General features: G+C 46.2%; 5 protein-coding genes across 5 annotated transcripts; all 5 read left to right on the top strand.

Annotated features, from left to right (window-relative positions):
* The first annotated feature begins 14273 nt into the window (after positions 1-14273).
* On the top strand, positions 14274-17269 carry LOC123113870 (purple acid phosphatase 2). Its single transcript, XM_044535194.1, has 5 exons — positions 14274-14706; positions 14804-15004; positions 15109-15220; positions 15920-16625; positions 16728-17269. The coding sequence occupies exons 1-5, from the start codon at positions 14527-14529 to the stop codon at positions 16912-16914; spliced, it is 1386 nt and encodes a 461-aa protein (XP_044391129.1). The 5' UTR covers positions 14274-14526; the 3' UTR covers positions 16915-17269.
* Positions 17270-26617: 9348 nt separating this feature from the next.
* On the top strand, positions 26618-30475 carry LOC123113871 (sugar phosphate exchanger 3). Its single transcript, XM_044535195.1, has 4 exons — positions 26618-26853; positions 28183-28809; positions 29150-29325; positions 29419-30475. Exons 1-4 carry the CDS (start codon positions 26849-26851, stop codon positions 30018-30020), a joined length of 1410 nt encoding a protein of 469 aa, XP_044391130.1. The 5' UTR covers positions 26618-26848; the 3' UTR covers positions 30021-30475.
* Positions 30476-30995: 520 nt separating this feature from the next.
* On the top strand, positions 30996-31973 carry LOC123117358 (photosynthetic NDH subunit of lumenal location 3, chloroplastic). The gene is made up of 2 exons (XM_044538129.1): positions 30996-31354; positions 31435-31973. Exons 1-2 carry the CDS (start codon positions 31057-31059, stop codon positions 31827-31829), a joined length of 693 nt encoding a protein of 230 aa, XP_044394064.1. The 5' UTR covers positions 30996-31056; the 3' UTR covers positions 31830-31973.
* Positions 31974-40702: 8729 nt separating this feature from the next.
* LOC123115164 (keratin, type I cytoskeletal 10-like) lies at positions 40703-41652 on the top strand. Its single transcript, XM_044536404.1, has 4 exons — positions 40703-41089; positions 41177-41323; positions 41395-41505; positions 41639-41652. The coding sequence occupies exons 1-4, from the start codon at positions 40888-40890 to the stop codon at positions 41650-41652; spliced, it is 474 nt and encodes a 157-aa protein (XP_044392339.1). The 5' UTR covers positions 40703-40887.
* Positions 41653-42218: 566 nt separating this feature from the next.
* Positions 42219-43154, top strand: LOC123117360 (uncharacterized). The gene is made up of 3 exons (XM_044538130.1): positions 42219-42308; positions 42442-42539; positions 42637-43154. Exons 1-3 carry the CDS (start codon positions 42275-42277, stop codon positions 43093-43095), a joined length of 591 nt encoding a protein of 196 aa, XP_044394065.1. The 5' UTR covers positions 42219-42274; the 3' UTR covers positions 43096-43154.
* The last annotated feature ends 27875 nt before the right edge of the window (positions 43155-71029 follow it).

The raw sequence follows: 71029 nt of genomic DNA on the forward strand, positions 1-71029 counted from the left end.
TGTCATCGAATCCATAAATTTGTACCTGCAACTATCCATTCTGAAAACCTTTTCATTTCCACTGTGGTTTCCAAATATTTATGCACGTGCTTACTGAAATAGCATCTTTCTTTACTGTTGGTGCTAACAGATACACGTTTGATCTCACAAATTTTTATACTTATTTATGATCTCCACTATTGGGTCATTTTTCCTACCACAAATTAATGTTATGATTAATCTGAGTAATGATTAAGCAATCATTTCATTCTTTTTTATATGTCTGGGAGTGTTACTTTGTTTCTGTAGTTTGGCTACTTTATGAGGGAGCTATCTCTTCTTTTTGATAGCGTTGATCCTTTAATCTTTCAGAGTGTGAAGTTTTGTTGCATGGTTGTACTTTCTACTTGCTATGTATACTGGATAACCCCCAATGAATCTCTACGTTGTTTTGGTGACAATGCTTTAGTGAAATAGCAGGGTTTACATAGTTCATACTTATTAGTTAACTTAATTGCACTTTTGTTTATTTATTATGAAATATGATGCCAATTCTTATCACGATAATTGTTTCATGATAACAGGTAGTGGTGTACATGTTGCACTAATTGAATCCATGCTTCATACAACGATGCATTATACTTGGGCATTGTCCCCAAAAGTATGGTGCCTATCAGACAAGTGGCAAAATTATCTTGCTCGTCGAAGGTTGACTTCCCACATATGCAACGAAAGTCTTCTGTACATTGCACAAAAGATTGGCTAGGCAAATGGCAATCCTTGCTCTTTGGGGATTGACTCCCCAAAAGTAAGGGAGTTTTTCTCACTTTGCTCAAAAGTATGGATAGGCATTATCCTCGCTTGTGGAGAATTGACCCCTCCACAAAAGCGATAGGATTCTGCTCAATTTTCTTATAATCAAGGAAAAATCCTTGATCACTTGAGGTTACTAAGGGGCAACGCAATCTTGCTCATGGAGAGTTACCTCCCATGAATGCAAGAAATGTCTTGTGCACATTGCACAAAATTTTGCCTAGGCAAATGACAATCTTTGCTCTTGGAGGATTAATCCCTGAAAAGTAACAGATTTTTTCTAACTTTGCTCCCGCATGGCTAGGCATGATCCTCGCTTGTGGAGAATTGACCCCTCCACAAAGGCGATAGGATTTTGCCTATTTTTCTTATAATCAAGGAAATCTTTGATCACTTAAGGCTACTCAGGCAATCCTTGTTAGTGGACGAGTGCAAATTTTGCTCTCCATCAAAAACAATGATTGGGTTGTTTACTTGGCACAAAGATAACGCTATGCAATTGGCAAAGCATTTTTTTGCTAGCTATAAGGGCATATTTCACTCCTAAAATTGAAGAGTAGCTCAACTAATAGAAATGTAAAGCTAGCAAGGGGTAAGGTGATCCTTGCTAGTGGAGGAGAGCCATTTGGTCTTCCCTCAAAACCAAGGAAAACCTTGCTTACTAGAGACTACTCAAGGGGCAAGGCAGTTCTTGCTAGTGGTCGAAAGCAAGTTTTGCTCTCCATCAAAAGCAAGGATTGCCTTGCTCATTTGATACAAAAAGCCTATGCAAGGGGAAATCCTTGTTGCTTAATGCTACTCAAGGGTAAGCAATCCTTACTAGTAGGGGAGAGCAAATTTGCTCTCTCTCAAAATTAAGGATTGTCTTACTCACTTTGGAGGGTGGGTGGGTAACTCTGCCTATGTTATGCATAGCCGGTCCCAAGCCCGGATAAAAAGAGGAGGGACCACCATGACCATCTATATTTTTTGTAAGTTCGCTATGTGTTTTTTGTTTTGAAACATAAAAGTAAGTAATTAGGAAAAGAGAATAATGCAAAACATTTCCCTTTGTTTATATTTGGATTGCATTAATACTAACAACTGATTGCCAACCCCTTCTGAGTCTTGTGAGCTACTCTTACACATTTTTCTACCTATGGTTGATGAATAAAATGCTATAGCTTTTGCTAGCAACTAACTGAACAATCTATTGCAGCTTTATTTTTGATATAAAAAAGGCTTCTTGGTGGTATAATATTGCATCATGTGCCGATTCTGTGATTTGTATGTTTTGAATATGTGTCTAAGTGAACCCTTGTGTATTTTAGATTTGTCTCACTAATTTCATGTCGTTTTACAAGATCTGACCCAAGAGACAAAAAGATGACTATCAATCCTTTAAATTTGTCATATTGGACCAATTTCATTTAATCCTTCCTCCATTGTTTTTGTGTGTTGATGCCTAAAGTTATTCTTGCATGCTTTGTCGCGGCGCCTCAGCTTGTTACTGGAATTCCTAGGTAGCTATCTTGCTGAGCCGAGTCTTATTGACTAAAGTTGTCTCCTATTCTTGCCATCAGTTATTGTCGCTTCATCGACTTTTCTTGCTAGGCAGACCACTAGACTAGACAACTAATCCTTGGGTAAGAGCAGAGAAGTAGATTCTCAAAGCTAAAAAATGTTGCCTTTAATATTTCAAGTTCTCAAGGCTAAAACAATCTTGTGATTATGTGTTTGTAGAGAAAGGAAGTGCAGAAACTGACAGGCTACAGGGCATCAGAGTTAAAGGATTGCATTACAACCATACCTGATTTGCGGCTCGATAGAAAGAGTCCATCTTTACCAGCAATTCGAGACAAAAGTATAAGCAACACAGGGTACGCGCAACTCCAACAGTTATCTAGTATTCCTCTAGTTATCGTGGTAGCGTTCATCTAATCCTCTAATCATTTGGAACAATTCAAATGTTTATCAACGATGTTTCCTCCTATAGATGATGCTGGAACAGTTATCGTGTTGGAAGCTATTAAGAGGCTGGAGGTTTTAAAGTCTAAGCAAGAGCTTTTCAAATTCATTTAGGAGCTAGTCTATCACAAGCAGGAGGCCAGGTATGCAATCATCTTTCATAGAATCATAATTCTGTATGATATGTTGGAACATTGTGCCTTGATCTGTTTGACCACATATCTGTAGTGTTTGATATATACTGATCCATTGCCTTCACTAATTCTTTTTCTTTTGATTTGTTACATGTGAGTTAGTACCTACACCTACCTTTCTACCAATGGTTGTACTAGACATAGACCTCACTAACATAGCTTGCATGGATAATCATCATGGTGCTTGTTTTTGCTATCTAACTATTGTCATCTCGATATCCTGGTAGTGTAACATTCTTTGTTGAATCAAAATAAAATCCTACAGATCTAAGTCATTTCCAAATGAATGATCTGAGTCATTTCCTGTGATCTATGTTCAATGAATTTAAATGTTAGAGCTCTTACCTTTTGGAATTAAAATCTTTTGAAATCATATGGTTATACCTTTATTTCTTCCTCTCGCTCTTCACTAGGGAGGGTTGAGAAAATTCATAGTCCTTACTAATGTACCGTGGATTTGTCATGCTTCTTAGCAGTAATTCTGTCCTTGTATTTATACCCTATACTTTTGCTTTGGTGTCCATTCAAGAGCCATTACTAGCCTAACTGTTCTTTTGTTCCTTCTTATCAAAGAAGCTTATGACGCACTGCCTAAAAGTTCTTCTGTACCATATTTTAGACTCAAAAGTCAGATAAATAGATGGATGAGTAATCATTCGTCGCCTTGTATTTTGTATATTTTTTAAACTCATGAACATAAATAAATGGATGAATATTATTATTATTGTTATCATGAATATTTTTTGAATTGATGACTTTTATAATCTGTCAAAATCGGTAGTAGTCATTTTTTTTCGAGAAGGATCTGCTGGGTTTTTTTTTTTTGAGGCATTGCTGTTTTTTTTCTAGCGGCTTCTGTTCAGACGCAAAAAAGAGAGCAACGGGGGACACGAGAGGGGGGAACACTATTCTTGGGCCTGGCCCAAGCGTAGCGGCCTTATAGCGGCAACAACAATTCATAGCACTTTGTCACCCCTGTTACAAAAAAAAAGCACTTTGTCACCCCTAAAAAACAAAAAATTCCTAGCACTTCGTGTTAGGAAAAAAACAATTCCTAGCACTTTTCCCTCCAAAAAAAAAAAGAAGAAGAAGAATTGCTAGCACTTCCAGTCTTCCACCCGGCCGCTGCTGCCTTCCTTCTCCACCAGACCACCAAGAGGCCAAAGATGCTGGCGGCCGGCGCCGACCGCACCTTGCCGCACGGGGCGACGGCGCTGGAGATCCCTGCACCCTCCGACCGCCCGGCCTTCGTAACCTGCCCGTCCTTCGGCAACGTCCCTCCTGCCGCCACCGCGGTCCACCTGCCGCCGGAGATGCTCAGGGAACCCCGGGCCAGAAGAACCAGGGCGTGCCTCAGCTTCGCCTCCGACCCCGAGGCGGAGCACCACGCGCGGCGCCTCGCGTACGCCTACATCACCCCGCCGGAGGCCCCGTGCCGGGCCGACGCGGGGCCCTTCATCCGCCGCGCCTTCCGCACCCTCGCCCTCGACCTGCCGCAGAACTTCGAGCTCCTCCCGCCGGCCCGCCGCGCCGACGCGACCGTGCGGTTCCGCACCCCCGACCTCCGGGAGGCGGCCCTGCGGCGGCAGCCGTTCGTGCTGGACGGCGTCACCGTGAAGCTGCTGCGCGAGCAGGCCCCCGCCGTCCGGCGCGTCTCGAGCGACTACATCATCCACGCGGCCCTGCGCGACTACCCCGTCGAGCAGCGCACGCGTAAGGGGATCGAGAGCAACTGCTTCAGATTCGGGTTTGTGCTTGAGATCGACCCGGCCTGCTTCACGGCGCCGGACCTCGCCACCGTCCGCGTCGTCCTTGAGCTGGAGGACCCTCGGGAGATCCCCCACGAAGTACGGATCGACTACTGCGACGGCCATGGCTCTGCCAACGTCGTCCCCGTGGAGATTGTCAGGGTATGGCACCGCTCACACTCGTACCACGCCAATGGACAGTACATTCCTCTCTTCCAGGCCGCTTGATGAATCTCAAGCTCTCATAAGCTTGCTTCTTTTAATTAGAGCCATAACCAGTTAGTTGTTCAGTTAATTAGATATGACCAGTTAGTTCTTCAGGGAATGTGATGCATGTCTAGCACTATAGCTAGGCCTAATCTGTGGTGGGAGCTTAACAGGGTTGCACTATTTTGGTAGCAAATCTGGGCCTTAGCTGCAATTATGCACTATTTTATTGTGAAATCTGAGTTGGTTGGGGTGAGGCAATTAACGGGTTGGAACTTGAAACATCTTGCAGGGGCAAGTCAATATATTAGTTTTATGTAGGTCAGGTTCTTAATTAGTAACAAGCTTAGTTAGCTGCTAGTATGTGTTTGTGGATGATGTTGATGCAATGTGATGCAAGCTTAGTAGCGTAGCTTGGTTGGGGTTTAATCAGTGGTCGAAGCTACTGTTCCTTAACTGTAGTCATGCATGATTTTCTTGTGAATTTTTGAACTTGAAACAGTTTGCAGGAGCAAGTCAGTCCATACGATCCTGTCTTTCTCCAATGTTCTCTGAACATACGTGCTATAGTAAGCCTATAACAAGATATACGCTACACCTGAATCAGTATCAAATGGACTAACCGCACTAGCAAACCAAATGAGTTTTTATAGCTGCTACATACTCTGCAAATAGTATCAGCATTGGTCAGTGTGGTTGTTTTTCTTTCTTTCCGATTCAAAAAGTGGATGCTTTTGTGTGCAGTCTTGCTATGTAGTTACAGTTACCCAGAATTACCACAGATTAAAATATATCCTAGAGTATGTAGTTACAATCACCAAAAGTTTGACAGCAAAGCAACCACACATGCTATGCTGAATGGTAGTCGCTCATCGAGCAGATCATCATCTATTTCTGAGGACTGCTACATGTTGGCTTGGTTGGCTTGATTCCGCGAAGTTCACTTTGGAGCACGGCCTATAAAGGTGACACTAGTTCAAACCAAATTGATGGAAACTTTAAATCCTACTGACATTCTTCTTCAAATACCAAAATTCTTGTGAGAAATACCCCAAACTACACTGACCCTAAGCAGGTTTAGGCAGGATAATAAAAGATAGTTGCCATTTCTTTATATTCTCTCTAATTCTACAGTTCGTCTGCCTGAAGGTGGAACCTGAATTTCTCAGCCACATGGAAACCTAAACTGAATTTGACATTGTTAGTTGGGAAGCATAGTTAAATAATGCAGCAAAACATGTTTTAAAGTTGTCCAGTTTATGTTCTTTAAAATATGATTTTGGTCCTGGGTGCCTCCAAGATTTAATTCTTTTTACCGCTCGTGCCAAGCGGTCTCCAGATTTAGTATGGCCTGATATTCTCCATTTGAAAGCGTGAACATCTTACATTTGTTTTAGCCGTAAACAGTTGTAAGTCAAACTTCCATCCTTTTTTCTTCGCAAAAATAATTTCATCATTTTCCTGTGTCACATTATCTGCACAAATCATCTACTGTACCATGTTAGCTGTGGCGTGCTGCATTATCATGCATACAAGCTAGTTGTAACATATCCTAAAAAGGAAGCAAGACATGATGCTCAGAGAAAGAAGTGGGTACTAAAGGGTGTGTGCCGCCTCTTGCAAGTGTACTAATAAGGTCTTTGCTAACTGTGTGCATTGTTTACAAGTTTGAATCATCGTTTTTTGCTTATTTTTTTGCTGGAAATGTAAACATGAACAAATAATTTTTGGTATGTGATGTTTTGGTTGTTGTCGATCTTTGATGATTTTAGCGTCAGAGCCTGACTTGAAGTACTAGCATTTTGGACGGTTTTGTACTTTGGTAGTACAACGCTGGAAGCAATGTCCGATTTTAGTAAGTGTACACTGGTAACTGAATGCCTAATGAAGATATGCAGTTTTGTTTGATAAAAGGATTTCTTCTATCAAGAGAAACCAGACTACAAAGTTGTGGTTGATGCGTGTTTTGGTTGTCTGAACTCAAAAGATGCAGTGTTCTCTTCTACAAAAAGAAACCATAATGCCTGGAGGCTCCATACAAGAGGCAAACCTCATGAAATTCAGTTTGAAAGTGTCAACTCTGGTCAGAGTGAAATTCAGGCTCCTCTTGCTTGACCAAGTTCACAGGATCAGGGGCAATGCCCTTTTCATCTGAAAATTCTCTTCAGGATTACAAACGGCAAAATAAAAAATAAATCCTAGGCGCGGACGCGCGGTGAGATTGAACATGACAGCTGCCATTTATTTACCAACACAATGTATTAGTACAATATATATATCCTCTCTAATTGTACCAAAAAGATCATCGTCTCTACTCGTGTATTTCTTTTCATCTGCCTGAAGATGTAGTACTGTCTTTCTTTTCATCTGAAGGTATACTCGTGTACTTTTCATCTGTCTGAAGGTGTACTTCTCATCTATCTGAAGAAGGTGAAACCTGTATTCTGTCAGTTGCACCATTTCAACCCAAACTGAATCAACTGACTGATTAACGAACACTGCAACTGAAACATGAAGCTGATAAAAAAACCTGTAGAGCATTCGCATGAGCTCCAGATCCTTGGCACTGGATTGCGCTAGCGCCTTGACACGCGGTCTGCTATTACTCCACTGAGAAATGAAATGATCCGCTCGCGCAACCGATGGCGAATAGGCTGTTTAGCCCGGCCCAGCTTCTGTTGTCGAAACCTACGAAGTTGCAAGTACAAGTGCTCAAGCTCTTCGCCGACTGTGTGCATTGTTCTCAACAAAAAAAAAGTGTGCATTGTTACCAAGTTTGAAACGGTGTTTCTCTCTTTTTTTTTCCAATAAGTATTGTACTACTGCAAGTTTGTTGGAAATATAAACACCAACGAATAATTTTGGCATGCGGCGTTTTGGTTGTCGTCAACGTTTGATGATTTTAGCGTCAGAGTGTGGTTTGATGTAAGCATGTTGGAAGGTTTGCTACTTGCGTGCGACGCTGGAAACAAAATCGATTTGAGTAAGTACACTGGAAGTACCTGAATGCCTAATGAGTTTGCCCGGAGGCGCCGCACAGGAGGCAAATGCAAATTCAGTTTAGAAGTAATCCAAGTCGGAAGGAGTATTTTAGTTCTACATACATCCATTTATATCCTTTTTTGCGACAAATAGTTCGGGACGGAGGGAGTACATAATTCAAAAACTTGCTTAATCAATTTTGATAATTTCACTGCACATCAAAAAATGCTTATACAATGTCAAAAATTGAAACTTCGCACAACTTTTAATTTTTTATAGCATTCAATAAAAATGTTTGTGATAATTTAAATGTTTATACAATGTACTCCCCCCGTCCCAAAATTCTTGTCTTAGATTTGTCGAGATACGGATGCATCTAATACTAAAACGTGACTTGATACATCCGTATTTAGACAAATCTAAGACGAGAATTTTGGGGCGGAGGGAGTAAGACAATGTTCACATATTTTTTAAGTGTTTCATATGACTCAGAAAAATGTTGGTGACATTTTTTTTAAATGTTCACGCGTTCAAAAGTATCTTCATTACTTTACAATGTAAACAAATGTTCATGTAATTTCAATTATTGTTTGGTGCCATTAAAAGCATATTTATCGTGTATTTGAAAATTGTTTAGCATGAAAAAAATGTTTAAACTTGCATGTGGTGAAATATTCCTCATGTACCTGGAAAATGTTCAACGTGTATAAAAAATGATCCGTGTGTATACAAGAAAAATGTACAACATGTATTTAAAAAATTATATATGTGTTGAGAAAAAGGAACAGAAGAAAAAAAAAGCAGAATAAAAAAATATTGAAACCGTAAAAAAAGGAAAAAAGAAAAGACTAGGTGGAACCTTCCCAAAACCTCTGAAAGTTTCCACGAGTAGCGCTACTCCCAGAACTTCCCAAAACTGCTTGACTGGGCTATTGCCCGCAATAAGCGAGATAAAGCCCCTCAAAGGAGCGTCCCTCTTATTTGATGCTTTATGTGTTTTTTTTGGTCTATTTGCTGCTTTTTTTGCTAGAATAACTTTCGATCTATTCATCAACTGTCAAGGTAGTACAAAGAACACTAGAAGTAAAAAAAAATACATCTAAATCCGTAGACCACCTAGCGACGACTAGTAGCACTGGAGCGAGCCGAAGGCACATCGCCGCCTTCGCCCCTCCCTCATCGGAGTCGCGCAAACCTTATTGTAGTAAATAGTCAAGAATTCGTCGTGCTTTACTACTTTATATGTGTAGTAGGGCTAGCTCTGCCTAAGCAAACCAATAATGGGCTCACCATTGGTGTTGCCCCATTGACTCATATTTTAATAAAAGAACAAAGACATATACTTTTACTTAATCAATTTGTAAATATAATTTAAATGAGCTTAATAATAAAATGATGTATAGTAAAATAATAAGTGTCGATGTAGATAAAATAACTGTTCATATATTTGAAATGATATTTTATTGTCATATTTATATTTACGAAACATATTAGCATATAGTTGAGAAAATTATATTTCTTAGAATAGTCTTTTTTTTGTGTTAGATAGATATGTTCACACAATCTCTTGTCACTACTAATAGGTCATCATCAGTGATGTTTCATGTCTTCATCGGCGATGGTTGCCTCACTGCAGATGGTCCGCCCTTATTACCGATTGTGTGTCACTCTTTAGCAACCTTCACTGCCACAAAACCTAGGAGACTTTTTCTAACTCCGTATCTTTTTTTGCAAAAATAACTCTATATCTTTAGTAAAACCCATAACTATTTATTATGATATTTCTAACAAAAAAAATTGATGGAACGAATTATTCATGGAAGGAATATAATTATCATCTCAAAAAAGGCACAGCGTGCGTGCACACTCGATGCATGCATGTATCGCTGACTCGACCAATGTACAGGTATCTCCCAACAGTGCGCAGTATGCTATCTTTGCCATCATTGTCAGCCTGAAGAATCCTGGCAAAAGGGCTAAAGAATAAAGATACACACATCAAATCGGAGGCCTTCTTTCCCAGATTTTTTGTTCAAAAAGACCTCGCGTCCAACAAAATTGACAAAAAAAACCACATTCAAACGAAATTGACAGAAGAGACCACCCTAGCCGTGGCGGCAGGTGCGGCAGCCGACGCGTGGCACCTGCCGCCACACTGGCAACAGCCAGCCAATGCCCAAAACGGAACGTGGGGCTGCATGTGATCCCTGCTGCCTAGTGGCGTGGCGGCATGACTGTTTGCCTACGTTTCATTTCGTCTGCATTTTGTTTCGTCTGATAAATAAGGGCGTTTCGTCTGTGTTTTGTTCTATCTATGTTTTGTTTCGTCTAATGAATAATGCCATAGATTCGTATGTCCCTACCGTTGATTCCTATACATATAGTGCACTGTATTTGCAAATAATAATCGTTTATTTACAAATAAAGCCTTCGGATCTCATCGTCGGCCTCCTCGCACCGGCCTCAACGCCTGACAGAACATTACCGTCGCAAGCCTCATTGTCGGCCTCCTCATGCCGGGATTCACCCGGCGGACTTTCACCGCCGCGGTCTCATCGTTGGCCTCCTCGCCCGGCGGAACTGCTCCGCCGCGGGCCTCATCGTCGGCCTCTTCGCACCGGCCTCATCGCCTGGCAGACCTTCGTCGTCGCAGGCCTCATCGTCGGCCTCCTCACGCCGACATCATCGCCAAGCGGACCTTCACCGCCGCGAGCCTCATCGTCCGGCAGACCTGCTCCATCGCAGGCCTCATCGCCGGCCTCCTCACGTCGGCCTCAACACCCGTCTGCCTCCTCGCGTACCTTCCCCGCCGCTTCTCATTATGGGCCTCCTCGCACCGACATCATCGCCCGACAGACCTTCACCGTCACGGGCCTCATTGCCAGCCTCCTCGCGCTAGCCTCATCGCCCAGCGAACTTGCTCCGTCGCTAGGCTCATCGTCGGCCTCCGGTGGCGAAGGTCCGCTGGGCGATGAGACCGACGATGAGGCCTGCGACATCAAAGGTCCGACGGGCGATGAGGCCGGTGCGAAGAGGCCGACGATCTGGCCCGCGGCGGAGCAGGTCCGCTGGGCGAGGAGGCCAGCGCGAGGAGGCCGACGATGAGGTCTGCGGCGGCGAATGTCCGCCAGGCGATGAGGCTGGTGCGAAGAGGCCGACGATGAAACCCGCGGCGGTGAAGGTCCGCCGGGTGAATCGCCCAACGCGAGGAGGCCGACAGTGAGGCCTGCGGCGGTGATGTTCCGCGTGGCGTTGAGGCCGGTGCGAGAAGGCCGATGATGAGGCCCGCGACGGAGGCTCGTATTATTATTCATAAATTAACAATTATTATTTGCAAAAATAGTGGACTGCATGCCTAGGAATCAATAGCAGGGACATAGGAATATGTGGTATTATTCGTCAGACGAAACGAAACGCAGACGAAACAAAACATAAATGAAACTAGCAGCAGACAAACAGTCCTGCCGCCACCCCACTAACCGGCAGGGAGCACATGCAGCCCCCCGTTCCGTTCTTGGGTGCTTGCTGGCTGTTATGCGCCTGCTGCCGCCAGGCCATGTGGTGGCATGGGCTGCCGCCTGCCGGCGTGGCGGCAGGTGCCACGCGTCGGCTGCCGCATCTGCCGCCACGGCTGGGCTGGTCTCTTCTGTCAATTTCATTCAAAGGTAGTTTTTTTTGTCAGCCACGCGTCGGCTGCCGCATCTGCCGCCACGGCTGGGCTGGTCTCTTCTGTCAATTTCATTCAAAGGTAGTTTTTTTTGTCAATTTTGTTGGGCAGGTAGTCTTTTTGGACAAAAATTCTCTTTCCCAGGGAAAAAACAAGGGAAATTCCCCAACGAAAGATACATGTAGATGGAGTAGTATCTAGCCACGGGACAACCAGTGGCTTGCGTGCTCCTACATGGTTCACACAGACTGTATTCCCCTCGATCCTCTGTGCCAAATGAAAAGTGACTAGTACTCTACTACAAAGTTAAAGCGACTAACAAAATGCAAAGTGTAAAAAAAGTGTAGAAATTGGCCATGTCAACCTAGCTAGTCTCACAAAACAATTTAGTAGAGATAAGCTAAGCATCAGCATGTTCAACGGGGGATATGCTTCGCCATATGCTAAGCAAGGCCGGAACGAATGGATTGGAAATTCAGAATCATGACATCAACCTAAATGATTGAATCCTACAGGTAGCATTGCCGGCTCGGCCTTGATAGACACCCAGAGGGACTGAGAGGGAGAGCATCGCGTGGAAGGTCTGCATGCAGTTTTTTTCTCTCTTCAAGTCAAAATTTGCCGTCTTTATGATTGAATTTGTGACTCATCACTGTCCTCGAGCTTTGACAAACTGGCATGCTGACCAGTTGCCGCGTTGCCCATGTCACCTGTAACTTCAGACTGTGTAGCATGAAAGCTTAACAGGGGCACATTCTAACCGGGTATGTGTACTGCTTGGCATTGTCATTCGGAAAGGTCGAAAAAGACAGAAAATGATATTCATGGAGTGATAAGTCCTCGAGTCAACAGCTAAATGGGTACCATAAAAATACAAACACTACTGTACTCAATCTTGATTGCGAAAGAACACGGACAGAATCTTGACAGAAATATTACTCTACAAGTTTTTTTTTTAGAAATGGAGGAAAACCCCCGGCCTCTGCATCTCTTGACGCAAACAGCCGTGTTACTCTACAAGCTAGAACTTGAAATTTAAAGTGATCAAGGAAAATGCAAGGTGTAGAAAAAGTGTAGAAATCGTCCATGTCAACCTAGCCAGTCTCGCAATAAATAAAACTTATACTAATAGTAGAGATAGCTAAGCATCAATTTGTTCAACGCGGAATATGTTTCGCCATATATATATATATATATGCTAATTAAGCTATGCCGGAACGAATGGATCAGAAATTCAGAATCATGACATGAGCAAATTACTGAAACCTGTATTTCTTTGCATCATTGCCGGCCGGCCTTGATAGATAGACACCCATAGACTAGAGCGCGAGCGTCATGTGGAAGCTCTGCAGGCAGTTTTCCTTTTCGAGTCAAAATTTTGCCGTCTTGGACAAACTCGCTGCCCTCGAGCTTTGACAAAATTGGCACTTGGACTTCGGTTTATGTAGCGTGAAGGCTAACAGGGTATATGTACCGCCTGTCGGTTGTCATTCAGAAAAGTGAAAAAGGAGGATATTGTGGATGGGAATATATATTTTGTGATAAGTCCTCGAGTCAACAGCCAAATGAGTGCCACAAAATCCAAGCAATCGTGATCGCGAAAGAGCAAAAGGCTGGACAGAATCTCGAAAGCCAACGCTGGGTACCGTCCAGTCCAGTCCAGTCCGGTGGTGCATGCATGGCCTCAAATCATTTGCGGCGAAGTGCCTAGTGGCGGATAGAAAGATGCAAAGCCATACATTTTACATAGATAGATGATGAGAAAGGCAGCTGGTCTTTTGCAAATTGCCACGGCCACGGCCTGTGAATATCGTTGTCCCCTTTTGCCTTTGTCACCTCCACTTGATCGCACTGTCCCCCAACAGTGACGGTACCTTCATGCGTCTGAAGTGGACTCGCTATAGCTGCAAGACTGGGATGAATGCATAGTGCTTGTCTGAACTCAAAGTTGAAACACATGGCGATTTCCCCATTGTCGGCGTAGGCCTGGAATTTGAGCCGAGTCGACGTCGAGCCGGCCAGGGGGAAATTCCGCCACTTGACTTTCGTTGTTAGGTAGATGGAGAGATTCGAACCTATGTGGCTCGAGTGGGTACTTGCCATTGCGCTAGGAGGCTCTCCCCTTTTTTTTGAGTTTGCTAACCACATGTCCCACGTGGTAGGAGGCTCTCCCCTGAGTTAGTTATTAGTTCAAAAAGTGAAAAATTGTTTTCATGAAAAGACAGTGAAACTTGTAAACAACATTTATAAAATTATATGTATGCACACTTGTTCAACTTCACAAATTACAACATCAATAATTTAGGTCCCGCAAAAAAAAAGCTCTGTCTACAAGCAGGCGCAAAAAAAAAATCTACTGGGCTGGCTCATTAGTTAATGAGTTCGAGCCAAGCCTACTCGCAAACAAAACCAAAAAAAAAGCCACGAGCCACTCATTTATTTGCTAGCTAGCGCTGGTCGCCGTGCGTTCGGCGTGCCAAACCCAATCGCTGGTCAAACAAGCCCGCCCGTCTCGCTCCGGCGCGCCCACACGGCGACGTCCGCCCCGGTCGGTGGCCCGGTGGGAACGGCACGGGCGCCATATTCTTCTTCCCCGGCGCCCGCTCATGCGCAAACAAACAAACGACTTGGCTAGCTCGATCGGAGTCAACTCTCAGCTCCGTACCCGTAGCTCCGCTCGCCCGTCCGACTTGGCTGCCTCCCTACTCTACTCGAGTCCACTCCAGCGAGCACAATCCCCGGATATTCCCCGCAAATCATACGGCCCGGCCTTCAAAATCTCTCATCTGTTATTAGGGCTCATTTGTTAGAGCCTGGCGGAACCAGAAAAGGATTCCTTCCTGCTTGCTCTCCTATATTACCCCATCCTCGTCCGTTCCTCCCTTCCTCGTCCTCGCACTGAACGAGCCACAGCCTCCCTCTGTTTCCTCGTCCTCTCCCTCTCTGCTTCCGTTTCCACGCTCGCCTCGCCACGCCACAAGAGACAGGCATGGGGGCTCGCCGGCGCCTGGCGCTCCTGGCGCTCGCCGTGGCCCTCGCCGCGGCGGCGGCCACCACGGGCCACGCCGGCGTGACCAGCGCGTACCGGCGCAAGCTGGAGGCCACCGCCGACATGCCGTTCGACGCCGACGTCTTCCGCGTGCCGCCGGGCTACAATGCCCCCCAGCAGGTCCGTCCGCCGGCCGCCTCTCCGATCCCCCCCGATCTGCAACGGGTTCTTGGTCTCTCATCTTGTTTTTCGGGTGGTTCGTTGCGTACACACACAGGTGCACATCACGCTGGGCGACCAGACGGGCACGGCGATGACGGTGTCGTGGGTGACGGCGAGCGAGCTGGGCAACGGCACGGTGAGGTACGGCCCGTCGCCGGACAAGATGGAGATGTCGGCGCAAGGCACGCACACGCGCTACGACTACTTCAACTACACCTCCGGCTTCATCCACCACTGCGTCCTCAGGAACCTCAAGGTAACCAGCAGAACCTCATCAAGAAAACGAGTAGAGAACTCGAGTTGGCACACATCATGCAATGGACGCCGACCGCCATAAATTTCGCGTGTTCCTGCGTGCAGCATGGCGTGAAGTACTACTACGCGATGGGGTTCGGCCACACGGTGCGGACCTTCTCCTTCACCGCCCCTCCCAAGCCCGGCCCCGACGTGCCCTTCAAGTTCGGACTCATCGGTATGTGAATCAGTTACCACTTTTTTCGTCATGCTTGATGAACACTGGAAAATAAGATCCGTGATGTAAGAGTTGTTAGTTAATTATTGGTTACTCCATGGATCGGTATAAACAAGATGGTTCGGTAGGATCTACGACAAGATGAGGAAGGCCAGGGCCAGCATCGGTCGTCAGTCGTGTTGTCGTCGCTAGACGTTAGCCAGCATCCGATCCATGTCAGAGACCCATATGTCAGTATGATATTCATAGGTGCGTAGTTCGGCCGGCGTCCGACGTGCAAGTAGCTGACACGTCCATTTCCCTGGGGCCTGAATTTCCTGGGATGTGTCGATCAAGACAAGACAAGATGGCCATGTTGACTGCCGCAGGAAACAATGTGCACTCCTGTGCACAGCCCATGCCTGCTCCAGACCAGTGAGACAGTGAGCCAGTGTCATATCTGTTTGAGATGAATGAGGAAAGAGAATTGAAAACAAAAGATCCGCAAGAATCTCTGCGTAAGATTAATGACTTAGGACTTAGATTTGCAATACTTATAGCACATCTAGATGTGATTTAGGTTATTTCCGGAAAAGCTGTATAATTATTTTGTTTCAAGGAAGAATCAAGCTGTATAATTATTTTGTTTTGTAGGAGTAAATAATCAAGCTGGATCTTATATTCATTATTTATTAATCTTTTCTGTGATCTTGCCGGCAGGTGACCTGGGGCAGACGTTCGACTCCAACAGCACGCTGTCGCACTACGAGGCCAACGGCGGCGACGCGGTGCTCTTCGTGGGCGACCTCTCGTACGCGGACGCGTACCCGCTGCACGACAACCGGCGCTGGGACAGCTGGGCGCGCTTCGTGGAGCGCAGCGTGGCGTACCAGCCCTGGATCTGGACCGCCGGCAACCACGAGCTGGACTACGCGCCGGAGATCGGCGAGACGGTGCCCTTCAAGCCCTTCACCCACCGCTACCGCACGCCGTACCGCGCCGCCGCCAGCACGGAGCCCCTCTGGTACTCGGTCAAGATCGCCTCCGCCCACATCATCGTGCTCTCCTCCTACTCCTCCTACGGCAAGTACACGCCGCAGTGGACGTGGCTGTCCGACGAGCTGGCCCGCGTCGACCGCAAGGCCACGCCGTGGCTCATCCTGCTCATGCACTCGCCATGGTACAACAGCAACAACTACCACTACATGGAGGGGGAGACGATGCGGGTGCAGTTCGAGAGCTGGCTCGTCGCCGCCAAGGTCGACCTCGTCCTCGCCGGCCACGTCCACTCCTACGAGCGCAGCCGCCGCTTCTCCAACGTCGCCTACAACATCGTCAACGGCAAGGCCACGCCCGTGCGCGACATGGACGCGCCCGTCTACGTCACCATCGGCGACGGCGGCAACATCGAGGGCATCGCCAACAAGTAGGTTAACAAGCTCGTGCGCTCTGCTCTGAATTAGTTTGTGCAGGGTGCGGCCATGCATTGCTGACATGACAAAATGAATGAATGAATGAATGAATGCAGCTTCACGGAGCCGCAGCCGTCCTACTCGGCGTTCAGGGAGGCGAGCTTCGGGCACGCCACGCTGGAGATCAAGAACCGGACGCACGCCTACTACGCGTGGCACCGGAACCACGACGGCGCCAAGGCCACAGCCGACTCCGTCTGGCTCACCAACAGACACCACCTCCCCACCGACGACTCCAAGTGATCGGACGGATCGTCTCATCTCCGAAGCAATGTCGTGGGAGGGGACCCGTTTTACTGCCCCTTTACTTGAGCAATGTTGATCGTTGTGGCTGCGATGGGGGTTTGTTGCTTAGTTTTGGGACAGAAAAGAAGAGATCTTGGGCAGCTGCAAAATGGTTGCTACGGGACACATGACTGCCTTTTTCATCTCATGTTTTGGATGTCGTCGTCACAAATGTCTTGAGCTCGAGCTGTAGTTAGTGCAATTAGTCATGTAACCTTAAGGGTAAAGCTCCTGCGCGTAGTCTCGTTTGAAATAAAATAACACAAGAGATTTGGGAGGTACTTCTCAAGCACCTGCTCTGCATTCAACTATATACAGATGTGTTCACTGAAACTGTGCATGATCATCAGATCATGTGCAGAGAGCATCCTTTCTTCTAAATATAATATTCGAACGTGCTCCACGCTCCTGATTTCTTACCTGGCAGGTAATCAGATGGCCAGAGTATAGCAAAGATATTGCTAGGGTAATTGGGAACACCAAACTCCAGAATATGCTAGGGTCTGACGAATTTTTTGAGCCTTAAGTGGGCTGCAGTCCATGAAGCCCATTTTGCACTATTTTTTTAATCTATAGAATATATATAAACTACAATCCTGTGTTATAAATAATATACATATAAATAAAATTAATTGCATTACAGAAAATAATCATGTATTAATTTAACATTTATCCGCATAATTAGATTATAAATTACAAAACTATTCATGTAATACTTTGCATATTTAATAAAAATATAAAAGTAATTTTACATGTTTTTATATATTTTAGTAATCCTTATAGAAATTTGAAAGTGTTCATAGTTTAAAAGAAAATATTCAGGTACTCTCTCCGTTCCACAATATAAGAACGTTTTTCAAGCTATGTGCTCCCTCTGTCCCACAATATCAGAACATTTTTCAAGCTATGCTGGAGTAGTATATTAAAGTGTCCATGCTTTAATAAAGTTTTTGTTAATAAATGTTCACTGTTTAAAATAATATTTGTGTAGTATATAAAAGTGTTCATGCTTTAAGAAAGTTTATATTTTTCTATATATTTCAATAAATGCTTATATAAGTTTACAATGTTCATGTTTTAATAAAATATTTATGTACTTCATAAAAGTGCTCTTTTTTTGAAAATTATTTTATTTATAATCCACAATTATAATCACATATATTTTTTATTTTTAAGAAAAATAATAGTCATAATGGGCCATAGGGATTATAATCCCCTTAAGACTAAAACATTACAAAAATCGACTTCCATCGATGGCTCCCGGATCCGATCTGACATCAAGTTCGAGAGAACTGGCTTGTGCTGCTCATGGATCTGTTGCGACGCCAAACCCTAGAGGATCCGCTTTCCGTGGAAATTCGCAGAGTACTCCAGGTTGCCGAATCTGACGATTCGGCCTGCAGCGTAATTCTTGACCTGGCCAAGGTGGCTCATCGAGCCAGTGACAAAAGTGGTGATGTCGAAGATGAACATCCGGCCTGACGCGTAAATCGCATAGGAACCGAGCTGAACTCCTATCGGGCCCTTGAGTTCACCAAGTGGGACCTACATGGGCCAACACTACCGGAGCTAAACCTGGTAGATCGCTTGGTAGGGTATCTCGGCTAGGCGATTGAGGTGGTAACATGAGACAAAGTTTTAGTTAGGTTCAGGCTCCCGTGGTGAAGATAGTACCCTACTCCTTCTCATGTATATTGCGATAGGGGTGTGTACAGAGTACAGATGAATACCAAGGGATTGTATGTTGTCTGTCGACGAGCCTAGCCGCCGGCTTATATAACATGCCGGGGGTCCTATGGTTATAGATCCTAGTTTACTACGTTGATGGAGGTAGAGTCTTCCACAACTTTGGTATCTTTGTTTGTATGCCAAGTCTTCTGAAGTCTTCATATAACTTATCATGGGCCGCCCAAAGTGGCCCAGATTGGAACCGACCTAGGGGTTCTCGGCCCGACCCACCAGGTCAGGCCCCAACATGGTGAGAGACTCCTCAGCCGGAACACCGTCACTCTGTAAACTTGTTTAGCGTTGAAACTGTGAATGACAATGTGTTGAGAACATGAATCCCTTCTCCCTCCGCCACATAATTTAAGACGTTGTTACATCTAGTATGCGCTCACATATTAGATGTACTAACGTCTTATATTATGGGGCGGAGGGAGTAATAAATATACTATTCGAATGTGCTCCATTCTTGATGTTTACTACACAACTTTATTCTTGTAGACACGTGTTGGGCCTTCAAATGCAGAGTTTTGTAGGACAGTAGCAATTTTCCCTCAAGTGGATGACCTAAGGTTTATCAATCCGTGAGAGGTGTAGGATGAAGATGGTCTCTCTCAAACGACCCTGCAACCAAATAAAAGAAATCTCTTTTATCCCCAATACACCCAATACAATGGCAAATTGTATAGATGGCAAATTGTATAGGTGCACTAGTTCGGCGAAGAGGTGGCGATAAAAGTGTAATATGGATGGTAGAAATGTATTTTTATAATCTGAATAGATAAGAACAACAAGGTAGTAAATAGTAAACAGGCACAAAAACGGTATTGCAATGCTTAAAAACAAGGCCTAGGGTGCATACTTTCACTAGTGCAATCTCCCAACAATACTAACATAGTTGGATCATATAACCATCCCTCAAAGTGAGATGAAGAATCACTGTAAAGTTCCTATCTGGCGGAGAACATAAGACATAATTGTTTCTAGGGTACGAAACAACCTCAAATCTATTCTTTCCGTTCGATCTATTCAAGAGTTCGTACTAAAATAACACAAAGCTATTCTTTTCGTTCGATCTATCCTAGATTTCGTACTAAAATAACACCAAAGCAAATTCAGATTTATAATATTCAATCCAACACAAAGAACTTTAAAGAGTGCCCCAAGATTTCTACCGGAGAAACAAAGACAAGAACGTGCATCAACCCCTATGCATAGATTACCCCAATGTCATCGCGGGAATCCGCGATTTGAATGCCAAAACATATATCAAGTGAATCAATACGATACCCCATTGTCACCTCGAGTATTCAATTGCAAGACATATATCAAGTGTTCTCAAATCCATAAAAGTATTCAATCCGATAACAACGAAATCTCAAAGGGGGAAACTCAATTCATCACAACAAGATAGAGAGGGGAAAACACCATATGATCCGACTATATTAACAAAGCCCATGATACATCAAGATTGTGACATCTCAAGATCGCGCGTGAGAGAGATTAAACACATACCTATTGGTACAAACCCTCAGCCCCGAGGATGGACTACTCCCTCCTCATCGTGGTGGCCGTCGGGATGATGAAGATGGCCACCGGTGATGATTCCCCCCTCTGGCAGGGTGCCAGAATGGGGTCTAGATAAGGCCTTGCGGCGGCGGAACTTCCGATTTAGGGCTGCCCCCAAGGGTTTTGGAATATTTGGGATTTTATAGGGCGAAGAAGGGGTGCGGCAGGCCACCGAGGTGGGCACAACCCACCTGGGCGCGCCTGGGGGCCCAGACGCGCCCTGGTGGGTTGTGCCCCCCTCGGGGCACCCCCAAGGTGCTGCTCTGGTCCATCCTGAGTGTTCTGGTCCATAAAAAAATCCTCCAGGAGTTTCGCAGTGTTTGAACTCCGTTTGATATTGATTTCCTGCGATGTAAAAAACAAGCAAAAAACAACAACTGGCACTGGATCAATAGGTTAGTCCCAAAAAATGATATAAAGTTGCTATAAAATGATTGTAAAACATCCAAGAATGATAATATAATGGCATGAATACTTCATAACTTATAGATACGTCGGAAACGTATCAATGCTCTACATTTTCTTGTCTGGTAATCAAGTGGTCAGAGTAAAATAGTGGTGGTGTAGTTTTGTCTTGGAGGTGCTTTTTCATTCTTCTTCTGGTGCATCAACCTTTACTAAAGATCAACATGACATATGTCTCGGGAACCTCCATGGGGGAGGCTCTTCACCCTTTGCCCTCGGTTTTGGCAAGGCATGTGAAGAAGATGGTGGCCCCAACATCTTTGACGAGGTTGTCATTTGTACAAGGACCCAACTACGTTATCTGTATCGTTCTAGGCCCTAATGGGAGGGCTTTTAAGTAATTGCACTTTCGTTTAGGCCTTTCTTGTAGTGATGTGTCATATTTGCTAATTCGGTGTCAACTTCTGGGACCACCGAGTTGTTAAAGAAGAGCAATGCAATGCACCGGCTCTTATAGTTAGACCGATGAAATACTACACCATGAGAAGCCCTTCGAGAGAGAAGATAACTATGGTTTGTTAGATATAGATTCATGCCTACATTTTTCCTTCTTTAAAACACCTGAGCAGTTGACAACTCCTAAGTTGATATATCGCTTCCTTTCTTCCTTGAACAAAGGCGACCAACTCCCCTCTCGCTCCATCAGCGAGGTTGTGGGTTCTTTTCTCCTATGATTGCCGCTCCAACGATGGAAGGTCCGGGGAAACTCCGTCCCGCTGCCTCAACTATGGTTGAGATTCAGATTAGTTTGTCCGACATGGGCATTAGGATAGCATTGCCGCCTATGTTTGGAAAAAAAAATCCCTGACCCAGCCCATCCCGACGACGCCCCAGGTGGTGAACTTGAGGGGTTGTCCTTGGGAGCCTTATTCCATCGTTCGCTTGGTGCGATGGATCAAGTGGTGCTTGTTATGTATGCTGTTGATCCGGTCTTGTGTGGCGCCGTCTTTATTTGGGGGAAAGACAAAGGTCCAAGAACATTCTGGCTCGATGATATCGACAACATGCGATGGATCCCATGTTTCGAGGAGCAGTCCGATGATCCCTGGATGATGCGCAACAATAACAATGGCCTTGCCAATGGCAAACCTCTTCTTCGGCTCACAAAGGCCTATCCAGACGATGGTGCTTTTTGGTCTCCGACGACAACTAGTGGTGAGGATGCAGGTTGAAGAAATTTAAAAGGGCTTTAGTGTCGTTTTACTTTCGCGGGGAGTTTTTTTGCAAATGTTCCTCAACATCCGTCTCCTCTCGCCATCTCCCATTGTTTACGTGGGTCGTGTTGTAATTTGACATTTGTCTGCTGGTATGTGAAAATTCCTAAAAAAAGTCTCGAAATATGATTTGTACAAGGAAATGATGTCTGCTAGAACTATGTCGGTATTTCCCCAAAGAGGAAGGGATGATGCAGCACAGCGACGGTAGGTATTTTCCTCAGTGATGAGACCAAGGTTATCGAACCAGTAGGAGAACACGCAACACAATGTAAACAACCCCTGCACACAAATAACAAATACTCGCAACCCAACGTGTTAAAGGAGTTGTCAATCCCTTTCGGGTAATGGTGCAGGAAATTGGAAAGGAGACGTGATAAAGTTGTAATAGATAGGATAAATAGATCGCAAATAAAATAAAGTACAACAAGGTATTTTTGTATTTTTGGTTCAAAGGAACTGAAAATAAAAATAAAGGAAAATAGATCGCGAAGGCAAATATATTAAAGAAGAGACCCGGGGGCCGTAGGTTTCATTGGTGGCTTCTCTTGAGGAAATAAGCAAACGGTGGGAAAACAATTACTGTTGGGCAATTGATAGAACTTCAAATAATCATGACGATACCAGGCAATGATCATTACATAGGCATCACGTTCAAGATTAGTAGACCGGCTCCTGCCTGCATCTACTACTATTACTCCATACATCGACCGCTATCCAGCATGCATCTAGTGTATTAAGTTCATGGAAAAACGGAGTAATGCAATAAGAACGATGACATGATGTAGACAAGATCTATTTATGTAGAAATAGACGCCATCTTGTTATCCTTAATAGCAACGAAACATACGTGTAGTTTCTCCTTCTGTCACTGGGATCAAGCACCGTAAGATCGAACCCATCACAAAGCACCTCTTCCCATTGCAAGATAAATAGATCAAGTTGGCCAAACAAAACCCAAATATCAGAGAAGAAATACGAGGCTATAATCAATCATGCATGTAAAAGATCAAAGAAGACTCAAATAACTTTCATGGATAAAAACATAGATCTGATCATAAATTCAAAGTTTCATCGGATCCCAACAAACACACCACAAAAAAACTTACATCGTATGGATCTCCAAAAGACCATTGTATTGAGAATCAAGAGAGAGAGATAGAGAGAGAGAGGAAGCCACCTAGCTACTAACTACGGACCCGTAGGTCTACAAAGAACTATTCACGCATCATCGGAGAGGCACCAATGGACATGATGAACCCTTCCGCGATGGTGTCTAGATTGCTGGTGTTTCTAGAACTTGCGGCGGCTGGAATTGATTTTCGTTGACTCCCCTAGGGTTTCTAGAATATTGTGGTATTTATAGAGTAAAGAGGCGGTGCGGGAGGACACCGAGGTGGGCACAACCCACCTGGGCGTGCCTGGGGGCCCAGGCGCGCCCTGGTGTCTTGTGCCCCCCTTAGGCTCCCTCTCCGTTACTTCTTCGGCCCACTGGATGTCTTTTGGTCCAAAAAATCCACAAAAAATTTCACTGCGTTTGGACTCCGTTTGATATTGATTTTCTGCGATGTAAAAAACAAGCAAAATACGACAACTGGCACTGGGCAATATGTCAATAGGTTAGTACCAAAAAATGATATAAAATGACTATAAAATGATTCTAAAACATTCAATAATAATATAACAGCACGGAACAATAAAAAATTATAGATACGTTGGAGACCTATCAGAAAACAAAAGAAGTCTTAGGGGAATCGTACAATCGGATCTTCGTCGGCTTTTACTAGCATGCCCGTAAGAGCATCTATAGAAGATGTAAATTTTGAAGATGTAAAAGTAGGTGTTGTATAATTTACATCACTAAAAAGTGGTTTTTACATCTCCAAGAAGACCCAACTCCAACAAATGATGCAAAACGGAGATGTAAAACTGCAACTCCAATAAGTGATGTAAACTGGAGATGCAAAATCGGCCGGCCGCCGTGCGGCTGCTGTTCATCTGCGAACGGCCGCATTTTCACATCAAATTTTCATAATTGTAGTAACAAAAGTACATCATCGATCATAGTTTTAAATTCTACAAGCAAAATTTAATTGTCTCAAACGAAGTTGTTAGTCCAACAAATGAAAATGCACATAGACGTCACTCAATTTGCGTCCTCTCCATTCTCACTAGTGTCATTGTCGACGGTGGTCTCATCATCATCAACGACTTCTTTCTCGACATTTTCTTGTGTTGAATTCTCGTTGCCACGAACTCCACCGGAAGCACCTTCATTGCCATCTCCCATGCCGGTCATGGTGCCACCGAAGCCACCTCCCATGCCACTCATCATGTTGCCACCGAACCCACCTCCCATGCCACTCATCATGTTGCCGCCGAAGCAACCTCCCATGCCACTCATCATGTTGCTGCCGAAGCCACATCCCATGTCGGCCATGTTGCCGCTGAAGCCACTTCCCATTCCACCTCCCATTCCTCCGAAGCCACCATCCATGTTGCCACCAAAGCCACCTCCCATGTTTCCACAAAATGCACCATTCATGGCACCACCATCATGTTCATGTACCCTCCCATTACACCTCCCATTCCGCCTCCCATCATGCTTCTCATGAACATTTTCTTCTTCATCAGCATTTCATCGCGACAAAGTTCGACATACGCCTTTGCCTTGACATCAAGAGTGGATGTGTCCATGAACATAAACTTGGGTGCCTTATCCTCCACTATCTTCATCTCCTCGGCCCCTGCCTTTCTCTCCTCAAGCTCAACTTTTCTCTCCTCGGCCGCTGCCAACCTCTCTTCGGTCGTCGCCCTCTTCTCCTCGGCCGCCGCCCTCTGTCGCTCGGCTTCACTCCTCTCCTCAATTTCTTTGAGCTTCAACAATTTTCTTCTTCCGCATACTCTTTCCTCGCCATGACAATGGCATCAAATCCATCCTTGAGATCATTGTCTCCGCCCTTGGTCCCCTTCAACACTTTCTTAGTTCCATCGGGCCTATATGATTTGGTCGCCGAGTGAGGAGTGGGGCTCCTTCTCTCCTCACCCGGGGCATCTTCATCATCCTCCACCACCACACTTTTCTTCTTGGAAGCATAAAAAACTTCTCTAGTTTTTCACTTCTTCTCATCCTTGAGCTCTTTGTAGCAATGATGGAAAGTGAAAGCTTTTCCTTTCTTCTTCCTCTTCTCTCGTTTGTTGTTCCTCTCTCGAAACAATCCTTGTGCAATCATTTTGTACAACAAAACAATCAAGATGTCATCAACAAATTAGTGAACATTTCAATATTTTGTGGAAAGTGGAGAAAGCACACATGAATAGCAAACGATTATTACCAAGTCACTTTCATCACAACCACTTGAGTCCATGCGATCAACATTTGCCAAGCAACCCACCCACTTTTGACATTCCGCGTTGATGGTGCCCCAACGTTGGCGAATGGAGTCACTTGAGCGATAGTGGCCGCTAGTGTTGTGCGCATCAAAGAATTCCTTGATGTGTTGCCAATATGTGACGGCGGATTGGTCGGTCCCAACGTTTGCATCTTGAGGTACTTTCTTCCAAGCGGTGCAAATCAACAGATCTTCTTTGTTGGTATAATTTGTGGTTCTTCCCTTCAAAACAAAGCCCTCATCATCCATGTCAAGATTGTCATCACCATATTGTGGAGTTTCATATTCTTGTGATGCATACTCATCACGTGAGTACTCATCATTTGTCACATTTTGTGGCGCGCATGAAAGCTTCATCATCGAGACTACAAATGCACATACACACAATCAACTACACATTCTATTGGAATCGATAATTGGAACAACAAAGAAATGCACAAGATTTTTTTTACCTTTGCGACATATCACCGAACACGTTGGATGCCGTAGCCATCGGCGTGGACACATCTTCCTCCATGGCCGGCGGCGGCGTCGGAGGAGGTGGATGAGGAGCATCGTGGCCGGATGAGGACGCCATGGTCGCCGACAACTGCAAAACGACTGTCGAAACCGCATCCGGCTTGGACATTTTCGCCGGCCGACCTTGGTTACCCGCCAGGTTGCGGCCCTGCGCCGCTGGTCGCTTGACGCCTCCACTGCGAGGGCGCCCCCCTTCTTCTTTGCGGCCTCCAGAGTGACGGCGACCGTCCGGGGTGGGGCGAATTGGCGCGGAGGCGACTGCCACGACGGCGGCATGGGGGCGGAGGCGGCCGCGTTGGGGATAGGTGGTGCGGAGGCGACGAGCACGGCGAGGTGGGTCAGGGCACCAGCGGCGGGGCCATCGCCGTCGGCCATGGCGGCGGCGGGAGGCGGGCGGGCGGGAGTCGGACGATGGCTGGTCGCGCGAAAGGGGATAGAAGTGGCAGTTGGGCGGTTGGCGGGTGGACGCGATTTTACATCTCCTGGAGTTGGAGATGTAAATTTGCACTGCGAAGTGGTATAGTTTACATCTTCGGGAGGCGGAGATCCCAGAGATGTATCTTTTTTTTAACATCTACATCATCTGTTGGAGTATTGTTTTTGGCCTCTAAAGATGCAAAAGTTAATTATTTTACATCTACATCACTTATTGGAGATGCTCCAAGAAGATTATCCCCCAAACTAAACTGTGTAGACATCTGGAGCGTAGACAATCCTTGAGACAAGGGTATTACTGCCAAGACTGGAGGTGACGGGGACGCAAGACCCGGGAAGCAGGCCACCTCGTCACCGCTCCTTCCATTGGTCCGCGCCCACGCACGCCGACAGTTTCCTGTCCTACCCCTCGTCGCTAGTCGTTGCTTGCTCCGATTTTCCACCCACAATCCGGGCCAAAACACCCGGGGAGCGAAGCAAGAAACCGAGGGCTCTCCTCCCAAGCGCGGATCTACCAGCCTACCCCTACCAGGGCGCGGGCCGCGCGAGGCTCTGGCCTTCCGCTCCTCCAGCATGAGGTAAGCTCCTGGCTCCACTCGCGGTGGCTCCTCTCCTCCCCCTTCGATTCCAGCACTGCTGCATAGATAGCTTCGTCAGGCCAATGGGGAATTTTCGTTAATATACTAGCTCTATGCGTGAATGGTGTTCATTTGACACCCATCTCGACTTAATTAGGCCAAGATAGGGGATTTTTCACTGATTGTATGCGTTACCCGGTCGAATGAGGCTGGATGGAGCAGGATTAATTAGTGGATCAGGCTCTGTATCCGCTGAAAGCAGATGCGGAGATGTGTATCTGAGCAATGCATTCAGGTGCCCGAGGGAGCGACTCGGATGTGCGTTTGGGGAATGCCATTTTGATTGATGGCCGGGGTGAATCTGATCCAGGGACGCCAGCCGCAAGCTCGATCCCGTTGACCTTAGCCGTGCGGTCTGGTTGCCTGCTCCACTAAGTGCAAGCCACACGAATCTGGTAGTGGTATCTGTGAGGCTGCGCTCAGCTCCCTGCACCTGCAGAATGCTAGAGATTCAAGTGAGACAGAGGAACGTTATCGTTGTCGATCCGGTTCTCAGATCCTTGAGTGAAACAGGGATATTCTTGTTCTTCCATTGTCACTGCCTTCCCTTTTCGGATTCTGATGTAGCCTGAAAGCGAGGATCTCATGACAACCACCACCACGGCTGACTCTTGGTACCCCTGTGAGATCACGTTAAGCACCATGTGATCGGCATATATAGCTTTGTTTTTGATGGATTGGCCTGTTAACTAATAGTACTAGGTCCTGAGTTTCAGTTCCAGGGGAGACACTTCGTTCGTTTAAACCAACTAGTATAGCAGTTCAAATACTCTACTTTGCAGTTTTGTGTGGAAATCTTTGAATGTTGCCTCATCACACCCTTGCAGTTAGTGGCAAACTCACCTGATATATTTGTATATATCTAGTTCTGTTTTACATATGTATTCCTCGGTTTTATACGTATAGTTTGAAGCATGAAAAACAGGAACCCTTCTAGGTATTATGTCTACAATTCCCATGTGGTGTGAATGCAATTAACTTTCTGGAGCATAGTTCAGTATTCATTCATTACAACCGTTTCATTGTAGATCTTTTGCACCCATCTGCCACGCCTCGAAACATACTGTGCACATGTGAGATACCCTATAGATCCTTGCTAAGGACTTAAGGAGTGAATTTAAGCTTAATTGCACTGATGATGTGAATAGTGGATTGAAACATGTCTATTCTGTTGTGTCACAGAAATATCCCCAGGATTCTGTTAGTGTCATGTGGCATCCATCGGGGTATATGGAATGTTTACCTAATTATTATTCTGCCTTCTTTCAGGGGAAAAAAGATGATATATGGATTCTCCATCTCCCTTATCCTCATCAACCTGGCTTCCATAATGGAGCGGGCTGATGAGAATCTCCTCCCCGCTGTTTACAAGGAAGTCAGTGCCGCCTTCGATGCTGGTCCCACTGATCTGGGGTACCTTACGTTTATTATGAACTTTCTGAAGTCCATAGCATCTCCCTTGGCAGGTGTCCTTGCTCTTCAGTATGACCGCCCCACTATTCTTGCAATCGGAACTGTCTTCTGGGCTCTATCAACAGGGGCCGTTGGTGTCAGCCAGTACTTTCAGCAGGTTGCATTCTGGAGAGGTGTAAATGGTATCGGACTTGCCATTGTCATACCATCACTTCAGTCCTTCATTGCTGATAGCTACAGAGAGGGCACCCGTGGCGCCGGATTTGGTTTGTTGAGCCTCATTGGCTCAATAGGTGGTATAGGAGGAAGTATTGTGGCAACAGTTATGGCTGGAAGGGATTATTGGGGATTTCCTGGATGGCGGTTTGCATTTATTGTGGTCGCGTTTGCAAGCTTGTTGATTGGGCTTCTTGTTTACTTTTACACCGTTGATCCTAGAAAAACATCTCCAGGAAATTTTGGTGACGACGACACCAATGAGAGGTATGGTTTTCTTCAGATTTTAGATAAATTCTTTGATAGACATTTAATAGTACAAATGTATCATGAAAGCGTAATTAGCATGTATAGTATTGTTGGTGATCAAGTGCTGACATTTTTTTTCTTCTGTTTTCATATCAAACATTATGCTTGCAACTTTTCTCATTCAACTTCCTCTCAGCTCTAAACTATCCAGCTGAGCTGGAATTTTGAGGAAGTGTACCCTGTTTTCTTTTTCTAAGCTGATGTGTTGGATGACCACTTGATTCTACATTAACTTTCGATGTAACAGTACGTGTATCTGTCCTTAAAGCATAATGTTGCTATCTCATGTAAATGGCAGGTCGCGTTTGGTTGGTAACAGTGTTTTCCCTCCACTGTCCATCTGGAACGATTCATGGATAACAGCAAGATCTGTCATGAAAGTGCGGACATTTCAAATCATCGTCTTGCAAGGCATAGTCGGCTCCTTGCCATGGACTGCTGTCGTTTTCTTCACAATGTGGTTTGAGCTAATTGGTACGAGTACAAACCAACGGATATTTCCAATATTTGAATTGACAATAACTCCTTGCTGGAGTTAAACATTAACAAAGTCTTGAAACCTCGTAGGTTTCGATAACAAAAGCTCGGCGGGGTTAAACAGCCTATTTGCCATCGGCTGCGCGAGTGGATCATTTCTTGGTGGAGTAATCGCAGACCGTGTGTCAAGACGCTACCCGGATTCAGGTCGCATCATGTGTGCTCAGTTCAGTGCCTTCATGGGCATCCCTTTCACATGGATCCTCCTCACGGTCATCCCGCAGTCAGTTGACTACTGGTACAGCTATGCTGTCACGCTGTTCCTGATGGGGCTCACCATAAGCTGGTGCGCCACCTGCGCGAACAACCCGATGTTCGCAGAGGTGGTCCCTCCCAAGCACCGCACCATGATCTACGCGTTCGACCGCGCGTTCGAGGGCTCCTTCTCGTCGCTGGCTGCTCCCGCTGTCGGCATGGTGACCGAGAAGGTCTACGGTTACAACGCGAAGACTGTGAACCTGGCGGACGGGTCAGTGGCAGGGGCATACGCACTCTCAAGAGGGCTGTTGACCATGATGATCGTTCCATTTGGTCTGTGCTGCCTGTTCTACACTCCGCTGTACTTCGTGTTCAAGCGTGACCGCGAGAACGCGAGGTTGGCGGCCAGCGCCAAGGATCTGGAGCTAATGTGATGCTCGACGTTTTTTTTACCAGTTTGTTGTTTCAGTTGCAGTATTCGTTAATGCGGTTAGTTGATTCAGTTTGGGGTTGAAATGGTGCAGTTGACAGAATACAGGTTTCACCTTCTTGAGACAGATGAGAAGTACACCTTCAGACACATGAAAAGAAATACGTGAGTACACCTTCAGACAGATGACAAGAAATACACGGGTAGAGACAGTGATTTTAATTTTGCCAATTAGAGAGGATATATATTGTACTAAAACATTGTGTAGGTAAATAAATGGCAGCTGTCATGTTCAATCTCACCGCGCCTAGGATTTATTTTTCTTTTGTCTCCTGTAATCCTGAACTGAATTTTTAGATGAAGAGGGCGTTGCCCCTGATCCTGAACTAGTGAACTTGGTTAAGCAAGAGGAATGAACATTCAGTCGGACGACTGGATTTGTATTTGCCTCCGGCATTATGTTTTCTTGTGCAGAAGCTGCATCATTTGAGTTCAGACAACCAAAACATGCATCCACCACAACTTTGTAGTATGGTTTCTCTTGATACAAATCGTGGGAGACCCTTTTCTCAAACAGAAAACTGCAAGATGAACCTTTTTATTTTTTGCGTGGGAAAAAGGATGTACAACTGTTACGGCTATAACAAATGTAGGATGCCCATGCTTTCAAATGGAGAATATCAGGCCTTGAACTAAGTATTGAAGGCATGCAGGACCAAATTCATACTAGTATTTTAAAGAATATAAACTGGACAACTTTAAAACATGTTTTGCTTCATTCTCTACTTCAGGCAGATGAACTGTAGAATTAGAGAGCATAAATTTTAGGTAGATGAAGAAATGGCAACCATCTCCTTTTATTATCCTGCCTAAACCTGCTTAGGATCAGTGTAGTTTGTGGGGTATTTCTCACGAGAGTTTTGGTAAAAATACAACCTCTGAAAGAAAAAAGGATAATCATTTCTTTTCAGAGCTCCGTTCCTCATCCTTTTGTAACGCACACCACTCGTCTTTCATCCAGTCCCACGCCCACGGCGCACATGGCAAGCGCCTACCTCTCAAGCTTCCGGCAGGCCGCCCCCACCGCCACCAGCGGCGGCGCCGGCGCGTCACCGAGGCCGAGGCCAAGAGCGGTGGCATGCCACGCCTCCGAGCCGTCGGGCACGGGCAGGCGTTCAGCTTGCCTCCGCCTCGGCATCGGCCTCGCCACCGCCGCCATGCCTGTGCTCCACACCGCGCCCGCCCGCTCCACCGCTGACGCCGACGAGGACCCGGAGCCGGCCAACAACGGCTGGTGGCTCACCGAGTTCCCCTTGCCGGTGCCCAAGATCCGCAACAGTACGTACACGCCAACCTTCCCATACACACTCCTACCATATATAGCACCTCTATCATCCTCAAAGACTTTCATGGCGCAGAGGAGATCAACAATGGCGAGTCGGGGACGCGGTCCTTCGTGAAGAACGGCATCTACATGGCCGACATCGGGCCGAGCTTTGCGGCGCACGCCTACCGGATACGCAGCTCCGCCTTCGACCTGCTGGCGCTGGAGGACCTGCTCGGCAAGGAGGCCTCCAACTACGTCAACAAGTACCTCCGCCTCAAGGCCACCTTCATCTACTACGACTTCGACAAGCTCATCACCGCCGCCGACCCTGACGCCAAGCCGCCGCTCCTCGGCCTCGCCAACCGCCTCTTCGACAGCTTCGAGAGGCTGCAGGCCGCCGTCACCACCAAGGACGACGCCGACATCGGGTCCTGCTACGCTGATACCAAGCTCATCCTGCAGGAAGTCATGACAAGAATGGCCTAGCTGGCTAGCTTGCTCGCTAGGACAAACACTTCTTTAATTTTCTCTGAATGTACATTTAGTAATGATACTGAGAAATGCCATGATTTTAGTCATGAACAATTGCCAGAGATACCACACAGTTAATGGAATGCTTCTTCCGAGCGATTAGTCAGAGTTAATTATGTGAATGCTCTGCGTTTTTTTTTTGAACAGTTCCATGTTTCAGTTGCTGTGCTCGTTAACCAGTTAGAGTTGATTCAGTTTGGACTTGAAGACAGAGTACAGGTTTCACCTTTTTCAGATAGATGTAAAGTACACGAATACAGACCACCTTCTTCAGTTCGGACAGAGGAAAAGTACACAAGCTCAGACTGTGTCTTGTTGCTTTGCTGTCAAACTTTTGGTAATTTTAACTACATATACTAAATCTCCAAACAAAATTACCCTTTACCCCTTACCCAAATAACTCCAGGATATATTTTCTGTTGTTGTCTGAAAACGTGGACCTAAGCAAGACTGCAAGAGAAACATCCACACTGACCAATGGTGATACTATTTGCAGAGGATGTAACAGCTATACTCATCTGGTATGGTACCTAAAGTAGCTCTATTTGCAGAATAACTCCAGTATATGTTGTTACAGTAAGTTCAGAGAAGCATAGAGAAAGACAGGATCGTATGGATTGACTTGCTCCTACAAACAGTTTCAAGTTCCAGCCTTCTTAATTGCCTCTCTCCAATCCAAATTCATATCAAAACGGCAAAACCTTGCATGACTACAGTCAAAGTACAGTTGCTTCGACCACTGATTAAGCCCCAAACACCATCCACACACATCCTAGCAGCTAATTAAGTACTAGTAGAAGTTTTGGAGAACTAAATAAAGAACTAACCTGGCTACGGCTCTACTTGCTTCATAGAGAAAGACATGATCATACAGCTTGACTTACTCCTGCAACATTTTGATGTTTCACGTTCCAATCCTTTTGATTGCCTCTCCCCAACCCAGATTTCATAACAAAAATACAAAATAGTGCATGATTGCAGCTAAGGTAGCTCCGACCACAGCTCAGGGCATCTCCAGCCGCGTCCCCAACAGGCCCTCCCCAAGCGATTTTGCCGCGCCGGCGCCAAAAAAAGGCCCCAGTCGCGCCCCCAGAAGCCTGTTTTTCGCCGGCTCGGGCCAAAACTGGTGCCGGCGGACCCAGGCCGAACCCGGCGCCCTGGGGGGGCGCTTGGGGAGCCGGCGCAAGCGAAAAAGGCGCGTGGGCCCACCCTGGAAGCGACCCGAGGGTCTTTTCCCGCCATTTCTTGACGCTTTTCCCTCGCATCTCTCCCGCTCGCTCGCCTTCCTCCCGCCATTCTATCCCTTTCTCCCGCCAAACCCCCTCCCGCTCGCCGCGAAGAAGCACGCCATGCCGCCGAAGAAGTACGCCATGCCGCGCGCGGCGGCAACCGCGACTGGCGCCGTGGTCCAGCCGAAGCAGAGGAAGCCGAGGGCGCCGCCATCGAAGCCACCGGGCCTGTCGAACGCCGAGTGGAGGGTGGAAGTTCAGCGGCGCGAAGAGGTCACCGCCGACAGGCGGAACAGGGCCATAGCCAAGAAGGCCCGCGACAACGCGGCGCGCGCGGCGGCGTCTTCCTCATCGGTCGACCAGGCGGGGATGAATCCACCCGTCGTCAGCCACGCCCAGTACGCGCCCTGGGGACAGCAAGGCGCCGGATCTCCATGGGGTTCATCGTCGCCCGGCTACGCCGATGGCGACGCGCACGGCGGGTTCAACCCAAACGTGACCTTCCCTCATGGTCACCCCGCTACGCGCACGCCCTCGCCCGCCTTCGTCGGCGTGCAGTACCCTCCATACAACTACTTGTCGCCCGCCTCCTACGCGTCCACACCGACGCCCCATCTCTACCGCGGACCGCTACCCTTCTCGCACCTCGGCGACACCGACGACACGGGAGCCGACATGGACGACATCATCGCGACAGGATCGACCACGGCCGCCGAGTCTCCCGGGTTCGCCACCAAGGACGAGGTAGTGGACCTCAACGGTGACATGGAGGCCGAGCTCGGCTACGTCTACGGCGACGACGCGCAGGAACCCGAGGAGGAGGAGGACGAGGAGGAGGAGGAGGAGGAGGAACCGGCTCCTGTTCCGACGAAGGGGCGCCAGAAGAAGAAGAAGCGGGCGGCTAGGTCAGGTGAACCGCGCATCAAGTGGACGTCCAAGGAGGAGGAATGCCTCGCCGAAGCATGGAAAGTCGTCTGCCTCGACCCGACCACCGGCGCGAACCAGAGCTTGGACACGTACCGGGACCGCATCAAGGCCGAGTTCGACGAGCGGAAACTCGTCGACCCCTACTTCAAAGGCGTGTACATGCAGCGCGGCTCCAAGGCGATGGCGAACCATTGGGGGCGTATCCAGTTGGCGTGCAACAAATGGCATGGAATCGTCGAGGAGGTCGCGGCTCGCCCGGAGAGCGGTGCCAGCATTGAGGATCAGGTACGCACGCCGTTCGCCCGCATATCTTCGTCCCCTACGCCCGCCGCCCGCCAACTGTTTGTCTCTCCGCGCAGCTGCTGCATATGTTCGCCATGTATCGGGGCGACAACCAAGACGCCGACTTCAAGCACCTCCACATCTACAAGCGCATTGACAAGTGCGAGAAGTGGGCGGAAGTCCGGCGTGCCCTCGACAAGGCCAAGGAGACATACAAGCCAGACGCGACGACTCCGGGCGCGTCAGAGGGACGGCCGGACGGCCACAAGTTGGCAAAGAAGGGGAAAAGCGCCGACGCGGCAACCACGCGAGTGCAGGAGTCCATCGAGCATTGCCTCGCCGACGCCCAGGCCCGGGCCGTCCTACGCGAAGAGAAGACCGAGGCGCGGTGGTCGTCGCTTATGAAGAACAACGCCATCAAGCTCGACCTGCTCCGGACGAACGTCGCCGCGAAGAAGAGGAACACCGACATGGCTTTTCTGATGAGCGGGGCGGACATGCTCGAGAGCAACGACGAGAAGCTCAAGGCGTAGTACCTGGTGCAGCGCGGACTCATCCTGAACGAGCTGCCGACGGCAACGCCGACGACGCCGATGACGCCCACGACCACATGGACGCCAAGCCCGGACGGCGCCTCTACATCGCCGCCCAGCAGTGCCGAAGCCGCGCCGACGCAGCCCTGCGACGAAGCAGGTCCGACACCGACGAGCCCGCGCACGCCGACTCCGCCAACGCCTGGAGCCGACCAAGCCGAGTGAATCGTTGCACACGGCGGCCCTCTGTTTTTTGTAACGCCAGACTACGTCCGATCGCCGGATTTGCGGCGTCTTTTGAGAGCGGGAACGACCAAGTTTGAATTTCCCGCATTCTGGGGCCGGTGCGTAGGGGCGTGACTGGGAGCTAGGTCGCCCCAGGGGCCGAACTAGCGCCGGCACGCCCCAAGGCCGCTCTATTTAGGCGCCCTGGGGGGCCGAACGGCTGGAGATGCCCTCAGGCCCAGTACAATGCTAGACATGCATCACATTCCCTGAAGAACTATCTACTCATATGATCATATCTACTTAACCGAAGAACTGCCGGCCACGGCTCTAATTAAAAGAAGCAAGCTTGTTGGAGCTTGAGATTCATCAAGCGGCCTCAACCTGGGCCTGGAAGAGAGGCACGTACTGTCCATTGGCGTCGTACGAGTGTGAGCGGTGCCAAACCCTGAGGATCTCGACGGGGACGACGCTGGTGGAGCCATACTCGTCGTAGTAGTCGATGCGGAGCTCGTGGGGGATCTCTCGAGGGTGCTCCAGCTCAAGGACGACGCGGACGGTGGCGAGGTCCGGCGCCGCGTAGCAGGCCGGATCGATCTCGCGCACGTACCCGAATCTGCAGCAGTTGCTCTTGATCCACTCCACCGTGCGCTGCTCGATCGGGTAGTCGCGCAGGGCGGCGTGCACGATGTAGTCGTTCGAGGCGCGCCGGACGCCGGGGGTCTCCTCATCGCGCAGGAGCTTCACGGTGACGCCGTCGAGCACGAAGGGCTGCCGCCCCAGGGCCGCCTCCCGGAAGTCGGGCGTGCGGAACCTCACGGTCGCGTCGGCGCCGCGGGCGGGCGGGAGCAGCTCGAAGTTCTGCGGCAGGTCGAGGGCGAGGGTGCGGAAGACGCGGCGGATGAAGGGCCCCGGTTTGGCGCGGCACGGGGCCTCCGGCGGGGTGATGTAGGCGTACGCGAGGCGCCGCGCGTAGTACTCCGCCTCGGGGTCGGCGGTGAAGTTGAGGTACGCCTTGATTCTTGTGGCCCGGGGTTCCGTGAGCATCTCCGGCGGCAGGTAGACCGCGGTGGCGGCCGGAGGGATGTTGCCATAGGACGGGCGGGTTACGAAGGCGGGGCGGTCGGAGGGTGTAGGGATCTCCAGCGCCGTCGCCCCGGGCGGCAAGGTGCGGTCGGCGCCGGCCGCCAGCATCTTTTTCTGGTGGAGAAGGCAGTGGCGGCGCCTGGGTGGAAGCGCTAGGAATTGCTGTCGCTATAACGCATCATTCCTGTACTGTCAAACCAGTCCAGCGTCAAAGAAAATTTAACCAAACTAGTGAGTAACTTTATTTATGTCCCTATTACAATGTTCGAACCTAGCTATATAGTAAAATCACAAACAAGATGGTAGCGATCGTCGAAAATCATGGCAGCAACCCTCGAGTAATGATCACTCATCTTCATCTTTTTAATGACCTCCAAATTGTCAGAATTAATAACGAGAGATTGCATTATATCCTTTGCGCAAGGGCAATACAGAATATGAGCGCCAAAACGTCAACCATTAGGGCATCCTCACAGTCGTCGATTTTTTCATTCCCTCCAGCGATGAAGTTTCCTTTATCGTCCCTTAAAACCGCCCCATCGTACCCCTAAGCAAGTCTTGATCAAATGAAGCGTCAAGGTTAAATTTGACAAAAGCCCTAGGCGAAGATTAATCCCTGTTTTCTCATGGTAGCCTTTGGATAGGACGACGGTAACATAGTTTGCGGTAATGGTGTGAGTCCCCGTAGTAACCTGAAAAGGATCTTGAACTACCCCTTCAAGAACCAACTTATGGCTTACCCACTATAAATACCAAACCGTAATGGTGATCATCTCCCAAGCTTCCAGAAGGCCCAAGCTGGATAAATCCTGGCCTGGCAATTGAAGTAAGAATTTCAGGACTGCCTCACCAGCATGGTCAACCTCACAGACTCTATTAATAATTTGGTCAATTCCTGGCCTTTTCCAAACATCCCTAGCAATATTACCATAGAAACAACAAGTGTTTTGTATCCTCTGGACCAGCTGAACAAGGGGGACATTTGGGGAAAACTTTCAGGTGTCTATTGGCAAGAGTGACACGATACAACAAGGTACCATACAACATATGCCAATTTTTTTTTTAACCTTTGCCGGACAAGAAAGCTTCCAGATGTTACACCAAATGGGGTTAAGAGTGGAGCGTCCCATTCCATTTGTGTGTTGTAGTTTCCTCCCATGTTGGTGATTCCACACAAAGTAAGCTGACCGGATTGAAAACAACACATCCTTTGTGTAACTCAAAGTGACAAAGTCATCCATGTAAAAAATTAAATAAACAGAAAATGATTCTCCAAAAAAACCGTTAGGAAAAACTAGCAGTGCCTGCTCGAAAAATAACCGTCTACCATTTTTTGACAGATTTGAAAAAGTCAATCAATTAAAAAATGCACTCTTCCAAGTACAAATATTAGAGTGTGGACTGACAATTGGATTCCGAGAAGGCTCTTTCGTGACCACGCGTTCCAACGCGCGATCCACTTGGTGCCATTGATTGGCATGCAAAGTGTACACAGAAAAGGTGCCGTTAGTTGATCACAAGTTACTAATAAATATTTTTATTGAAATCTTCTAATTAATCCCTCGACCAACCGTAGATGCTGCTACTGAGAAACATCGCATGCATATGCAACTTCACAGGGTTAGTTAGGTCCATGAAGCCATCTGAAATCTTCAGTTCCGCGGTATGATATCTATCGATTTCTCTACAACTCATTTGATCAATGTTCTTGGTATCAATCCAACACTAACCTCTCAAGAAGATGTTCACTAACACAGCAGAATTCTTATCATATTTGCAAGTATCAAATTTGACCTTTATCCATAACTGTAAGCTTTTGACATTCCTTTCTTGGTACCTTGCAGGTTTAGTTACTATTTTCAAATAAGTGGCATCTAGCGACCCATCTTTCAGGGAGTATCTTTGAACCAATAAACCTTGGGGGGCTTCAACATCTTTCAGGACATTGTGGGGTTTATTTTGGGTCCGAAGAGTGTGTACATAGAGATTGACACATTTATGATCCAACTTACAATTTGTGTTATGACAAAAGAATCTTGCTGCGAGCATTTATATTTGAGGAGATGTTCTCGAGAAATCTCCACCTTTTAATTTTACTACTATTTTGTTGGTTACATGTATGAAGCTAAGTAATAACTTCTTGGTCTCTTGGAGTTTGAATGGCCTTTTGCTGCTCATGCTTAACTGAACTATGCAACATGGTTATATTGCCGTTTCTTTGTCACTATCATGGTTCGCACTGCAGCAATGTTGAGGTATTGTAATATATTTTTGTTTTTTTTCAACAATAAACTACGTTAATGTAAACCTCTAATACCATTTATTTTGCAGTGGGTTGCTACGAGTTATTCCTTTTACCAAGGGATCCTAGATTGAGTGATTTACCTGATGTTATTCAATTTTATGGTCTTTTCACTATATTCAGAAGCGGACTCTGCCGGAACTGTTCCATTTCTTGGGCTATATTTCTATCTTCACTCACGTTCTAGATTGTGCTTTCTAACATCTTATTATTTTAGGAACTTACAATTAACTTCTTCAAACCGTCATGATTGCAAGTTTGTTGATGTTCTGTTGATGGTGATGTTGCTTAATGTAGAGGATGCTTCAGGATTGCCTATTTTCCAACAAATAATGCACTACATTCAGTGCCGGACTACAAAAAATATGGCTTCTACTTCTAACTACAACTACTATAGTTTAATATACAATTTATATTTACAATACAAATATCATTTCATGGAAATGTACTGTCTTATAACTGATTCCTACTATTCTCATCTTTTTGACGTGGATTTTACTTTGAAAATACACAACAGATTCCCGCAGCAACGCGCGGGGTATCATCTAGTTGTACTAAATGCACTGTGTAGATAAGTAAATAAACCTGCTCAGGGTCAGTGTAGTTTGGGAGTATTTCTCAAGAGAGTTTTGGTAACAAAAGACATTAAAAGTTAACTTTTATTAGCTCAGAAATAGTTAATAAATGACCAATCAAAGATTGCACCTTGAAATTTCAACCTAACCATACTATTATATATTTGAAGAAATGTGAACAGGATTTGAAGTTTGCATCAATTTGGTTTTGACTAGTGTCACCTCACCTCTAGTTGTAACTAGATATTACTAAAACTCCCAATAGAGGAAAAGAAGAGGAAAACCTAGATTTTTTGGCACTATTCATGCCTTCAGTTCAAAGGAATGGGGCTATTGAAAAATAAGGAACTTTTCCTTTAATCTTAGTTTCAATGGGAAAAAAAGTAGGAATTCTAACATCCACTTGGATCTCCTTTTCAAATTCCTATACATGAAGAACGAGACCAAGATGCCTAGTGGCATAATAGCATTCTAACTATACGATTTCATGTGGTTGACATTGATTTGAGTATGTTTCGTAGGATTCTTATGTTTTTCCAATCCATGTGAACTAAACACTCAAGTTCACCAATTCTCTGTTTTGTGCATGCATTCCTATTCATGTTCATATGTTTTCCCTATTCTCGAGTTAGAATTCTCCAAACCAAAGGCCCTAAGGTTTTTTTTTTGATGAAATTTTTTGTATCTAGGGGAACCATTGATATCAAGAGTAAGAAGTGCAGGAGAGCAAGAGATACAAGCCTAAGGATGCCCATGCCACCCCTAATTTGTTTCCAAGAGGATTCAAAAGGCTAATGCTCATGGAGTTTCCCGATATAGCATCACCTAATATCTAGTTTTTTTTAAAACCTGTGCTAAACCACCAAAAAAATTGCAAAATATTTTTCTCATATCATGTACTCCCTCCGTTCCTAAATATAAGTCTTTTTAGAGGTTTCAAATGGACTACAATATACGTATGTATATCGACATACTTTAGAGTGTAGATTCACTCATTTTGCTCTGTATGTAGTCACTTGTTGAAATCTCTAAAAAAAACCTTATATTTGGGAACGAAGGGAGTATTAATGACATACATTTCAGAGATGTGCACTAATGCAAGTCATGAGAGGCCATTAACCTGGATTAATCCTACAATAACCGCCTGCCCGAACAAGGAGTCCCGACACAACCTGCCAGAGAAAAAGGGCCAGTCGACCGATGCCACAACCATGCGGGCTATACAAACGCGTTCACGGTAAACCTTTTATTGGTAGTTTCATTTTTCGAGCAGTCTGACAAATAGATTAAAAAAATCCAGTGCCATTTATTTTCATTTGGAACACTGTTTTTTTTGGGAATGGAACGCTGAAACTTAATTGGCACTCCCTCGTCCGGAAATACTTGACATCAAAATGAATAAAAGAAGATGTATTTAGACGTATTTTAGTTCTAAATACATCCTTTTTTATCCATTTTGATGACAAGTATTTTCGGACGGAGGGAGTAGAAAATAACGGAATAGTTTCTCTAGAATTCCAGCAAAGAAAATGACAAAATTGGATAGCATCGGCCTGGCCCCGGCTATTGATTTGGGCCGTTGGTTGGGCTCTCAGAATTGCATTAGGCCCGTTTTTTGAGGCTCTTCCTTCCTCCCGCCCGTGTTGTTCCCTCCAAAACCAACCGACGACCAACCGCAGAAGGAATCTCTCTGCTTCGATCGGTTGCAGCGGGACGGGAGACGCTCTCCTCTGCTGTCGTCGACTATATAGCTAGCCTCCCTCGCCTCGCCTCGCCTTCCTCCTCTCCTATCCGCCCTCTCCCTCTCTTCTTCATCTGGGGTAGTGCGCCGTGCGCCAGCGGTTCTTGGGCGAGATGGCGGACAAGGGGAAGGGGAAAGCCGACGCCCGCTATAAGCCATGGCAGCGGCGGCGTCACGGTGCAGCGGGGACGGAGACTGAAGCCGTCGACGACACTGCCGGTACTTCGTCGCGGACTTCAGGGCGGACGGAGACTGCCGGCGGCGGCGGGACTCAGCAGGAGCTTCCACCCGGCGTCTCTTACCAGTTCAGTGGAGGTAGGTGCCCAAGAAACCGGCGTCCTTGGTTCTTGCGTTGGTGCCCGCTTCTTGGATTGTAACATCCGATGCCTTTGTTTCTTGCAGCTCCCGGTGGCGGGGGCGGGACGGGGCTCTCTCAGTCGCAATTGAGGATACCTACGACGACGACGACGGTACAGCAGCCGCTGAGCAATCAAGGTGCGTTCTCTCCCCTCCCAAGAAAATGGCAAAATTCTTTCTCTCTGCTTGTCCGTGCGCTTCTTGGTTCTTGACTGACGCCGGAGTTGGATTTCTTGGTTTCTGTTGTGTAATTGTGGTTGCAGCCCGTGGGAGTGCGCCCTTCGGCGGCCAGAACCAGATCGCCAACCCACAGTTCGCTGGAGGTGGCGGCGGGGGTGGGTCAGGGGCGGGGTACGGGGGATTCTCTCAGTTTGGTGTGTTCCCTCCCTCCCAAGTCCCAACCCATTCTTGATTTCTGTTGCGCAAAACTCTTTCTCTCCGGTTCATCATTGACGCCGGCCGGAGTTGGATTTCTTGGTTTCTGTTGCGTAATTCTCTCTGTTGCAGCCGGTGGAGAATAAGGCTTGTTGTATTCTAGTAATAACATGTGTGAGGAATTAAACCTTGGTTTGTTGCAGCTCACGGGCACGGGGGATTCTCTCAGATGTATTCGAGGCCACCGGCGGCGATGCTCCAGCCGACTCTGGGCAATAATCCAGATCCAGGTGCGTTCCGCTCCCAAGAAAAGCGCCAAATTCCGTGTCTCTGGTTCGTGCGCGCGGTTCATGGTTCGTTGACGTCCGACATTGATTTCTTGGTCTGTAATTCTTTTGTAGCCTACACCGGGGAGGCTTCCACGGTACGGGAGTGCAGTATTTGCAAAACGCCCACAGCAGGGCTGTGGACCGCGGCGACCGTGCAAGGTACACGGGTGGGAACCCCGCTGCCTTTGTGCGATGCTTGCCACAGCAAAATCTTCAGCTGGGACAGGCCTCTACAGCATCTGCACCGATATCTTGCCACTACAGGTGGGTTGGGTAGCATCGTGCTCGGTTCTTGCGCGCGTTGCCTGGGTGCCGGATTGTTTGTACTAACAGCTAGCGGTTTCTTGCAGCTGTGGGTCGCGGCGCCGGGTCGATACATTCGTTTCTTACAGCTATCGGTCGCGCCGGCGGGTGGGATCAGGGGGACTTGGTTCTGGCGATGAGGTTGCTCCCGCGGCCGCCGGGCGATCAAGGTGCGTTCCCTTCCATCCCAAGAAATTCTCTCTCTCTCTCTGGGCTCTGGCCCAGTGGGCAGTGGCCCGTGCGTTCCTTGGTTCTTCACTGACGCCGGAGTTGGATTTCTGTTGTGTGATTCCTCTGTTGCAGCCGGTGGGAGTGCGCCCTTCTTCGGCATCGACGTGCCGAGCGGCTACGTTTTCTTCTCCGGCGGCCAGAACCAGATCGCCAGTTCCGACGGCGACGGGGTAATTTTAATTCAATTTGCGATGCATTATATTAGTCACCAACTCACGAGTCACGACTGATTGATTTCTTCTCGGCTCTGTCTTTGCACCGGCACAGTCTGCAATGAGCCCATGGTGCGTTGTTTGCAACAATGCCGCGGGCACGCTTTGGGACTGCCTGCCCATCTGCGAGGCTTGCTACCACACGGCTCGCTACAACAGGGAGGTCTACAGGGCTCGCATGCAGATCGGCAATGCCAGTGCGGCTCAGGCTCAGGCTCGGGCTGACGCTCAGGCTCTCAAGGATCAGGCTTATCAGGCTATGGCTCAGGCTCTGGCTCTGGCTCAGGAGCAGGCTCTGGTTCAGAAGGCTCAGAAGGCTCAGCCTCAGCCTCAGGCTCTGGTTCAGAAGGCTCAGAAGGCTCAGGCTCAGGGTATTGCCATTGATCAGCAGCGGCCATTGATCACGCTCTACCCCCGCCACGCCCCGCGACCAAGTGGATGCCGTTATTGCGGATATCGTCATTGCGGGCTGCAGCCCACGTGCGAGACTTGCTGTAGATTGATGAAACTATAAACTTGAGTAGATCCATCGATGAAACTATAAACTTGAGTAGATCGACGAAACTATACATATACTTGTAGGACTTGATTCCTTGCCACTTAGTAGATGAAACTATACTTTGCTGGGGATCGATGGCATTCAGTTCAGGGTGCAGTCTGACGCTTTAGTTTTGCCTGCCTTATTTTAACTGGTTTTTGGCTCTTTGTGTTTGATTCATTTACTTTCAGTTCAACCATATGACTACTTAGAGTTTAGTTCCTACTACTGTTTACGTGTCCAGTTTACGCTTTTATCTTTCTGGCCAATACTACATATAACAGATGTTATCAGTCCTTTTATATCTTCCTGACGCTTTTATCGTCGGTAAATGATTTGGCGTGTAGAATAGGCTGTGGATGCTTTGGTTTCCTGACGCTTTAGTTTTGCCTCAAGTGTTTGACTTTTGGTTCAACCAAATGAGTAATCAGAGTTTAGTTGCTACTGTTCTGGTGTACGCTTATGAGTGATGATTATTGTAAATTCTAGTAATATGCTATGGCCAATATATATAACAGATTCAGTGCTGCATATGCTTGTCGTTCATAAGTGATTCAGCATGGAGAATAATTATGGCTGTGAATGCTTTGGTTTTGCCTCGTATGTTCGGCTGGTTTAATTTCAGTTAAACCGAATGAGTGCTCCAATAATTTAGTTTCAGTTGTCAGGACACTAGTTCTCTTTACTACATGTCTCTGAACACACCTGAAGAAATCGACACCTTCTCTGAAGAATTCGACAGCAACCTGGGAGACGGGCGGCTAGGAGGCGCTCCAGCTATGAAACATCAACACCTCTATGCTTGTGCTTGTTTAGATACAGACTTGTGCTTGTTTCCTTGTCAGTGCTATGGCATCAGTAAATAAAACTATATATATCCGTTAGTCTTTGGTTCTTTTCCGACTCTTCAATTTTGCCTCAAGTGTTCGACTGGTTCAGTTTCAGTTCAACCAAATGAGTGAGCTTCCTTGCTACTGATTATTCAGCTTAAGCTTACATTTTACAAGTGATCATCATTGCAAATTCTTATACTAGTTCTCTCAAACTCCCGTCTCTGAACATAGCTGAAGAAATTCTTATACAAGTATCAAGGCGCGAACCGGTTCAGTTAACTGAAATTTTCTTCTTTTTCGGGGTAACAACGGCTACAGTTAACTGAAGTTTAACTGTTGTAAACTTCAGTTAACTCTGTTTCACTGCGTGTAATTTCAGTTCCTCCTATGCGTATCCATCGCCATGAACTGTATCCAGTGACTTTGATCTGCTATATCTGCAATACATCTTCCGTCGACATCTGCACGTGATCAGGAACTGATGCCTCCCAGCTAACGTTACGTGTACGTCCTGGCGATTGGAATGGCGACTCGGATGGCGTCGAGCGGGCGACGGGAGTCGGCGCCGGCTGGGAGCTGGTGGGACAAGGCCCGAGGGCAGCGCTTGCTTGCCCGCCCCTATGGTCGCGCCCCGGGACGGGGGTGGCGGCAGCGCGGAGCCGGTTCTCGGCCCTTGCCGGCGAGGAGTCTGATTCAGAGGGCTAGGCGGACTCCAATCCGTCTTCCCCGAGGGCGCACCCAGCTGGCCAAGGATTCACGGTATGTAATTTCGTGGTGCGTGCCGCGGAGCTGGGAGGAGCGGTGTTCGCTGGCCGCTGGAGTTTTGCGCCGGGAGGGTGTCAGCTACCTGAAGACTGAACCCAAGTGTCACCTAAATTCAGTTATCTGTAGCGTATCGGTTGGGCTATACAGTTAACTGTCATCGCACGGCTCGGATGAAGGAAGAGGAGATCAACGGCTGGATAGAGACTACATGGCGTTTAACTGACATACGTCACATTTCCGTTTTATTTAGTTTTTACCTTCACCTGCTCACTGTGAGCCCCCGCTGCGTGCGAGAGGGCATCCAATGTACATATCTGCTTATCAGACCCTAGCTTTGCCCTTTCATAGCTACAGTAGAACTTCCCCCATTAATCGAAGGGCCTCCGATTCGGGAGTTTATCTAAATCCTAGTTCGTGTTTGTGTGTTTGATCTTGTCAATCCTCAGTAGGATCTGACAAATTGGTATTAGATGTTATCAGTCCTCGCAGGAGCGGCGGAGGTGTTGAAAACAATGGCGTGAAGGCGGCGGTAGAAAAATTTGGGCACATGCTGGTAGCTTAGGTATGGTTGCTGGCGAGCCTCTCCCATGGCGGTAAAAAACCGCGACCCAAGCGAGTCCGTGTGCTAACGGCGGAGAGGAGCGCTGGTGGCGGCTGTGACTTGAGATCTCTCGAGGGTTCTAAAGCTTGTGCTTGCGGTGAAATTCCGGAGCAAAATCTCAGTCCAAATGTTGAAATCGTAGGGTGATGACAAGGCAGACGCGTCCGAGGTCGTAACCATGAAGCTGGACATGGATCAATTGGACGAAAAGGTGGATGACGTTCTTCAAACTGAAATGGAGGGCATACGCCTCGAAGTCGCGGAGCTTAAGAAGCAGTTGACACGCTTGGAGGAATTGATGTTGCAGATGGATGAGAGGTTGAGCGCATCTCCTCAAGCTAGACAGGAAAACGAAAGAGAGAAGGATGCACAGAATCAGCAACACCAACCCCAACTCACTCCCAACGACCACAACAACCACCTCTTAAGTGCACTCAAGGCAGCCAGGTGAGCACCATTCTCCACTGTTGGACAGAGGCACACCAGTGTGGCGGCGCAGAGGGCACGAACACATGATGCAAACTGCTGACTGGGGAGAAACACAACCAGAAACCCACCCCTAACAACGTTCATCATAACGTGGATCAACAAGGTCACTACTTCCCTTCATAGGAGGACAATGGGTTGCAAGGACACTACCAGGTGTTTTATGATCAAACACAATTCAGAGAATACCAACATCATGCACTACACCAAACACCAAGACCCATGGCACCTCCTCCCCAATATTGTCCGCCACCTTCATATTACCAACCTGAATACCAATAGTGCAATCAAAAGGAAATACATCAGCAATAAATACTACTATCAGCCTGCTATGCAACCCCAACAATAATATTTTCATTTTCAAGGAATTAATGCATCCAGGCCCAGAAGGCCAGAACCAGGCCTGGTTGTGCACCAACAAGCAGGCCACCAGTTCCAAACACCCAGGCAAGGTCAATACCTTGATCAGAGCAGAGGCCATCATGCCAAGACAAAGAAGCTCAGTTCTACAGATCCGTTGCAAAAGCTCACAAATTTGAATTTCCTAGATTTGATGGTAGCAACCCCGTAGAATGGCTGAGAACTACTGAGAAAATTTTCTCATTAGTATATGTGCCCGAGGAGGCCAAATGGGATTATGCCCAGATGTATCTAGCTGGCAGAGCTGACATATGGCTAAGGAATTCTGGCATATTGGAGGAAAATCTTACTTGGGAACAATTATTTAAAGTGGTAGTCAGAAGATTTTTAGGTGATAGCTCTTATGAAGTAGTGGAAAACTTCAGTTCTACTATTAAATAAGCATCCACTTCTGTCTCTGAGTACACTAACGAATTTGAAGAAAAGATGTCTTCATAAAAAAAGGAGAACCCGAGAATTATTGAAGGTTATTATGTCAAATTTTGTATCAATGGGCTGAAGCTAGAAATAAAAGACTACCTGAAACCCTTCAAACCACAGACACTATACGATGCAGTGGAAATGGCTAGAGACATGGAAATGGGAGTACAGGCCCAATGTACATAGAGGAAATTCTCCTCTTTCACTGGATTTCAGAAAAATTCCAGTCTGTGAGAATTGCTGTAACGTCGTACCTATCCTAGTAGCGACGGCTCCATGTTATATAGCAGGGGCCGACTCCCTGATAAGGCATACAATCTTGGAGTACAAGGAAAAAAGAGATAGAGATAGATCATGTGGTTGGAAGAAGATATACTAGATACTAACAACCTATTCAAACTAACTCTATCTCAAGATACGTGCATTATGACTACACGTCCTTGTTACAATCATACACGCATATATGAGTTTAACAGCCTTCCTTAATCACAACTTGGTCATGTTGAGATTATGCTTGAACTCCTCAAAACTTCTTGTAGGTAGTGCCTTGGTGAAACCATCTGCAACTTGATCTCTGGAGTGTATAAACCAAATTTCCAACTGCTTGTTAGCAACTCGTTCTCTGACGAAGTGGAAATCTATCTCAATGTGTTTTGTCCGTGCATGAAAGACTGGATTGGCAGATAAATAAGTAGCACCAAGGTTATCACACCACAAACAAGGAGGCTGAATGCATTTTATACCTAGTTCTTTCAGCATGGACTGCATCCAGATTATTTCCGCTGTTGCATTTGCCAACGCCTTGTACTCTGCTTTTGTACTTGACCCGGAAACTGTGGCTTGCTTCTTTGCACACTAAGATATCAAGTTGGGTCCAAAAAATATAGCAAATCCACCAGTGGAACGTCTATCATCTAAGCATCCTGCCCAGTCAGAATCTGAGAAAGCACTGACAAGAGTAGATGAAGACTTACTGAAAGTAAGACCAATGCCCAAAGTATGCTTCACATATCTAACTATACGCTTGGCAGCTGTCCAATGCATAGTTGTAGGAGCATGAAGAAACTGACATACTTTGTTAACAGCAAAGGATATATCTGGCCTTGTGAGAGTCAAGTAATGAAGAGCACCTACCAAGCTTCTGTAGTTGGTGCTGTCCTCTTAATTCAATAGGTCTCCTTCTGTAAGGGATAGTTTTTCTGAGCTGGATAATGGAGTTGGTGATGGTTTACGTCCTTGCAAGCCAGCTCTTCTGACCAGATCAGTTGCATATTTTTCCCGAGACAGATAAAGTGTATCTCCATGCCTTTTCACCTCAATGCCTAGGAAGAAATGCAAGTCTCCTAGATCCTTAAGAGCAAACTCAGAACTCAGATCTTTTAACAGTCCTGCTATTGCATCATTAGATGAACTAGTAACAATAATATCATCCACATAAATAAGCACAAATATTGATGTATTTGACTTATTATAAATAAACAGTGATGTGTCAGACTTGGAAGAAACAAAACCAAGTGATTGCAGCTTATGACTGAGTCGTGAGTATCACGCTCTAGGAGCTTGCTTCAGACCATAAATGGCTTTATCAAGTTTGTAGACATGATGAGGCAAGTTTTTGTTCTCAAACCCAGGAGGTTGTTTCATATAGACTTCCTCTTCCAGAACACCATGAAGGAACGTGTTCTGTACATCTAGCTGTCGAAGACTCCATTCCCTGGAAATAGCAATGGACAACACAAGACGAATAGTGGCAGCCTTTACAACCGGACTAAATGTGTCCTCATAGTCAATGCCATATCTTTGTTTGAAGCCTTTTGCAACCAGTCTAGCTTTATACCGGTCTATAGGTCCATCAGACTTTTTCTTAATTCTGAAAACCCACTTGCAATCAATCAAATTTTTACCTTGCCGTGGGGGAACTAGATGCCACATTTTATTTTTCAGGAGAGCTATATGCTCTTCCTCCATAACTTTTCTCCACCGTGTATCACCAAGTGCCTCTTGCAGATTATTAGGTTCACCTGTGGAGCATGCCAAGCCAAACTTAGTTTTATAATTAACTTGCTGAATTACCCCTTTTTGAAGTCGTGTCCGTGGCACAGGATGAGATGCAGCAGGTATGGCCACAGAAGATTGGGCTGACGCTCCCCCTGGCACAACTGATCCCGATGCAGATTCGGCTGCATGGATCAGGGTGGCCGAGGGATCTTCTGTGGCGCCGGGCGGCTGCACGGTTGAACAAGAGGGCACGGAAGATCCGGGTCCGTCCGCTGGCACCCCATCATGGTGTTGGAAATATGCCCTAGAGGCAATAATAAAATGGTTATTATTGTATTTCCTTGTTCATGATAATTGTCTATTGTTCATGCTATAATTGTATTAACTGGAAACCGTAATACATGTGTGAATATATAGACCACAACATGTCCCTAGTGAGCCTGTAGTTGACTACCTCGTTGATCGATAGATGGTTATGGTTTCCTGACCATGGACATTGGATGTCATTGATAACGGGATCACATCATTAGGAGAATGATGTGATGGACAAGACCCAATCCTAAGCATAGCACAAGATCATGTAGTTCGTTTGCTAAAGCTTTTCTAGTGTCAAGTATCATTTCCTTAGACCATGAGATTGTGTAACTCCCGGATACCGTAGGAGTGCTTTGGGTGTACCAAACGTCACAACGTAACTGGGTGACTATAAATGTGCACTACAGGTATCTCTGAAAGTGTCTGTTGGGTTGGCACGAATCGAGACTGGGATTTGTCACCCCGTATGACGGAGAGGTATCTCTGGGCCCACTCGGTAATGCATCATCATAATGAGCTCAATGTGACTAAGTAGTTAGTCACGGGATCATGCATTACGGAACGAGTAAAGTGACTTGCCGGTAACGAGATTGAACGAGGTATTGGCACACCGACGATCGAATCTCGGGCAAGTAACATACCGATTGACAAAGGGAATTCTATACGGGATTGATTGAATCCCCGACATCGTGGTTCATCCGATGAGATCATCGTGGAACATGTGGGAGCCAACATGGGTATCCAGATCCCGTTGTTGGTTACTGGCCAGAGAGTTGTCTCAGTCATGTCTGCATGATTCCCGAACCCGTAGGGTCTACACACTTAAGGTTCGATGACGCTAGGGTTATAAGGGAAGTTTGTATGTGGTTACCGACTATTGTTAGGAGTCCCGGATGAGATCCCGGATGTCACGAGGAGTTCCGGAATGGTCCGGAGGTAAAGATTTATATATGGGAAGTCCAGTTCCAGTCACCGGAATAGTTTCGGGGGTTATCGGTATTGTACCGGGACCACCGAAAGGTGTCCGAAGGTCCACCGGGTGGGGCCACCTGCTCCGGGGGACTTGATGGGCTGAATATGGGAGGGAACCAGCCCCTAGTGGGCTGGTGCGCCCCTCCTCAAGGGCCCGAGGCGCCATGGGATCTAGAGGGGCCGGCCCCCTCTCCCCTTCCCCTACATATAGTGGGGGTTTTGGGGGTGCAAAGGACATGAGTTTTCCTCTCTCCTGGCGCAGCCCTACCCCTCTCCCTCCTCGTCTCTCGGGTGCTTGGCGAAGCCCTGCTGGAGTGCCACGCTCTTCCATCACCACCACGCTGTTGTGCTGCTGCTGGACGGAGTCTTCCCCAACCTCTCCCTCTCTCCTTGCTGGATCAAGGCGCGGGAGACATCACCGGGCTGCACGTGTGTTGAACGCGGAGGCACCGTTGTTCGGTGCTTAGATCGGATTCGGCCGTGATCTGAATCGCTTCGTGAACGACTCCACCGACCATGTTCCTGCAACGCTTCCGCATAGCGATCTTCAAGGGTATGAAGATACACTCCCCTCTCTCTTGTTGCTAGAATCTCCATAGATTGATCTTGGTGATGCGTAGAAAATTTTGAATTTCTGCTACGTTCCCCAACAGTGGCATCATGAGCTAGGTCTATTGTGTATATTCTATGCATGAGTAGAACACAAGTAGTTGTGGGCGTTGATTTTGTTCAATATGCTTACCGTTACCAGTCCTATCTTGTTTCGACGATATTGTGGGATGAAGCGGCCCGGACCGACCTTACATGTACACTTACGTGAGACAGATTCCACTGACTGACATGCACTTGTTGCATAAGGTGGCTAGCGGGTGCCAGTCTCTCCCACTTTAGTCGGATCGGATTCGATGAAAAGGGTCCTTATGAAGGGTCAATAGCAATTGGCATATCACGTTGTGGTTTTGGCATAGGTAAGAAACGTTCTTGCTAGAAACCTATAGCAGCCACGTAAAAATTTGCAACAACAATTAGAGGACATCTAACTTGTTTTTGCAGCATATGCCGTGTGATGTGATATGGACAAAAAAGGATGTGATGAATGAAATATATGTGTTGTATGAGATTGATCATGTTCTTGTAATAGGAATTACGACTTGCATGTCAGATGAGTATGACAACCGGCAGGAGCCATAGGAGTTTTCTTTATTTATTGTATGACCTGCGTGTCACTGAATAACGCCATGTAATTACTTTACTTATTGCTAAACCGTTAGCCATAAGTAGTAGAAGTAATAGTTGGCGAGACAACTTCATGGAGACACGATGATGGAGATCATGATGATGGAGATCATGGTGTCATGCCGGTGACGATGATGATCATGGCGCCCCGAAGATGGAGATCAAAAGGAGCAAAATGATATTGGCCATATCATGTCACTATTTGATTGCATGTGATGTTTATCATGTTTTTGCATCTTATTTGCTTAGAACGACGGTAGTAAATAAGATGATCCCTCACTAAAATTTCAAGCAAGTGTTCCCCCTAACTGTGCACCGTTGCGAAGGTTTGTTGTTTCGAAGCACCACGTGATGATCAGGTGTGGTAGATTCTAACGTTCGCATATAACGGGTGTAAGCTAGATTTACACACGCGAAACACTTAGGTTGACTTGATGAGCCTAGCATGTACAGACATGGCCTCGGAACACAAGAGACCGAAAGGTCGAGCATGAGTCGTATAGTAGATACGATCAACATGAAGATGTTCACCGATGATGACTAGTCCGTCTCACGTGATGATCGGACACGGCCTAGTTGACTCGGATCATGTATCACTTAGATGACTAGAGGGATGTCTATCTGAGTGTGAGTTCATCAAATAATTTGATTAGATGAACTTAATTATCCTGAACATAGTCAAAAGGTCTTCGCAAATTATGTCGTAGCTCGCGTTTTAGTTCTACTGTTTTAGATATGTTCCTAGAGAAAATTTTGTTGAAAGTTGATAGTAGCAATTATGCGGACTGGGTCCGTAAACTGAGGATTGTCCTCATTGCTGCGCAGAAGGCTTATGTTCTTAATGCACCGCTCGATGTGCTGAACCTCAAACGTTGTCCGTGGATGTTGCGAACATCTGACATACACGTTTTGATGACTACGTGATAGTTCAGTAATGTTAAACGGTTTAGAATTGAGGCACCGAAGACGTTTTTGAAACATCACGGAACATATGAGATGTTTCGAGGGCTGAAATTGGGATTTCAGGCTCGTGCCCACGTCAAGAGGTATAAGACCTTCGACGAGTTTCTTAGCCTACAAACTAAGGGAGAAAAGCTCAATCGTTGAGCTTGTACTCAGATTGTCTGGGTACAACAATCACTTGAATCGAGTGGGAATTAATCTTCCAGATGAGACAGTAATGTTTCTCCAAAGTTATTGCCACCAAGCTGCTAGAGCTTCGTGATGAACTATAACATATCAGGGATAGATATGATGATCCTTGAAATATTCACGATGTTTGACACCGCGAAAGTAGAAATCAAGAAGGAGCATCAATCGTTGATGGTTAGTGAAACCACTAGTTTCAAGAAGGGCAAGGGCAAGAAGGGATACTTCATGAAACAGCAAATCAGTTGCTGCTTTAGTAAAGAAACCCAAGGTTGAACCCAAACCCGAGACTAAGTGCTTCTGTAATGAGGGGAACGGTCACTGAAGCAAAACCACCCTAGATACTTGGTAGATGAGAAGGCTGGCAAGGTCACAACAACAACAACAACAACAACAACAACAACAACAACAACAACAACAATAACAAAGCCTTTAGTCCCAAACAAGTTGGGGTAGGCTAGAGGTGAAACCCATAAGATCTCGCAACCAACTCATGGCTCTGGCACATGGATAGCAAGCTTCCACACACCCCTGTCCATAGCTAGCTCTTTGTCGATACTCCAATCCTTCAGGTCTCTCTTAATGGGCTCCTCCCATGTCAAATTCGGTCGACCCCGCCCTCTCTTGACATTCTCCGCACGCTTTAGCCGTCCGCTATGCACTGGAGCTTCTGGAGGCCCGCGCTGAATATGCCCAAACCATCTCAAACAATGTTGGACAAGCTTCTCCTCAATTGGTGCTACCCCAACTCTATCTCGTATATCATCATTCCGAACTCGATCCTTCCTCGTGTGGCCACACATCCATCTCAACATACGCATCTCCGCCACACCTAACTATTGAACATGTCGCCTTTTAGTCGGCCAACACTCCGCGCCATACAACATTGCGGGTCGAACCGCCATCCTGTAGAACTTGCCTTTTAGCTTTTGCGGCACTCTCTTGTCACAGAGAATGCCAGAAGCTTGGCGCCACTTCATCCATCTGGCTTTGATTTGATGGTTCACATCTTCATCAATACCCCCATCCTCCTACAACATTGACCCCAAATATCGAAAGGTGTCCTTCCGAGGTACCACCTGGCCATCAAGGCTAACCTCCTCCTCCTCACACCTTGTAGTACTGAAACCGCACATCATGTACTCAGTTTAAGTTCTACTAAGCCTAAGCCCTTTCGATTCCAAGGTTTGTCTCCATAACTATAACTTCCTATTTACCCCCGTCCGACTATCGTCAACTAGCACCACATCATCCACAAAGAGCATACACCATGGGATATCTCCTTGTATACCCCTTGTGACCTCATCCATCACTAATGCAAAAAGATAAGGGCTCAAAGCTGACCCCTGATGCAGTCCTATCTTAATCGGGTAGTCATCGATGTCGACATCACTTGTTTGAACACTTGTCACAACATTATTGTACATGTCCTTGATGAGGGTAATGTACTTTGCTGGGTGTAGGACCTTGAAGTATGTCTAGAGGGGGGGTGATTAGACTACTTGACCAATTAAAAACTTAGCCTTCTCCCAATTTTAGAGTTTGGCAGATTTTAGCTATCTTAGGACAAGTCAAGCAATCATCACACAATTCAAGCAAGCATGCAAAGAGTATATAGGCAGCGGAAATTAAAGCATGCAACTTGCAAGAAAGTAAAGGGAAGGGTTTGGAGGATTCAAACGCAAGTGGAGACACGGATGTTTTTGGCGTGGTTCCGATAGGTGGTGCTATCGTACATCCACGTTGATGGAGACTTCAACCCACGAAGGGTAACGGTTGCGCGAGTCCACGGAGGGCTCCACCCACGAAGGGTCCACGAAGAAGCAACCTTGTCTGTCCCACCATGGCCGTCGCCCACGAAGGACTTGCCTCACTAGCGGTAGATCTTCACGAAGTAGGCAATCTCCTTGCCCTTACAAACTCCTTGGTTCAACTCCACAATCTTGTAGGAGGCTCCCAAGTGACACCTAGCCAATCTAGGAGACACCACTCTCCATGAAGTAACAAATGGTGCGTTGATGATGAACTCCTTGCTCTTGTGCTTCAAATGATAGTCTCCCCAACACTCAACTCTCTCTCATAGGTTTTGGATCTGGTGGAAAGAAGATTTGAGTGGAAAGCAACTTGGGGAAGGCTAGAGATCAAGATTCATATGGTAGGAATGGAATATCTTGGCCTCAACACATGAGTAGGTGGTTCTCTCTCAGAAATGGTAAGTTGTAAGTGTAGGTTTGTTCTGATGGGTCTCTCCACGAATGAAGAGGAGGTGGAGGGGTATATATAGCCTCCACACAAAATCTAACCATTACACACAATTTACCAAACTCGGTGGGACCGAATCATCAAACTCGGTGGGACCGATTCAGTAAACCTAGTGACCGTTAGGATTTTCGGTAGGACCGAAATGCAACTCGGTAAGACCGATATGGTTAGGGTTAGGGCATAACGTAATCCCGGTAAGACCGATTACACAATCTCGGTGAGACCGATTTTGGTAATAAGCTAACCAGAGAGTTGGCCAGGTAAACTGGGTGGGACCGATTTGCTCTTTTCGGTGAGATCGAAATGTTACAAAAGGGAAACAGAGAGTTTACATTGCAATCTTGGTGGGACCGATCGCTCACTTCGGTTAGACCGAAACGTTACGAAGGGAAACAGAGAGATTACAATCCCATCTCGGTGAGACCGAGATCCCTATCGGTAGGACCGATTTGCCTAGGGTTTGTGGCAGTGGCTATGACATTAGAACTCGATGGTGCCGGATAGGAAGAATTGGTGTGACCGATTTTGGCTTTAGGTTTAGGTCATTTGTGGATGTGGAAAAGTAGTTGAGGGTTTTTGGAGCATATCACCAAGCACATGAAGCAAGAGGCTCATTAAGAAACACCTCATCCCTCCTTGATAGTATTGGCTTTTCCTATAGACTCAATGTGATCTTGGATCACTAAAATGTAAAATGAAGAGTCTTGAGCTTTTGAGCTTGAGCCAATCCTTTGTCATTAGTATTTTGAGGGATCCACTTTCATCATCCATGCCATGCCATTCATTGAGCTTTCCTGAAATAATAGTCTTGGAATAGCATTAGCTCAATGATCTATATGTTGTTATGAATTACCAAAACCACCTAGGGATAGTTGCACTTTCAATCTCCCCCTTTTTGGTAATTGATGACAACATATAGATCAAAGCTTCAGCAAATGATAATAATATTGAAAAACATCCTCGCTTTGAGAAGTATGTGGTAAGCAAGAGCTCCCCCTAAATTTGTGCATAGTTTAAGATTTGCTTTGGACTGAAAATGCACAAGGAATTAGGCTCATGGGTTACTCTTCCATGTCACATACATCTTGGTGGAGCGCTCAAAATGATAAAGATTGAATACATGCACTCATCACCAAGCAAAGTGAATGATCACATATGGATAGATAAGATAATATCATCAAACATGCGTAAGTGTAGCTTATGATCAAACACATGATCATCAATGTCTCACAAAAACAACATAGTATCTCAAGCAATCAAAAGCAAACAAAGTTTAACCACCAAAGCAAGAGAGAACAAAAGCAACACTCTCTCTCTCGAAGCCTATGATCTATACATTTTTCTCCCCCTTTGGCAACAAGTTACCAAAAAGTTCATAGAAAATGCATAGTGCTAGATCGACTCTCAGGCTTGATCTTCAGGTGGTGGTGTCCGGAGAACTCCAAGAATGAAGGCTTCAGTTGAAGTAGAGGGAGCTGGAGGAGTTGGTGCTGGAGCTGATTGCACTGGAGCTGTAGGAGCTGTAGCTGGTGCAGATGATGTGGCTCTGGTGTCTGTCACAGGCACTGTAGTTAACCTCTGAGCTCTAGGTACTCTGGCAAATACATTAGTGGTAGTCTTGCCCTTCCTCTCCTGCATGTCATCCTGTAGCTGCTCCACAACTGACTGAATCTCAGTTACTTTGACATATAGATCATAGAATTTTTGTTCCATGATTCTTTCCAAGCTCGCCTGGTTTTGAGTTAGGGTGGCCAACCCCTTCTCAATCCTCAGTGTTGATGCTATCAAGTAACCAAGCTGCTCCTGCTTGTTCTTCAGAAAGTACTCAGATGCCTCCTCTTGAGTTGGCATCTTGGCAGCCTTCTCTTTCCTTGCCTTCTCCTTCTTCTCTTGAGCTTGTACTGATGATGGTTCATTCTCAGTCATGACAACCTGATTGTCCTCAAAGTCTGGATAAAGAAGAAAATGTTCCTTATCCAATAGATATTTTCCTGTGCCCATCTTTGAGTTAATCAACTCTTGAATCTGAGGGGCATATCCACAGCTTCTCTTTTGATCTGCTGCTGTCCTCTTAATAGTCTCAACCATAAGGCTCATGACCTTGAATTTCTGTGGCACATCAAACAAATGCAACATGTTGATTGCATGCCCTCTAATCATGTTGTGGTCACCAGACTTAGGCAACATAGTGTGCCTTAGGATCCCATTGATTGTAGGCAGCCCTGACAGAAGAAAATGGACTAATCCAAAGGAGAAAGTCTCTAGAGCTTTGTCTGGGATCTCCTTGTACATATGTGCCATGGTATTGTGTCCCATTTTCTTCTTGGCATAGACATCCAAGTCATCTTCACTCTCCTTGGGGGCATTGATCAGTTTTTCCCACTCCTCAATGGTTGACTGGTACCTCATACCTTCTGACATCCACACTATTCTGCCATCTGGATAGAAGTGTGCTGTGGAGTAGAATTGCATAATGAGTTCATCATTCCAGTTGGTGAGCTTCTGCCCAACAAAATCTGCAACTCCACAAGCTTCAAAACTGTCATACACTCCAAGATAGTGTTCTTCATTTTCCTTCATGTAGGTCCAGTCGACCCACCTCATATCACACACTATGGGCTTCTTGTCCAACAAAATTCTCTCATAGAAGTCCTGTTGTTCCTTTGTGTGGAACCTGTAATCAACAGCAGTCCTTCTCCTTGTGGCATATGGATCTTTCATCCTCCATAGCCTCAACCCTGAGTCTCTTCTAATGTTCATGTCCTCAGCCACAGGATGGGCATCATTATGGTCTGGTATCTTGGGCTTGAGCTTCCTGAGGACTTGTCCTTCTTCATCTTCCTCATCAGCAACTTCAGACACTAGGGCCTTGTTCTTCTCAGCAGCTGGAATACTCCTGGTATTCCTCTTTGGTGCAAGCTTGGGCTTGGGGGCAGCTTTGGGTGCTTCCTTGGGCTTTGATGTTGCAGCCCCTGACTTAATTGCATCACCCATAAGCTTTTGTGCCTTGGGTGCTGGTGCAGCAACCTCTTCTTCCTCTTCCATCATGGAAGGTTGCCCAACAACTCTGGCTATGGTCTTTTTGACCCTTTCTTTCCTTTTCTTTCCTTCTATAGCAGGCTCTTTGGATTGGGATTCCAAAGGAATTTGAGTGGAGACTCTGGCTTTGGACATTGGTTGTCTTCCTGCAGGCCTTTTAATTTCATGCCTGGCTTTACTGCAGTTGAGCTGAACTTCTTCTTGAGCTCTACTTTCTTGGAAGTAGCCTTATCCTCTTCTGCTCTATAATCCTCATCCTCACAATCTGAGGTTCTCTTCTTCCTTGTCCTGGTGGCAGCTTTAGGCAGGTTGCGTGGGGTGCTCCTGCTGCCTTCATCTGAAGTGCTAGAGGGACTAGTGCCCTCACTCATGTGCATCTGCTCTTCTGACCTGTTCTGACTATCACTTTGGCCTGACATGCTGCAAATCACTGACTGCTAACCCTGTGAAGAGTTATAGATGAGATAGAGTGGATGAGCATCACAAAATGCAGAGATTTTTGCAAAAGAATGATTCAAAAATTCAGTTTTAGTTTTCCACAGAAAGCATTTCGAATCAACCGATTTTCAAACTCGGTGATACCGAAGCAGTTTTGGAACCTAAACTGATGAACTCAGTTGGACCGAGTCACAGTTCGGTGGCACCGAGACTGCTAGGGTTTCACAAAGTCCTAAAATCGGTCTCACCGATTAGCAATTCTCGATCAGACCGAGAGTTACTAGTGCAATGGCATTAGCCAAATCGGTGGGACTGAGTTTTTCAACTCGGTGGGTCTGAGATGGTTTCGGCGGAAAACTAACCCTAAATTTTGAAATATCATCTAATCTAAGGATTGCATTGACTGAATAGGAGTGTTTCAATCGTGGCAAGAATCATTAAGAACACAATGTGCTAGGAATCGGACGAGGATAGCACTGTGATCGAGTCCATACCCTAGCTTGGCGATGAACTCGCTACGGCGGCAACGGCGGGGGTGAAATCCGTTGACGGCGGTGGAGACCAGCAACAGGAGGCGGCTGGCGACGAGGAGACGATCCGGAGACCCTGATGGCAGAGCGAGCTATTGCGCGGGTGAAGAGGTTCGGAGAAATTTCCAAATTTTTGCCCGTGACTATATATAGCCCGACCCTGTCGGTGTGACTGAGTGGAACAACTCGGTGGCACCGAGATGCATAACTGTGTACAGTTACAGCAACTCGGTGTGACCGAAAAGTTCAAATCGGTTGCACCGAGATTGAAAACCTAGATTGACTTAGTGATCTCGGTGGGACCGGAATGGAGGAATCGGTCAGACCGAGAATCACAATGAAGTTTTGGAAGTTTAAGTCTATGACGAATCGGGGACTCCGAGTGCTCCTCACACAGGTGGTTCGAATCTGACTTGATCAAATTTTGTGATGTAGCATGAATAGAGTTTGAGACGAGAAAAGCATAGATAGCTAGAGAAGGTTCTTAGGCATTCTTGTCCATCCACTTGGCAAAAAGAAAAAGAACCAAATAATCAAAGCAACAAGTGGATGTCCTCGAATGAGTAAAATATGCACCAACATGCTCACACAATAAGATGGCAAATGAAATATGTGGCAAAACATGCACAACCAATTCTAGCATCTATCAAAACAATTGGCGATGACTAGGTCATCTATATATGAGTATATTGACTTAGGAGTCAAATGAAAACATTTGATCATAGGTCATACTCATCGTTTAAGCTCAAGTGGGGTTACCACTTTTACATAATGCATTGATGTGTTCACACCATTAGAGTTGCTTTGACTCAATTCTTAGAGTTAAGCTCCCCCTAGATGTGAGATCCCCTTTTAGAGGGATGAACTAACCTTGGGTTTTGTCGATGATGACTTCATGTAGGTGTTGAAAATGTGGATGCTCAAGGTTGATGTAGATCATTTGGACCAATCCTTTGGAGTGAGTTGCACTTTCAACATACCTACATGGGTTAGTCCCACAAGGAACAAACAAGAATATCCATAGACATAGAGTGATGCACACACAAGATAATGTCCATGAAATCATTTGGTTACCTTGTCCCTTGCCTTACCAACATGAGGGTTTGTGACTCCTTGAACTAGTGCAAGATGTGGAAGTTGATTGCACTTGTTGTTGCCAAAAATATATGAGTGAAGAATGTTGGCGGAGTCACCCTCAAGAACTCTCTAGTTCTTCTTCTTCGGGATCCACATCATCTTGATGGGAATCCTTGGAGTTGTAGTTGTACTTGATGAAGTAGAACTTGACATAGTCTTGGGAACCCACTTGACCAAGGCCTTAGGTGCTTCTTCAAATGCATCAATCTCTTCTTGAAGCTTGTCCTTGCCTTTGTTCTTGTGATCTTGTGGTGGAAGATCATCTTGTGCTTGTGTTCCTTTGAAGGAAGTAGGATCATACTTCTCTTGTTGAGGAACAAACTTCGTCTTGGGGTATTGATCTTCTTCCCACTCAACTCCATTGGCATTGAACTTTCGTTCAAAACCAACACCTTGATTCTTTCGGTGCCTTCCTTGCTTGCGTACAATTTCCTCGAATTGCTTACTCCCGGCAAGGCTCTTGTAAACACCTTTCTCTATAATTCCATTCAATAAGCTATTTTCTTGCTCAAATGTAACTTGGCTAAGAGAATCATTAGTGGAATCAAGAGAACTACTAGAAGCAACAATATTGGATTTGACATTATTATTGTTACTACTAGAGGAAGTATCTTTCTTGTACTTGTTACTAGACTTGACTTGAGGCATGTAAGTAGATAAGAGTAAACGCTTGGCAATGTAAGAAGAACTTTTGTTGCGGAGATCATCATTGATTGCTTTTAAGAACTCATGCTCTTGCTCAAGATTGAGCTTTTCAAAGCGTAACTTCTCATGAGCCCTTAAAAGTTCTCGATGATCTTCGAAGATAGTTTCATGAGCCAACTTAAGAGTGTTTAGTTCTTTAGTTAGAAGCTCAATCTTCTCCTTATCATTGTCATTCGTTTTATCTTGATTAGCATGATTAGTTGACGTTTCATCGTAGTATTCATCACTAGAGTTGTCAACAAGTAAATCATCATCCACAAGCAAGTCATCTTCATCACTATTGAAATCAACATACTCGAGATGTGTTACCTTTGGACCTTTGGCCATGAAGCATATTCCAATTCCTTCATTTGGTGAGTCAAATATGTCGTAGGAGTTGGTTGACACAAGTGCTAGACCGGCAACACCTTCATCTTGAGTATATTCGGAGTCAGAGTGATAGCTTCTCTCGGAGTGATGGTCGGAGTCGGAACCGGATACCCATTCACCAACGTGAGCTTGATGTCTTCGTTTTGTGTAGATCCTTGATGACTTGTCCTTCCTTTCCGAATCCTTGCTTCTCCGTGAGGGTCTTCGTTCATAACGATCATCTCTACTCCTCCTCTCTCTTGGTGGTGATTCTTCTCTTTTGCTTCTTATTTTTGGAGAATCTTCTCTTCTTTTGTAGGGTGTCGTACACTCATTGGAATAGTGTCCGGGTCTCCCACAATTGTAGCAATTTCGCTCTCGACTAGAAGATTTTTTTGTCATTGTAAGACCTTGACTTGGAGCTTCTTTCTTTGCTTCTACTCTTGTAGAATTTGTTGAGGTTCTTCACCATTAAGCTCAATTCTTCGTTGAAGGTTTGTTTCTCACTTGATGACGTGGGGGCTTCACATGAGGCTTTGTAAGCACCACTTGACTTGTTGTGAAGTTCCTCCTTATCCTTAAGTGACATCTCATGAGCAACAATTCTTCCAATGACTTCCGTTGGCTTGAGATCTTTGTAGTTTGGCATCATTTGGATCAAGGTGCACACGGTATCATACTTTCCATCCAATGCTCTTAGGATCTTCTTGATGATGAATCTGTCGGTCATCTCTTCACTCCCTAAGCCAGCAATCTCATTTGTGATAAGTGCAAGCCTAGAGTACATTTCAGCGACACCTTCACCATCCTTCATTTTGAACTTGTCAAGCTGACTTTGGAGCACATCCAACTTGGATTCCTTGACGAAGTCGGTACCTTCATGCATATCAATCAAAGTATCCCAAATTTCCTTTGCATTCTCAAGATAGCTGATTTTGTTGAATTCTTCGGGGCACAATCCGTTGAAGATGATATCACAAGCTTGAGCGTTGTACTGTAACATCTTCAATTCTTCCGCATTAGCTTCACGGTTCGGCTCTCTCCCATCAAAGAATTCACCTTGCAAGCCAATACAAATAATTGCCCAAACGACGGGGTTATGTCCGAGAATATGCATTTTCATCTTATGCTTCCAACTAGCAAAATTAGTACCATCAAAGTAAGGACCTCTACGGTGATAATTTCCCTCACTAGACGCCATACTCTCCTAGGTTGTGAAACCAAGGCTATGACCACCAAAAGCTATGTAAATCAAAGCAAATGGAGACCAAAGCTCTGATACCACTTGTAGGACCTTGAATTATGTCTAGAGGGGGGTGATTAGACTACTTGACCAATTAAAAACTTAGCCTTTTCTCAATTTTAGAGTTTGGCAGATTTTAGCTATCTTAGGACAAGTCAAGCAATCATCACACAATTCAAGCAAGCATGCAAAGAGTATATAGGCAGCGGAAATTAAAGCATGCAACTTGCAAGAAAGTAAAGGAAAGGGTTTGGAGGATTCAAACGCAAGTGGATACACGGATGTTTTTGGCGTGGTTCCGATAGGTGGTGCTATCGTACATCCACGTTGATGGAGACTTCAACCCACGAAGGGTAACGGTTGCGCGAGTCCACGGAGGGCTCCACCCACGAAGGGTCCACGAAGAAGCAACCTTGTCTGTCCCACCATGGCCGTCGCCCACGAAGGACTTGCCTCACTAGCGGTAGATCTTCACAAAGTAGGCGATCTCCTTGCCCTTACAAACTCCTTGGTTCAACTCCACAATCTTGTCGGAGGCTCCCAAGTGACACCTAGCCAATCTAGGAGACACCACTCTCCAAGAAGTAACAAATGGTGCGTTGATGATGAACTCCTTGCTATTGTGCTTAAAATGATAGTCTCCCCAACACTCAACTCTCTTTGATAGGTTTTGGATCTGGTGGAAAGAAGATTTGAGTGGAAAGCAACTTGGGGAAGGCTAGAGATCAAGATTCATATGGTAGGAATGGAATATCTTGGCCTCAACACATGAGTAGGTGGTTCTCTCTCAGAAATGGTAAGTTGGAAGTGTAGGTTTGTTCTGATGGCTCTCTCCACGAATGAAGAGGAGGTGGAGGGGTATATATAGCCTCCACACAAAATCTAACCATTACACACAATTTACCAAACTCGGTGGGACCGAATCATCAAACTCGGTCGGACCGATTCAGTAAACCTAGTGACCGTTAGGATTTTTGGTGGGACCGAAATGCAACTCGGTAAGACCGATATGGTTAGGGTTAGGGCATAATGTAATCTCAGTAAGACTGATTACACAATCTCGGTGAGACCGATTTTGGCAATAAGCTAACTAGAGAGTTGGTCAGGTAAACTCGGTGGGACCGATTTGCTCTTTTCGGTGAGACTGAAATGTTACAAAAGGGAAACACAGAGTTTACATTGCAATCTCGGTGGGACCTATCGCTCACTTCGGTTAGACCGAAACGTTACGAAGGGAAACAGAGAGATTACAATCCCATCTCGGTGAGACCGAGATCCCTATCGGTAGGACCGATTTGCCTAGGGTTTGTGGCAGTGTCTATGACATTAGAACTCAATGGCGACGGATAAGAAGAATTGGTGTGACCGATTTTGGCTTTAGGTTTAGGTCATCTGTGGATGTGGAAAAGTAGTTGACGGTTTTTGGAGCATATCACCAAGCACATGAAGCAAGAGGCTCATTAAGCAACACCTCATCCCTCCTTGATAGTATTGGCTTTTCCTATAGACTCAATGTGATCTTGGATCACTAAAATGTAAAATGAGGAGTCTTGAGCTTTTGAGCTTGAGCCAATCCTTTGTCATTAGTATTTTGAGGGATCCACTTTCATCATCCATGCCATGCCATTCATTGAGCTTTCCTGAAATAATAGTCTTGGAATAGCATTAGCTCAATGAGCTATATGTTGTTATGAATTACCCAAACCACCTAGGGATAGTTGCACTTTCACTGGGACTTTGTGTTTATCCAAGGCCCACCACATGACATTCCGCGGTATCTTATCATAGGCCTTCTCCAAGTCAATGAACACCATATGCAAGTCCTTATTTTGCTCCCTATATCTCTCCATAAGTTGTCGTACCAAGAAAATGGCTTCCGTGGTCGACCTCCCAGGCATGAAACCAAACTGATTTTTGGTCACGCTTGTCATTCTTCTTAAGCGGTGCTCAATGACTCTCTCCCATAGCTTCATTGTATGGCTCATCAGCTTAATTCCACGGTAATTAGTACAACTCTGAACATCCCCCTTGTTCTTGAAGATTGGTACCAATATACTCCGTCTCCATTCTTCTGGCATCTTGTTTGCCCGAAAAATGAGGTTGAAAAGCTTGGTTAGCCATACTATCGCTATGTCCCCGAGACCTTTCCACACCTCAATGGGGATACAATCAGGGCCCATCGCCTTGCCTCCTTTTATCCTTTTTAAAGCCTCCTTCACCTCAGACTCCTGGATGCGCCGCACAAAACGCATGATGGTCTCATCAAAGGAGTCGTCCAGTTCAATGGTAGAACTCTCATTCTCCCCATTGAACAGCTTGTCGAAGTACTCCCGCCATCTATGCTTAATCTCTTCATCCTTCACCAACAGTTGGCCTGCTCCGTCCTTGATGCATTTGACTTGGCCAATATCCCTCGTCTTCCTCTCCCGGATCTTAGCCATCTTATAGATGTCCCTTTCACCTTCCTTCGCGCCTAACCGTTGGTAGAGGTCCTCATATGCCCGACCCCTTGCTTCACCAACAGCTCGCTTTGCGGCCTTCTTCGCCATCTTGTACTTCTCTATGTTGTCTGCACTCCTATCCAGGTATAGGCGTCTGAAGCAATATTTCTTCTCTTTAATCGCCTTCTGGACATCATCATTCCACCACCAGGTATCCTTATCTTCACTTCTCCTTCCCATGGACACTCCAAACTCCTCCGAGGCCACCTTACGAATGCAAGTCACCATCTTCACCACACATTGTCCGCATCCCCTCCTTCCTCCCAAGGGCCCTCCTTAATTACCCTCTCCTTGAACACCTGAGCTACCTCCCCCTTGAGCTTCCACCACTTTGTTCTAGCGACCTTGGCACGCTTATCCCGATGGACACGAATCCGAAAGCGGAAGTCGGCAACCACCAGCTTATGCTGGGGTACAACACTCTCCCCAGGTTCACCTTACAGTCTAGGCACGCACGCCTATCTTCTCTTCTCGAGAGGATGAAATCAATCTGGCTAGAGTATTAGCCACTACTAAAAGTCACCAGATGTGATTCTCTCTTTCTAAAGAGGGTGTTAGCTACAATCATGTTGTAGGCTAGAGCAAAGCTTAAGACATCTTCTCCTTCTTGATTCCTGATGCCATAGCCAAAGCCCCCATGCGCCCCTTCAAAACCTGTGTTAGATGTACCCACGTGGCCATTGAGGTCTCCTCCTATGAAGAGCTTCTCACCAATCGGTACACTCCTAACCATGTCTTCCAAGCCTTCCCAGAACTCCCTCTTGGTGTTCTCATTGTGGCCTACTTGCGGGGCATACGCGCTGATAACATTGAGAACCAAGTCCTCAACTACCAGCTTGACCAGGATAATCCGGTCCCCACGTCTCCTGACGTCTACCACTCCATACTTGAGGCTCTTGTAGATCAAGATCCGTACGCCATTTCTGTTTGCAGCCGTCCCCGTGTACCACAGCTTGAAGCCGGTATCCTCCACCTCCTTTGCCTTCTGTCCTCTCCATTTGGTTTCTTGGACGCGAAGGATATCAACACCTCTCCTCACTGCTGCATCAACTAGCTCCTGAAGCTTCCCTATCAAAGACCCTACGTTCCAGCTACCTAAGCGAATCCTCCTAGGCTCGGCTAGCTTCCTTACCCTTCGCACTCGTCGAGTCAAATGCGAAGACCCTTGCTCATTTTACACTACATTCGGGCGCCGATGTAGGGCGCCACTAAGGATGCGATGACCCGATCCTCGCTCACTTGCCACCGTATCCGGATCAAGATACGGCGCGCCACTTGGGGGGTGACGGCCCAGCCCTTGCCCATTTTCCACCACACCCGGGTTCCGATGTGGCGCGTTGCTGAGAGGGTTACGCCCCAACGAAAATCTTTTGGGTTTCATCTCCATAAGAGTGGCTGAGTTTTTATGTTGTCTCGCCAAGCCTATCACAACCCTCCTCCTTTACCCGGGCTTGGGACCGGCTATGTTGAGACAACATAGGCGGAGTTAGAAGGCTGGCAAGGTCGACAGAAGTATATTGGATATACATTATATTAATGCGTACTTTACTAGTACTCCTAGTAGCACCAGGGTATTAAGATACCGGTTCGGTTGCTAAGTGTTAGTAACTCGAAATAAAAGAGCTACGGAATAAACGGAGACTAGCTAAAGGTGAGATGACGATGTGTGTTGGAAGTGTTTCCAAGGTTGATGTGATCAAGCATCGCATGCTCCCTCTACCATCGAGATTGGTGTTAAACCTAAATAATTGTTATTTGGTGTTTGCGTTGAGCATAGACATGATTGGATTATGTTTATCGCAATATGGTTATTCATTTAAGGAGAATAATGGTTGCTCTGTTTATTTGAATAATACCTTCAATGGTCTTGCACCTAAAATGAATGGTTTATTGAATCTCGATCATAGTGATACACATGTTCATGCCAAAAGATATAAGATAGTAATGATAGTACCACATACTTGTGGCACTGATGTTTGAGTCACATTGGTATAAAACGCATGAAGAAGCTCCATGTTGATGGATCTTTGGACTCACTCGTTTTTGAAAAGATTGAGACATGTGAACCATGTCTATTGGTACATATGCATGAAGAAACTCCATACATATGGATCGTTTGGACTCACTTGATTTTGAATCACTTGAGACATGCAAATCATACCACATGGGCAAGATGACTGAAAAGCCTCGTTTTCAGTAAGATGGAACAAGAAAGCAACTTGTTGGAAGTAATACATTTTGATGTGTGCGGTTCAATGAGTGCTGAGGCACGCAGTGGATATCGTTATGTTCTTACTTCACAGATGATTTGAGTAGATGCTGAGTATATTTACTTGATGAAACACAAGTCTGAATTATTGAAAGGTTCAAGTAATTTCAGAGTGAAGTTGAAGATCTTCGTGACAAGTGGATAAAATGTCTGTGATATGATCATAGAGATGAATATCTGAGTTGCGAGTTTGGTACACAATTAAGACCTTGTGGGAATTGTTTCATAACTAATACCGCCTGGAACACCATAGTGTGATGGTGAGTCCGAACATCATAGATGCGCCCTATTGGATATGGGGCATACCATGATGTCTCTTATCGAATTACCACTATCGCTTATGGGTTAGGCATTAGAGACAACCGCATTCACTTTAATAGGGCACCATGTAATTCTGTTGAGATGACACCGTGTGAACTATGGTTTAGAGAAACCTAAGTTGCCGTTTCTTAAAAAGTTTGGGGCTGCGATGCTTATGTGAAAAAGTTTCATGCTGATAAGCTCAATCCCCAAGTGGATAAATGCATCTTCACAGGACACCCAAAAGGTTGGGTATACCTCCTAATTCTGATCCAGAAGCAAAAGTAATTGTTTCTACAAACGGGTCCTTTCTCGAGGAAAAGTTTCTCTCGAAAGAATTGAGTGGGAGGATGGTGGAGACTTGATAAGGTTATTGAACCATCACTTCAACTAGTGTGTAGTAGGGCACAAGAAGTTGTTCCTGTGGCGCCTACACCAATTGAAGTAGAAGCTTATGATAGTGATCATGAAGCTTCGGATCAAGTTACTACCAAACCTCGTAGGGTGACAAGGATGCGTACTACTTCAGAGTGGTACAGTAATCCTGCCTTGAAGGTCATGTTGCTAGACAACAATGAACCTATTAGCTATGGAGAAGCGATGGTGGGCCCGGATTCCGACGAATGGCTCGAGGCCATAAAATACGAGAAAAGATCCATGTATGAAAACAAAGTATAGACTTTGGAAGAACTACTCGATGGTCGTAAGGCTGTTGAGTACAGATGGATTTTAAAAGGAAGACGGACAATGATGGTAAGTGTCACCATTAAGAAAGCTCGACTTGTCGCTAAGATGTTTTCCGACAAGTTCAAGGAGTTGACTATGATGAGACTTTCTCACTCATAGCGATGCTAAGAGTCTGTTGGAATTATATTAGCAGTTACTGCATTATTTATGAAATCTTACAGATAGGATGTCAAAAACATTGTTTCCTCGACGATTTTCTTGAGGAAAGGTTGTATGTGATACAACCAGAATGTTTTGTCAATCCTGAAAGATGCTAACAAGTATGCAAAGCTCCAGCAATCCTTCTAAGGATTGGAGTAAGCATCTTGGAATTGGAATATACACTTTGATGAGACGATCAAAGATTTTGGGTTTATACAAAGTTTATGAGAAACTTGTATTTCCAAAGAAGTGAGTGGGAGCACTATAGAATTTCTAATGAGTATATGTTGTTGACATATTGTTGATCATAAATGATGTAGAGTTTCTGTAAAGCATATAGGTTTATTTGAAAAGTGTTTTTCAATGGAAAACCTGGATTAAGCTACTTGAACATTGAGCATCAAGATCTATAAGGATAGATCAAAATCGCTTAATAGTACTTTCAAATGAATACATACCATGACAAGATTTTGAAGGAGTTCAAAATAGATCGGCAAAGAAGGAGTTCTTGGTTGTGTTATAAGGTGTGAGTATTGAGTAAGACTCAAGACCTGACCACGGCAGAAAAGAGAGAAAGGACGAAGGTCGTCCCCTATGCTTTAGACGTAGGCTCTACAGTATGCTATGCTGTGTACCGCACCTGAAGTGTGCCTTGGCATAAGTCAGTCAAGGGGTACAAGAGTGATCCAGGAATGAATCACAGGACAACGGTCAGACTTATCCTTAGTAACTAATGTACTAAGAAATTTTCTCAATTATGGAGGTGGTAAAAGAGTTCGTCGTAAAGGGTTACGTCGATGCAAACTTTGACACTAATCCGGATGATTCTGAGTAGTAAACCATATTCGTATAGTAGAACAGTTATTTGGAATAGCTCCAAATAGAGCGTGGAAGCTATAGTATGACATAGAGATTTGTAAAAAACACACGGATCTGAAAGGTTCAGACCCGCTGACTAATGACCTCTCTCACAAGCGAGATATGATCAAACCCCATGGGTCTTGAATTCATTACAATCACACAGTGATGTGAACTAGATTATTGACTCTAGTGCAAGTGGGAGACTGTTGGAAATATGCCCTAGAGGCAATAATAAAATGGTTATTATTGTATTTCCTTGTTCATGATAATTGTCTATCGTTCATGCTATAATTGTATTAACTGGAAACCGTAATACATGTGTGAATATATAGACCACAACATGTCCCTAGTGAGCCTCTAGTTGACTAGCTCGTTGATCGATAGATGGTTATGGTTTCCTGACCATGGACATTGGATGTCATTGATAACGGGATCACATCATTAGGATAATGATGTGATGGACAAGAGCCAATCCTAAGCATAGCACAAGATCGTGTAGTTCGTTTGATAAAGCTTTTCTAATGTCAAGTATCATTTCTTAGACCATGAGATTGTGTAACTCCCGGATACCGTAGGAGTGCTTTGGGTGTACCAAACGTCACAACATAACTGGGTGACTATAAAGGTGCACTACAGGTATCTCCGAAAGTGTCTGTTGGGTTGGCACGAATCCAGACTGGGATTTGTCACTCCGTATCACGGAGAGGTATCTCTGGGCCCACTCGGTAATGCATCATCATAATGAGCTCAATGTGACTAAGTAGTTAGTCACGGGATCATGCATTACGGAACAAGTAAAGTGACTTGCCGGTAACGAGATTGAACGAGGTATTGGGATACCGACGATCGAATCTTGGGCAAGTAACATACCGATTGACAAAGGGAATTGTATTGATTGAATCCCCGACATTATGGTTCATCCGATGAGATCATCGTGGAACATGTGGGAGCCAACATGGGTATCCAGCTCCCGCTGTTGGTTATTGGCCAGAGAGTTGTCTCGGTCATGTCTGCATGATTCCCGAACCCGTAGGGTCTACACACTTAAGGTTCGATGACGCTAGGGTTATAAGGGAAGTCTGTATGTGGTTACCGAATGTTGTTCAGAGTCCCAGATGAGATCCCGGACGTCACGAGGAGTTCCGGAATGGTCCGGAGGTAAAGATTTATATACGGGAAGTCCAGTTTCAGTCACCAAAATAGTTTCGGGGGTTATCGGTATTGTACCGGGACCATCGAAAGGTGTCCGGAGGTCCAACGGGTGGGGCCACCTGCCCCGGGGGACTTGATGGGCTGAATATGGGAGGGAACCAGCCCCTAGTGGGCTGGTGCACCCCTCCTCAAGGGCCCAAGGCGCCTAGGGTTGAAAACCCTAGGGGAGGGGGCGCCTCCACCTTGCTTGGGGGGAAGCCTCCCCTCCTAGCCGCCGCCCCCCGTCTAGATGGGATCTAGAGGGGCCGGCCCCCTCTCCCCTTCCCCTATATATAGTGGGTTTTTTGGGGCTGTGAAGGACATGAGTTTTCCTCTCTCCTGGCGCAGCCCTACCCCTCTCCCTCCTCGTCTCTCGCAGTGCTTGGCGAAGCCCTGTTGGAGTGCCACGCGCCTCCATCATCACCATGCTGTTGTGCTGCTGCTGGATGGAGTCTTCCCCAACCACTCCATCTCTACTTGCTGGATCAAGGCGCGGGAGACGTCACCGGGCTGCACGTGTGTTAAACGCGGAGGCACCGTTGTTCGGTGCTTAGATCGGATTCAGCCGCGATCTGAATCACTTCATGAACGACTCCACCGACCACGTTCCTGCAACGCTTCCGCATCGCGATCTTCAAGGGTATGAAGACACACTCCCCTCTCCCTTGTTGCTAGAATATCCATAGATTGATCTTGGTGATGCGTAGAAAATTTTGAATTTCTGCTACGTTCCCCAACACATGGCGCAATGAAGACGGCTGTCGGGCCGCATCGCCTGCCGCGAGACGTGACAGACCACCAGAGGGGCCCCCCGACTGCGACTTGTTGTCGCGGCGAGAGTAGCAGCGAGTCGGGCCAGTCGGCCACCGACACGTGGCGGACGGGGAGCGAGCGGCTCGACTTGCGGCTCGGTCGGCTTGGCGGGACGAGCGGGAGAGCCCCGCGTGTCAGCCGCAGACCCAGAGCTGGTGGAGGGCACCGAGGCGGATCTAGGGGCGGATCC

Source organism: Triticum aestivum, chromosome 5B (assembly GCF_018294505.1).
Source record: "Triticum aestivum cultivar Chinese Spring chromosome 5B, IWGSC CS RefSeq v2.1, whole genome shotgun sequence".
Lineage (NCBI taxonomy): Eukaryota > Viridiplantae > Streptophyta > Magnoliopsida > Poales > Poaceae > Triticum > Triticum aestivum.

Coding starts and splice junctions, on each gene's coding strand:
- LOC123113870 (XM_044535194.1), top strand. CDS start 14,527: ATGGGGGCTCGCCGGCGCCTGGCGCTCCTGGCGCTCGCCGTGGCCCTC. Junction 15,005..15,108: donor GCGTCCTCAGGAACCTCAAG/GTAACCAGCAGA, acceptor TCCTGCGTGCAG/CATGGCGTGAAGTACTACTA. Junction 15,221..15,919: donor CTTCAAGTTCGGACTCATCG/GTATGTGAATCA, acceptor TCTTGCCGGCAG/GTGACCTGGGGCAGACGTTC.
- LOC123113871 (XM_044535195.1), top strand. Junction 28,810..29,149: donor GACGACGACACCAATGAGAG/GTATGGTTTTCT, acceptor TGTAAATGGCAG/GTCGCGTTTGGTTGGTAACA. Junction 29,326..29,418: donor AATGTGGTTTGAGCTAATTG/GTACGAGTACAA, acceptor GAAACCTCGTAG/GTTTCGATAACAAAAGCTCG.
- LOC123117358 (XM_044538129.1), top strand. CDS start 31,057: ATGGCAAGCGCCTACCTCTCAAGCTTCCGGCAGGCCGCCCCCACCGCC. Junction 31,355..31,434: donor GGTGCCCAAGATCCGCAACA/GTACGTACACGC, acceptor TTCATGGCGCAG/AGGAGATCAACAATGGCGAG.
- LOC123115164 (XM_044536404.1), top strand. CDS start 40,888: ATGGCGGACAAGGGGAAGGGGAAAGCCGACGCCCGCTATAAGCCATGG. Junction 41,090..41,176: donor CTCTTACCAGTTCAGTGGAG/GTAGGTGCCCAA, acceptor TGTTTCTTGCAG/CTCCCGGTGGCGGGGGCGGG. Junction 41,324..41,394: donor TTCTTTCTCTCTGCTTGTCC/GTGCGCTTCTTG, acceptor TTGTGGTTGCAG/CCCGTGGGAGTGCGCCCTTC.
- LOC123117360 (XM_044538130.1), top strand. CDS start 42,275: ATGAGGTTGCTCCCGCGGCCGCCGGGCGATCAAG. Junction 42,309..42,441: donor GCGGCCGCCGGGCGATCAAG/GTGCGTTCCCTT, acceptor CCTCTGTTGCAG/CCGGTGGGAGTGCGCCCTTC. Junction 42,540..42,636: donor CCAGTTCCGACGGCGACGGG/GTAATTTTAATT, acceptor GCACCGGCACAG/TCTGCAATGAGCCCATGGTG.